Source organism: Neltuma alba, unplaced genomic scaffold (genome assembly GCF_004799145.2).
Source record: "Neltuma alba isolate B1F8T4 unplaced genomic scaffold, ASM479914v2 tig00012484_pilon, whole genome shotgun sequence".
NCBI lineage: Eukaryota > Viridiplantae > Streptophyta > Magnoliopsida > Fabales > Fabaceae > Neltuma > Neltuma alba.
In genome coordinates this window covers 100,505-172,593 of record NW_021636958.1, presented here as the reverse complement: position 1 = coordinate 172,593, position 72,089 = coordinate 100,505, and the positions used below count along the sequence as shown (strand labels likewise).

At 33.3% G+C, this 72,089-nt stretch overlaps 4 protein-coding genes across 4 annotated transcripts; all 4 read right to left on the bottom strand.

Moving 5' to 3' along the window:
- Positions 1-33,720: 33,720 nt before the first annotated feature.
- LOC114727543 (uncharacterized) lies at positions 33,721-37,036 on the bottom strand. The gene is made up of 7 exons (XM_028914245.1): positions 36,928-37,036; positions 35,554-35,703; positions 35,402-35,467; positions 35,042-35,125; positions 34,342-34,772; positions 34,033-34,253; positions 33,721-33,838 (listed from the first exon to the last, which is right to left on the bottom strand). The coding sequence occupies exons 1-7, from the start codon at positions 37,034-37,036 to the stop codon at positions 33,721-33,723; spliced, it is 1,179 nt and encodes a 392-aa protein (XP_028770078.1).
- Positions 37,037-37,064: 28 nt separating this feature from the next.
- On the bottom strand, positions 37,065-37,955 carry LOC114727542 (uncharacterized). Its single transcript, XM_028914244.1, has 2 exons — positions 37,625-37,955; positions 37,065-37,432 (listed from the first exon to the last, which is right to left on the bottom strand). The coding sequence occupies exons 1-2, from the start codon at positions 37,953-37,955 to the stop codon at positions 37,065-37,067; spliced, it is 699 nt and encodes a 232-aa protein (XP_028770077.1).
- An 11,581-nt stretch (positions 37,956-49,536) lies between these two features.
- Positions 49,537-50,403, bottom strand: LOC114727541 (uncharacterized). The gene is made up of 2 exons (XM_028914243.1): positions 50,070-50,403; positions 49,537-49,877 (listed from the first exon to the last, which is right to left on the bottom strand). The coding sequence occupies exons 1-2, from the start codon at positions 50,401-50,403 to the stop codon at positions 49,537-49,539; spliced, it is 675 nt and encodes a 224-aa protein (XP_028770076.1).
- Positions 50,404-60,773: 10,370 nt separating this feature from the next.
- On the bottom strand, positions 60,774-65,097 carry LOC114727540 (uncharacterized). The gene is made up of 6 exons (XM_028914242.1): positions 64,782-65,097; positions 64,082-64,579; positions 62,712-62,861; positions 62,182-62,265; positions 61,483-61,910; positions 60,774-61,391 (listed from the first exon to the last, which is right to left on the bottom strand). Exons 1-6 carry the CDS (start codon positions 65,095-65,097, stop codon positions 60,774-60,776), a joined length of 2,094 nt encoding a protein of 697 aa, XP_028770075.1.
- Between the last annotated feature and the right edge of the window lie 6,992 nt (positions 65,098-72,089).

The following is a 72,089-nucleotide window of genomic DNA, read 5'->3' as shown; positions in this document are numbered from 1 at the left end:
GCCGCAAACATAATGGTAACAATTAGAGCCCCAATAACTGAGCAAGAAGACGCTGTGTCCTTCATCCATTTTTCTCCATCTGCCTTCAGCTCTTTGTGGTTTCTTTTGAAATATTGTACAGGCGCCAACCCCTCCTTGTTGTCAAGTAGCCTATCTTGAGGATTCACCACACTCTCGACGACCTATTTTTACAGAAAATAAATACATAATAAGTAATCAAGAAAAGACACAATATCGAAGGAAAGCATTGAATTTCACTTCTAACTAACCTTGAACCATTGCATCTCTCTTTGCATCTGCAATGCAGCACCAGAGATGCGGTCAAGGTAGGAAGAAGGAGCCAATATGGCTGCCATATGCAGTAAGGTATTTGAGTTCTCGCCATAGACTAATGACGTCACCACATTCTTAAAGCGAAAACCACGGAGGAGGTTGAAAATCTCAGCTCTACGATGTTTAACAGCATCGAAGAAAAAGGGCAAGTCTATCTCACCATAAGTGACTAGCGCTATCAATTCTGTGTTTGCCTTCATTACTCGCGATAAAAACCCAACATTCTTCTCTTGAGATGCAGATATCAGTGCTTTTCCAACCATATGCTTCTTTTCTTTATTCAAATGTGTCAAATTCTCACAAACTAAGTTTAGAATTTCAGCTGCTTTTTCATGCTGCAGCTTCATCTTATGCATTTTCTTGATTCCTGCACCATTGGTAAATCAAATAGAATTAAAATATTAAAGGCATCCAATTTAAGTTTCGCGGAAACTTTTTGGAAATGCTTACATACGTACCTAACAATTTGTAGATGCTGGAGATGGGCCAATGGAATAGACCTAGGCTTGTTGACATGGATTTTGGCATGTATAATGAATAAATTGAAAAACGTAACTTTACATTGTATAATCTATTTTCTATAATAATAGTTATATAATATTAATTATTTCATCTTCTAAAGTGAGAGAGAATTTTGTACCTTGACCAGCTTGGTTGCTCTCGCCTTCTTGCTGAATATCTACGCAGAAATGCCCAGTGGTTGTGGTTGTGGTTGATGGTATTTTGATATCTTTCACCCAAATGTGATCAAAGAAATGGAACACATAAGCTTCTTCGAATAATATTGCAATAAACAACTAGAAAGTACAAGTAAATTACATAAATAGTATCAATTAATTGCCGCCGCCACCTAATAAATTGAGGGATTGTTTTGTAGGAAACATAAAGACAGAAATAATAGTTGCAAAAAAATAATAATAAAGTCAGAGATAATATTTTCCAATAAATTGAGGGTTAATTGCATAAATTGTATTTTTGGAATTTTGCCAACATTATTTTTGGAAACACTTCATAAACGTTTCACCAAATTTTCAAAGAGCCTTAGTAGATGAATACCAGTGGCAGTTAAAATAACTTCATCATCTTTATCCTCATCATCATAATTCGCCATTTTGGCTAGTGTATAATTAAAATGAGCAAACAACATGAAGAAAATTGTAGGGAAAAACAGAGAGTAGTAGAAAGTAATAATATGCACTGACAGTGATACGGCCATCGCTTCCAGAACGGAAGTTGACTTATGTCCAGATACTTGGGAAGATAGCGTGCAATATTCTGAATTGTTGGGACCTTGTTTATGTCAGTGGCAAAGAGCAGGTTCTTGCATTTTTGGAGCAAATCCAAGACAATATCTATTTATGCACCAACATCATATAGTATGAGAAATGGAAAAAGGCCACATGTATAAACTGACGGGGGAAAATGAAAAGGGTAAAATGACATTTTTGTATTGAAAGTTTTCGTTGACCAATTTGTACTGAGGTGGATCTGTCATATTAAATATTATGTCACATAACATGCCACATCATCACAATCCTTACTGAAAAAAAAAAAAGGAACCTTTCCCCTGCATCATTATCATCAGTTCCATAAAAAAAAAACTTCAAACCTAGATCAACAATTAACCAGTATGAGAAGAAAAACGAATCTAGAAAAATGCAAATCTCTACCCTTCATCATCATCATCCGCATCCATGGAGAATTTTAGTTTAGATCATTCCATGGCTTCTTCATCTTCTTTCTAGATATTCGCGCCCCTGCTCTTAGTTATTCTCACTATCCTCCTCGACAACCTACAGCAACCTTCGTATCTTTGCTCTTAATTGCTTCAGGAGACTCAAGTCTCAACTAATTGGAGTATCTCAAAATGCCATTCATACGGGAGACTCAAGCATGTCATAGACAAAATTTAAGATCATCAAAGAGACTCTGGCACAGCATCAGTGTCGGCCAAAATTTCACAAGCAATGGCAGTTTGGATTGATTATGATATTTATGGGTATCTTCAGCTCTTCACAGTAGCTCTCCAAATACACAAGCCTCACTATTACCAACTTCTTAATTAAAATCAACAAAAAAAATCACAATAGATTTTGAAATCCAAATTGAAAACCAAACAGCAAACATGATTATAAAGCCAGAAATATTAGAAAAAATAAAAACAGAACAAGAGGTGGAACAAGAGGTTGAACACAGCTCAAAAAAAAAAAAGAACAAGAGGTTGAACAGTGAGGGATGAAGGTAAGCCCAGAAGTATTCAGCTCTGCATTTGTTTTTGGTTTCTTCCCAAAGAACGTGTGGTGGAGGAGGAAGAAGAAAGGGACATATTTGGTATTTCACTTTTATTATGTGGCGTACCATCCTATATGGCAGATCCACCTCAACACAAATGGGTCAACTAACAATTGACCGTTTAGCTCCGTTGAAATATGGTGACATTGCTACGGATTTGCCACTTCCGGAGTCACATTGCTTCAAAAAGTATTTCTGGATACCCATAGTTTCTTTGCGAAACCTTTCGGGACTAAAATATACCTTAACCCAAATGAAAATGAAACGCATATATTATTATGCTGTGTATAAAATTATTTATCTAAAAGTAGTTATGCTACCTAATTCTCCAAGACTCAAACAGAGGTAGAGAAAAACAGGCCCCACAGTGCTTTCTTTTAGTGGTCTGAAGACTTCCCAAGGAGTGACAGAATAAAGATAACGTCCCATTTTCTTTTGGCCACAATAAAAAGCCGAGGTAACAGGAATCTCCCAAGCGGCTTTAGTTGGAATTTCAAGTGGCCTTTTATTTTTGTTGATCAAGCATTCTGCAACTAGGATGAGTTCACTAGATGAAGCAGCTATTGCAAGTGGAGTATTGTTATAGTAAGCATCGCATATCTCCAGATATTCTTCTGAAACTGATCTCACTAACTCCTGTACTATGCCCAGATGCCCGAACTTTGCAGCCACATGAAGAGGCGTTTCGCCCATTGACTTCGCAAAATCTACGTCCAATACCTTAGGATGGCGATCAATGAGTGCCTTCGCAGTCGACCAGTTGTTTTCAGCTATGGCCTTGTGCATATTACTCATCTCTAATGCTTCTACCTCCATTAACACTGTAATCACCACTCAATTATATTTTGAGTAGGAGGGCAATGAGAGAATTTTTAGTAGCCTTACAAACAAAGAAGGAACATATATTTTGAGGAAATTAATTTTGTGGAGATACTCTTGTGAGGGAGCTGGTGCCCTAATTACTAAAGGATTTTTCCACATATACCGCTAATGAAATATGTAAGGGACTGACCTGGAGGAGAGGCCGGTGCAAAGGCCAGTGAAGCTGCAGAGGCCAGTGAAGCTGCAGAGGCCGTTGCATAGTCCGATGCAGAGTCCGGCGCAGAGTCCGGTGCAGAGGCCGTTGCATAGTCCGATGCAGAGTCCGGCGCAGAGTCCGGTGCAGAGGCCGTTGCAGAGTCCGGTGTAGAGGCCGTTGAATAGTCCGATGCAGAGGCCATTGCATACTCCGATGGTGCAGATTCCGGCGCAGAGTCCGGCGCAGAGTCCGGCGCAGAGTCTGGTGCAGAGGCCGTTGCGGATGCCAGTGGAGAGGCCGGTTCATTATTATTGTGGGTATCATAGAGAATGTCCCATGCACGTTTGGCTTCAGAGACCCCTCTTATAAAAGAGTGATTGCGACGCCCACAAGAGATGCGAATGACATGTAATGCTGCAGCATTCTTTCTTCTCCATTTGGCAAAATCTTTGACACGATATCTCTCTAGTCTGGCCCTACTACTGCTTGTCACTTTCCAAAGATCTCGAGATATTAGATAGTTCTTAACCCCTTCGAACCAATCTTCACTGCTGTCTTCCGTGAGTGGGTCAGCAACTATGTTGTTAAAATTGCGCCTCCCTTCCATAACTCAACTCAATTAAAGCTGTTATGTTGCAGACGGCGAAAATTTGAGCCTCCTTTTTTTTTTGCAAAATAATACTAACAATAAATAAAAGGGATTGTTTTTTGGAATATTTTCACATGATATGATTATGCAGGTTGCAAAGTAAGCGCTAATTGTTGACCAACAAAAAAATGGAAGCATTAATCATGCCTCTAATTTCCAAACGGACTTTCAAAATTCAAATTTTCAGAAGTCCCCCCCCCCCCCGGTGCCACTTTTCGGAACACAACACGAGCCATCCAAACTATAAAATATCAATTTTCGAAGCCTTAGGTAGCAAAATTCAGGCCTCTTTTATCATGATGATAGATCTATAACCATTGATATTTATTTAAATTTTATACCAATGACTGGGTCTAGTGAATGAAATTAGTCCCTCACAACGTAACGAACCAAAGTTCGAATCCCTTTAGGAGACACGTCCACATTTAGTGCTCGACAATACCTCAAATAAGCTACCTCCAATAAGAGGATACTTAGGTTTTAGCAAGAATTTAAATTTTATAAAATAAGTCAAAAAACTATAAAATAATAAGTTTTATAAATATTAAACAAGCACAAATCATCAATCATCAATTATATTCTTGAAAACTTGTAATACCCTGTTCGTTTTAAAAACAAGTCGGGCATAATATTAAGACATTCTAATATATTTAATTGATGAGATTTGAATAATATTTTGATTGGGATTTATGTATATTGAATTAATGAGAAGTATCATTATTAAATGGGATTTCAATTTGAGAGTCAAATAAATGAATTAATAATTAATTTTGAGTTTGAATGATATCTTAATTGGGATTTGAATATATTGAATTAAATAGGAAACATCATAATTAAATAGTATGTTAATTGGGGGCTTAAATAAAGAAATAAATAAATAATTTTAAATTTTTATATGGTCTTCTTAATTTTCAAGTCTCTAATTCAAATCTCATTCGAATAAATAAAAAAATTAAACTTTTATAAAAAGTGAATATAATTTTGAGCTGCCTTAGATAATACAATTTGTTATCATTTAAAATTGAATTAAATATTTTAATCCGTGCATCGCACGGGAAAGAAATCTCTAGTTATGAACCTAAAACTTAAAAATTTATTAAACCACGATTATAGCTATGAACTTCCATTAATCATTATCCTTTTAATATTCTCCAAATTTAAATGTACTAATGCATGAAAGGTAAAAGAACAAAGAAAAAAGCACTAGCTAACAAGAAAGCATAATTTGAATTGATTGACGTGTTGCCAAAAGGGCAAGGAAAAGGAGAACATGCTTAACTTTTACTTAAAAGGCAAAATATAGCCAAAAAGGGCAAAAAAAAAAATATAGCGGAAAAACTTTTCAAAGTGGGTGACGTGGAAAGGAGCCGGTAATCCAACGTGCTCTCTTACGTTCTTTCTTACCACGACGCGAGCTTACATTTTCGTTTGGGTGTGTTTGGCTAATTTCATGATCACTTTTCAAAAACAATTTTTTATAAATTGAGATAAACTCTTTCACATATTTACTTCGTATATGGTAAAAATACTTCTAAAACTATAATTTTGTTCTTACCGAAACACTCCCTTAATATCTTTGGAGATGACAATGAGAATCTAATAATATAGGTTTATTGAGATGAGATAAAAAAATACTTTTTTAATTTAATTTTTTTTAAAATTATATAGGATAAAAATTAAATTATATGATATAAATTACGTATAGATAAGATTTTCTAAAATTTAATTTATAAAAATTAAATTGAGTAAAAAAATTGTTTAAATTATGATTAAATAAAAATAAGTTTAGTTTGCTCAATTATTTAGATATAAATTTATTAAACAATAAAAGATGATAAAAGAATAAAATTAAATAATACAATAAATTTGAATTATTTTAATATGAAAAAGTGAAATTTAAATACCGAAATATATTTTAAAATCTTATCCTTGATATAACATCTTGTTTGATTTTTATTTTGGTTCTAAATATAAGACTCTAATATGTTTTGTCTTTTATATTTATGTTTTTTTTTTTTAAAGATAGTCTTCCCAACAATAATAGTTCTAATCAATACACTTAACTAGTAAAAATATTTTAAGAAAGATAATACCTATTTATTACAAATAATTAATTTATTTTTTTAATTTTTTTCAAATTATTCAGTTAGCTTTTATAATCAGCATCCGAGGTAGTATTAAACAGGAAAGAAATGTTAAGAATCTCGGGATGGAATCAAGGAAGAACGAAACGCACAATCAATTTTGGCAATCGAATAAGAGAACCCCCAAACCTTACCGGTGAGGGTCGTGGAGGGGAATCGACCAATAATGCAAGATGCTTAGATATGCAGACGCAAAATCGAACACGCGACGATGCGACTGGTCAGAAGGCTTAGATTGATGGGTAAGTGGAGGACCGCGAACCAATGGGTTGGGAACAGCAAAAGGGAACTAACAAACCATCGGCTTCTCAGTAATTATGCGCATCACTGGACTGACTGCTGCTACATTACAAACGGTGCATTTAGGGTCCCAGCACTGGACGGCGCTCACGGTGAAGACGCGACGGATGTGATAGTGAAGATCCGACGGACGTCACAGTGGAGAGGCTGCAACGTTCTGCTTTCGTGCAGAGGAGAGGAGAATGAGCCTGAGAGACTTTCGAAACTGAGAGAACGAGAGCTAATGAGGGAAAGAGAGAGAAAAATTATTCATCTGACACAACCATGACCTCTTAAATCAGGATATCAAACTTATTAGGTTTGAATAGTTTATATTTAATTTAAACGGTTAGTATTTAAAATTTTTACTTAATTATTTCTAAATAAAAAATTATTTTTAAGAAATTATTTTTATTTTAAATTTTTATATATATTAAAATAATTATTTTAGTGTATTGAATTTATGTTCGTTCAATCATGCTTTTGATGTTTAAAATTAAATACTTATAATCGTTTCTATCCCCCATAAAAGAAATCTTTCAATGTTTTAAGAAGGTTCAAAATTTCCGCATTTTTTAAAGATGCTTGGATCATAAGTAGAAGACAAATTATAGATGCTGGCCGGAGATGAGCGGAGTAGACGTAGCCCTGTTGACATGGATATTTTATAAAATATTTACATACTTCTGTGAGTATATATACAATTTTAATTTATATTTTTTAATTTATGTTACAAACTAAATTTTATATTTAGAATTAGAAGTAACATGTATAAATATATATATGAAGCTGAGAAAGTGAGTGAGGAATTTTTTTAATCTGATCAATTTTACTTGTTAAGAAAGGACTTCGCGGGATATGATGGAATCTGGTTGTGTTCTGCCAGTGGATATACTCTGTTTAATTAGCAAGGCTCTGATGGATACACCCGTGCATGTTCTAAATATGGGCTAATAAACGCACATCAGACTTGGCTAAAAATAAAAGCAGTTGCTTTATTACACATTAAGATTAAGATCCATGAGTAGAAAGACATTTGAATTACACACACAGTTTATGGCCACTTCTCTACCTTCTTAAGGATGCCTTAACCATAAGTAGAAGAAAGTATTTCAACAATAAAAGAGAATTGTAATAATACTACCTCCGGTCCTTAATATAAGACCCCGTTTGACTTTTTATTTGGTCCTAATTATAAGACCCCAATCCATTTTGTCTCTCATATTTATGTTTTTTTTTTCCAAGATAGTCCTTCTAATAATGATAGTTCTAGCTAATACATTTAATTAACAAGGATATTTTAGAAATAACAACACTTGTTTATTACAAATAACTAACTTAACTTACTTCCTTAATCTCCTCAAATAAGTCAACTGGATCTTATAATTAGGACCGGAGGTAGTACAAAGAAGGTTACTGGAACACCAGCAAGCATAGCAACAGGAAGAAGAGCCCATAAGTGTGATGGTTTACTTTCCAACACGATCATTATGGTTGCGCAAAAGGTAATCATCACAGATGCAATAGACAGAAATAATGTAGAAAGACCTACCATGATTATTACATAATCATAAAGTACCCTACCATGATTTAAACTTAAACACAATACCCATGTCCAGGTCTGGTGCCTCTTTCTCCTCATCACTATAATCACCAATTCTTGCATATTGAGAAAGTAAAACACACAATTCATCCAGAAACAAAAGCAAACTAAAACAACAAAAAACCTAAACTGTATTATCTCATCCTTTAAAATATAACAAGTTTTTAATATTATGTCTATTTAACATAAATATTATATTTAAAAATAAACTATTTACATTATAATAAATACTGGACAAACTAGCATATTTATGCTAAAAATTTAATAAGGTTACTTATAAATAGAATTAAAAAAAACTTTTTCTTTTTATCTTATAAATAGATAAGTTGAGAGGAAAATGTGACAAAATTTTTTTGAAAAATCACAAAAAAAAGACAGTAAAATTGGGAAATTAAAATCAGATATTTTGTTAAAAATTTGTTGTTATTTATCATTTAATTGTTATCAAAATCTATGCAAATCTTATAACAAGTTCTGAATTTTTTTTTTTGGCCACAATAACAAGTTCTGATTTGTAATTTCACAGTCTTCATAGTTTTTGTTGCAACTTTTCCAAAACTTTTCTAATTATTCCTGAAATTTTTTTATAGTCACTTTACTTTTGGCCTTTTGAACGGTAGCCGGAAATGACGCTAGGTGACTGCAGATGCCATGACGCTAGGCGTATGTCATGTTGTCCTCTTAGTTTCCAAACCTTTTATATATACTTACTCAAGGCGCCGTTTTTCCAAGCCTTTTTATATCCTTATAGCTCTTGAATTAGATTTTTAACAACGGAAAAAATAAGATAGTATTTGAGTATAAATCAAACCATAATTTTTATACAAAATAGATATATAAAAAATTTTATTTTGACTTTATATAAAAATATTTTTTTAAAAACAGCTTCTCCGAAGAATCAAACGCCCTGAAGGTGAATGACAAATGCTCAATTGTTCTCTCTCTTACTTCCTCACTTTGCTAACGTTATTAAAATTTAGGGTATTGATTGACTCAAATCTAGTACTAACAAAACGGCCCGCTTCTGCTTATTTAAACCCGAGTTCTAAGAATTAGTAAAATTTTTAGGCCCAATTCTTGAGTTGCCAGGCTTAAAACCACAAGCTTTTGACTCGTTTAATAAAAAATATAATTTTTTAATGTTTTTTTGCATATTTTATCAAAATAATGAAAATAAAATAATAAAAATATTAGTAAAAGTATAAATATGAATAAAATTAAGTCACAGATATAAAAATCATCATATGTAAACATCCAAAACATTAATCATAGTGCAAGAGAGTTTACAGAATAGACAAACTAAATAGAAGATAGACATAAACAACTAAACAAGCACTAAATTGACACTAAACAACTAAACAAACTCTAAGTTCACATTAAGCAACATTATGTAGGTGGTAGTAGTATCATCATTTTTTTTTAAACTTCATCATCATTATTATCAATTACAAGGACATTTGATTGTATTTTACTAGTAACAGACTTTTATTGACTTCTAAAAATATCAATAATTCATTTTCCATCATTAATATCACATGCTTTTTCTGCAACAAATAATAAACCAACATTATAGAAAAGTTGAGCAATTCAAAGCACAAATAATTGTGATTCACTTATAAATTAGTGAATTACCTCCATATGCAAAACTATGCAATTAGTTGTGAGAACAAATGAGAGCTTGAAGATTAATTGAAAGAATAAAAAAAATATAGAAAAAAATGCAAATCCATGTAATCAGTTTTCTTTTTTAAAGTAAGAAAAAATATAGAAAAATTTAAAAAATTATTTGGTTGGTTTGAACAGGTCGGCCTATTTAATTTCAGACCCTACAGTTCAACTTGTTTTTGAAGGGTCTGAATCATAAGCTTAACTCTCAATTTAAATGAGTTTAAACCAACTCATCCAACAGGCTCAACCTGTTTTTGGGCCATACTTAAAATCACTACGCATAAAGCGTCAATTATCTTGAAATGAAGGGGACACGTTATATCTCGTGTGAAGGAGAGGATGAAAATATCAGAATACGTTGTTCGCCTTGGAATAATTTCATTACACTTGTACACCTACTCTCGCCCCTCATGGGTCACGGCCATAAAGGTCATCATTTTCAACTTGTTCCTTCTTCTCCTGAGTGATTTTCTCCCAATCCTTCACATAAATGGGAATAAGATCCACTGCTGACCAAAAAGGCACACGTACTTACTATACAGCCGGCCACCTTTTTTGGTCGGTTGGCCCAATTCATTCAGAGGCACAACTACTCGTCTGCTCGTCGTCATAGACAGCTCTCTGACTGTCAGCCTCCTATAGGACCTGTTCCCCTCAGACTCTGCAAAATTTAATTAAGAAATTAATTATATATTAATGAATTAAAATAATTTCTATATAAATTAAATAGTTGCCAAATATAAAAAATTTAAATAAATACTTACCCTCAAATTCTACTTCAAAACCGGTCTGGCGTATGGGAGCAGGACGCTGCTCAGTATGGGGATTCTCATTCCCCTGAACCTGCTCCTCCCCCTCCTCTTCCTCACCAGCATCACCATGGGGTTGTTCATCCCCCGAAAAATGAGCCTCTTCAGTCCGTATACAGCATCACGACCCCCACCACCACGATCCTCGCTGGGTCCTGCTCTCTCAGGATCAATCGGCTCTTTTCTTGGTCGACGACTCATCCTAATAATAGCAAATAGCAATTGTAATGAAAAATATATTTTACAAACGACTCATCCTAATAATAGCGAATAGCAATTGTAATAAAAAATATATTTTACAACTAACAATTATTCAAAATAAATAATTATATCAAATAATTATTATTTCTATTAATTCTAAATAATAATATCAAATAATATTAATTGAAAAACAGATATTCCTATATTTAAATTTACCGTTAACTCATCAAAAAAAAAACCTACTTCTATTAACTCTATAAAATCTAGCCTACTATAAAAAAAAATTCTATTAACTCTAACTAAATTAAGCTAGTCTATCAAACTTAATATAAAAAATATAAAAAATAAAAACAAAAATTATTTATAAATAAATTATTATTTTTACATGAAAATATGGACCTGCAGCTGAATTTGGATCTGGATATACTTCGTGGAGAGAATTCGACAAAGCTCCGCTTCAAAATTCGCCAAAATAGTGAAAATGACACGGTGGGGGTATATATAGGCCGCGATTAGTGGTTTGAGTAAAACCACTAGAAATTTCTAGTGGTTACACTGCGCAACCTCCTGTATTCAGTCACGTGTCACAACTTCTCAGGAAAAATAAAAGCATTCTAGAGGTTTCTATTAAAACTGCTAGAAAGTTGGTTGAATTACTAGCGGTTTAGTAACTGCTAGAAAATAGAATGACGATTTGCATTCTTTAGCAGTTCCATCATCTAAACCGCTAGAAAATAAACACTAGAAGTTTAGCGCCAACTTCGCGTCAAAACATACGAACAATTCTAGCAGTTTACTGATAACTGCTAGAAAATTGTGGGGCCCGCACAGTTTCTGGTCAAAGCATTACGAATTTCTTGCGGTTTGTCTGAGAATCGCTAGAAATGTATGAATTTGTAGCGGGTTTTTTTGACCGCTAGAAATCTTTCACAAGTAATTCTTTTTTTTTGGTAGTGGTTGAGTAATTAAAAGCATAAATAATTGTAATTCACTTATAAATTAGTGAATTACCTCGATATGCAAAACTATGCAATTAGTTGTGAGAAAGAATGAGAGCTTGAAGATTAATTGAAAGAGTAAAAAATATAGAATAAAATATGCAAGTCCATGTAACTAGTTTTCTTTTTTACAGTAAAAAAAATATAAAAAATTATAAAAAATTATGTGGTTGGTTTGAACAGGTCGGCCTATTTAATTTTGAACCCTACAGTTCAACTTGTTTTTGAAGGGTCTAAATCATAAGCCCAACTCCCAATTTAAAGGAGTTTAAATGAACTCACCCAACAGGCTCAACCTGTTTTTTCGGCCATACTTCAATCACGTCATGTATCTTGAAATGACGGAGACACGTTATATCTCGTGTGTGAAGGAGAGGATGAGAATATCAGAATACGTTGTTCGCCTTGGAATAATTTCATTACACTTGTACACCTACTCTCGCCCCTCATGGGTAAGGGCCATAAAGGTTGTCATTTTCAACTTGTTCCTTCTTCTCCTGAGTGATTTTCTCCCAATCCTTCATATAAATGGAAAATAGGATCCATTGCTGACCAAAAAGGCACACATACCTACTATACAGCCAGCCATCTTTATTGGTCGGTTGGCCCAATTCATTCAGAGGCACAACTACTCGTCTGCTCGTCGTCATAGACAGCTCTCTGGCTGTGAGCCTCCTATTAGACCTGTTCCCCTCAGACTCTGTAAAATTTAATTAAGAAATTAATTATATATTAATGAATTAGAACAATTTCTATATAAATTAAATGGTTGCCAAATTTAAAAAATTTAAATAAATACTTACCCTCAAATTCTACTTCAAAATCGGTCTGGCGTATGGGAGCAAGACGCTGCTCAGTATGGGGATTCTCATTCCCCTGAGCCTGCTCCTCTCCCTCCTCCTCCTCACCAGCATCACCATGGGGTTGTTCATCCCCTGAAAAATGAGCCTCTTCAGTCCGCTGGATATCATCATGCTCCATAAAGCTCAAGATATCATCCTCATTCAAATCGTAGTCAGGAATGCTCAGGAATGGCTCACCAGCATCATGACCCCCACCACCACGATCCTCGCTGGGTCCTGCTCTCTCAGGATCAATCGGCTCTTTTCTTGATTGACGACTCATCCTAATAATAGCAAATAGCAATTGTAATGAAAAATATATTTTACAAACGACTCATCCTAATAATAGCAAATAGCAATTGTAATGAAAAATATATTTTACAACTAACAATTATTCAAAATAAATAATTATATCAAATAATAATTATTTCTATTAGTTCTAAATAATAATATCAAATAATATTAATTGAAAAACAGATATTCCTATATTTAAATTTACCGTTAACTCATCAAAAAAAATATAACTACTTCTATTAACTCTATAAAAACTAGCCTACTATAAAAAAAATTTCTATTAACTCTGACTAAATTAAGCTAGTCTATCAAACTTAATATAAAAAATATAATAAAATAAATAAAATAAAAAATAAAAACAAAAATTATTTATAAATAAATTACTATTTTTACTTGAAAATATGGATCTGCAGCTGGATCTGAATCTTGATCTGGATATACTTCGAGGAGAGAATTTAGCAGAGCTCCGCTTCAAAATTCGCCAAAACAATGAAAATGAGGCGGTGAGGGTATATATAGGCTGCGATTAGTGGTTTAAGTAAAACCACTAGAAATTTCTAGTGGTTACACTGCACCACCTCCTATATTCAGCCACGTGTCACAACTTCTGGGGAAAAATAAAAGCATTCTAGCGGTTTCTCTTAAAACCGCTAGAAAGTTGGTTGAATTACTAGCAGTTTAGTAACCGCTAGAAAGTTGGTTGAATTACTAGCGGTTTAGTAACCGCTAGAAAATAGAATGACGATTTGCATTCTCTAGCAGTTCCATCATCTAAACCGCTAGAAAATAAACACTAGAAGTTTGGTGCCAACTTCGCGCCAAAACACGCGAACAATTCTAGCAGTTTACTGATAACGGCTAAAAAATTGTGGGGTTCGCATTGTTTCTGGTCAAAGCGTTACGAATTTCTTGCGGTTTGTTCGAGAACCGCTAGAAATATATGAATTTGTAGCGGTTTTTTTTTAACTACTAGAAATCTTTCACAAGTAATTCTATTTTTTTTGGTAGTGGTTGAGTAATTAAAAGCATAAATAATTGTAATTCACTTATAAATTAGTGAATTACCTCGATATGCAAAACTATGCAATTAGTTGTGAGAACGAATGAGAGCTTGAAGATTAATTGAAAGAATAAAAAAATATAGAATAAAATATGCAAGTTCATGTAACCAGTTTTCTTTTTTACAGTAAAAAAAATATAAAAAAGTATAAAAAATTATTTGGTTGGTTTGAACAGGTCGGCCTATTTAATTTTGAACCCTACAGTTCAACTTGTTTTTGAAGGGTCTAAATCATAAGCTCAACTCCCAATTTAAACGAGTTTAAATGAACTCACCCAACAGGCTCAACCTGTTTTTTCGGCTATACTTAAATTACGTCATTTATCTTGAAATGAAGGAGACACGTTATATCTCGTGTGTGGAGGAGAGGATGAGAATATCAGAATACGTTGTTCACCCTGGAATAATTTCACTACACTTGTACACCTACTCTCGCCCCTTATGGGTCACAGCCATAAAGGTCCTCATTATGTCGGGTGACAGTGATCACACAATAGTGAGTACACGGCCATGTGACTATCACTCTACATCATGATGACTAATGACTAAGAGCGAGATAAGGCTTAGGCCCCGGGATGCGGATTTTCACACACGCACAGAGTGTTACTTTTCGTTTTATTTAATTGAAGATTTTAATAAACATTTATTAATATTTTTATCTCTCAAATTTGAATTAAAAAAAGACCGCAAAAAATTTGAATTTTTTCAAAAAAGAAATCTGAACAGCAACTCTTCACACAATTGAAATTTCTTCCTATCATTGATGAAAAAATACTCGTGAATAAAACTGGACCATTTAGCGGATTTAAATTTAAATGGATCCCTTTTGCTCGGCTGGCCCATCTTATGTCTGTCTTTGACTTTCCGTGAGGACAACTAACTAAATGACGTTATTTTCTTAACCAGAATTAGTCTAGTTAATAAGAAATTAGCCCATAACTTATAAGATTAGGAGTTTAAATCCTACTGCTACTGTTGATGTGAGGATATTGTTAGTAAGAGATCTGTAAATACTTCTATAAGCACTCTATGAGCTTAAAAATATAAAATATATCCTGATCCTGATAAGCCTTTAAGATCAAGCTCACTTAAACTTCTCACTATCAAAAGACAATTATGTTATTTTAGTTAAAATTATTCGTCTGGTATTGCACTGTTTCTTAACCAAAATCAACTTTAGCTTTTCGCAAGCTTTTAGCCATAATAGTTACCCTTCAGAATTCCACTTTGGTCTTTCCTTTAATTACCTTCTCTTGTAACTCATGGATATGTTGGGTTTGAAATTCCGATGATTCAAGCTGCTGAGTTCCAATTATATATCTCACCTCTTCGAATCTATTGGTTTTTCCAATGTCGTTGCGCCAAAAGTTTGAATTGTGCGGACGAAGTCTGGGTATTAAACAATTTAAATTGTTTCCTATGGTTCCAACAAGGCAACTCCAATCTTACAAACATATGCTGAGGAATGATGTACGCCTTCACTCATAAACTAAACTAGACCAATTATAAGGGTTAACCACAACAACCCCCCTTAAAAAAAAAAAAAACCAACATCTTCAAGTATAATAAATAAAAAATATTATTGACCTGCATGCTAAAAAAATATCATTGCATTGTAAAAGAGCAGTTGAAAAATTTATTTTGACTTTAAAAATAAGAATCCAATTACTACATTAAGTATCGGAGGTAGTAACAATTACCACAATGATATGTTACAAAATATTTCTAATATAGCTTATAAAATTAATTTCTTTATTCATTTGGTTTGACCTATATTTAATTGTTGGAGACATTGGAATAAGAAGAATAAACTAAAAAAGGCCGTTTCGAACTGACCCGCCCGCAATTCTTTTTTTTTTTTTTAATAAAAAGACAATATATATAAATAATAAAAATTAAAGTTCACAGCACTACATCAGAATAAGTGGAAATGAAAAATAGAAAAAAGTTCCTAATTAAATCAATATTAGAAGAACAAATATCATAATTTGAAAAGGAGTTGAGCATCATCAAAATTTCTTGTGCAGTAGTTGAGGAAAATCCTTCATAGAAAGCGTGCAAATTGATGAACTTTGTCTTTGTGCAAAACAAGTAGAAGTTCCTGTGACTTAAAATTAGCATGTGACAGAATCCAATAAATCATCGTACGAAAACAGAGAGCATAAAAGCCCGTCGGCAATTCTAATTATTTATATGTTATGAAAAGATGAATAGAAGTGAGGCATTGTGTTTTTTTTTTCCCCAAAAAGCAAATCAATATATCACCGCGAACCATGGTTATTATTTATTTATTTTTCCTTTGACCGGAGGGGAGAACTTTATTATATGAAAATCAAAATACAGACACAAACAAAAATTGAACAAAAGCCAACAGACGCCACAAAACTAAGAAGAGACAAGAGCTCCAAGGCCCAAACGTTGTGCCGGTAAACCACGGTGGATTTAACTACTGTTACACTTAATATCATGACTTAACTATATTTTTTATAACTGTTTACTTTCTCATATATTAATAAATTATCTATGTTATTTAATTTTTAAAGTATGGATATTTGTTAAGATATATAGTAGTATTTTAGATTTCAAGAATCAAGTTGTAGATTTATTTTAAAATATGTCAGGGTATGAAATTATGATATGTATTTATAGATATAACTGGAGATTTTTTTCCCCCACATATAGTATGGGTATGGTGTTACCACCAGAAAACTTACCTTTACTCAGCTTAAAATGGTTAAGACTTTTACAACCCCGGCTGTAACCGAGTCAACCTTCGGGCTGAGTACCAAACAGGGGCCCACCTTACCTAGGCTTACCAATGAACACCCCTACGCATGACACCAAATTAAAGTGACAATTGTTTTGAAATTAAATTGACACGTTATATCTCGTTTGAATGTGAGGATGAAAATACGTTCTCATAGAAAAGGTCCCGGCTCCTCGTGGAATAATTTCACTACACTTGTATTTTACTACTTCCGATCTTTAATATAAGAACTCGTTTGACTGTTATTTTAGTTCTAATTATAAGACTCCAACCCATTTTGTCTTTCATACTTATCTTTTTTTTTTTTTAAGATAGTTCTTGCAATAATAGTAGTTATAGCCAATACACTTGATTAGCAAGGATATTTTAGAAAAGATATTACCTATTTATTACAAAGAGATAATTAATATGCAAGTCCTTATAGTTTCAATCGATTTTTAATCAGGTCTCTATAATTTTTTTCTTTTTATCAAGTTCTTATAATTTCACATATTTTTAATCAGATCCTTATAATTTTTTTATTTTTATTAGGTCCTTACAGTTTTACCTTGTTTTTAATTATGTGTCCTTATAGTTTTTATTCTTTATTCTACAAATAATAATATTAATAATAATATTCTATAAATAATAAATTATTATAATAATCTTATGTTAATATTCTTTTAAATTTTTAGTTAAACATATATATTATTTATTTTTTAATTTTAATTTTTATAATTATAAAATTTTGTAAAATTAGAATATGATTATAAATAATTTATAGTTGAGTATAATTGATTATTCTGATTAATTATTAATTACTAAAGTATTATATTAATTATTTTGTCCAATTATATAATTATTAATTTAAAAATAAAATTAATTTCAGAGAATAAAATTAATAAATAATTTTTTTAAACTATGAAGAATCTAATTAAAAAACAAGTGAAATTATAAGGATCTGATAAAAAAAAAAAAAAAGAGAGGGACTTAATTAAAAATACATGAAAATAAAAGGATCTGATAAAAAGAAAAAATTTTATAGGGACCTAATTAAAAATAAGATGAAACTATAAGGACCCAGAGATTAATTATCCCTATTACAAATAACTAACTTAACTAGTTTTTTTTTTAATATACTCAGATTAGTCAACTAACTCTTACATTAAGGATCAAAGTTAGTAATTAAAAATAACAAAAATTTATTGTTGATCTTTGATTTAAATCCCTCAACCATGATACCCAAAAGTGACTCTTTAAAAAGAATAATATGATCCTTATTATAAGTTATTAAATGCGATAGCAATTTTGGCAACCAAAAAAAAAACGCGATGGTAATCCCTCAACCGAAGAAAAATAGCTCGGGAATAAAGCTGGACTGTTCATCTAATTTAAATTTATAGTTAATATAATTGTTGGTCATTTTAGTTTTGGTTCTTCCAATTTTAAACACACGGTTTTAGTCCGTGAAATTTAATTAGTCCATCTTAAAATGTTTATTCCTAAAAATGTAACGGTGTTAAAATTAGTTGAAGTGCTGTAAATGTTGTTAAAGTGATGTACACATCTCAGCATAGGCTAAAAATATAAGCAATTGGCTTATTACATGATTCAGATTCAAGAGGAGGAAAATTTTTATTCAATAAGAAATCATACATAGATGGTAAGATGTGAATTAATTGCCTGCACAGTTCATGGCCACTCTTTCACCTTCTTCTTGAAAATGCCTGGACTATATGTAGAAGAAAACACTTCAACAAGAAGACGGAACTGTAATGATATAAAGAGGGTTAGTAGAACGCCAACGAGGACAATAACAAGAAGAATAACCCATAAACATGATGAGTTATATTGCAACATGATCATATGGTTGCTAAAAAGGCAATCATCATAGTTGTAACAGACAGAAACAATGTAGAAAGACCTATTATCAATTTTGTAAGTAAGGAGTAAAAGAAGTTTTCTTCCGCATAGCGTGATGTGAGGCTTCTTAAAAATCCTGTGAGCACAGAAGTAGTAGAAGAAAACAAGGAAAGTGCTTATGAGATCAAGAAAACTTTAAAATAACTTTTTCTCCATAAACATTAGGTACCCTGAAGTTTGATTGTTTCCTCTTGGAACCACAATTGCTATGGCAAACATGATGGTAACAATTAGAGCCCCAAAAACTGAGCAAGAAGACACTGTTTTCTTCATCCATTTCTCTCCTTCAACTCTCAGCTCTATCTCTTTGTGGTTTTCTTTGAAAAAAAATCTAGAGGCTTCAGCCCTTTCTTGTTTGCAACTAGACTATCTCCAGGATCCACCACACTCTCTACAGCCTATGTTTACAGAAAAAATAAGTTTATATATTTAGGATTCATTTACATGTTTACAGAACATGTGTGTGTTAATATGATTAATTTTTGTTTATTAATCTCTCCAAGATGCTCAGAAAATCATTAAACTTGAGTTCAAACCTTGAACCATTGCCATTTTATTTGCATCTGCAGTGAGGTACCGAAGATGCGGTTGAGGTAGGAAGCAGGAGCCAATAAGGCTGCCACATGCAGCAAGGTATTTTCTTCCTCATCAACTAGTGTTGATACCACATTCTTAAAGTGATAACCATGGAGGAGGTTGAAAATCTCAGCTTTATGATATTCAACAGTCTCGAAGAAAATGGGCAAGCCTGGGTGACCAAAAGTGACTATAGTGATTAATTCCGGGTTTGTCTTCGTTGCTCGCAATCAGTGCTTTAGCAATCACACCCTTCTTTAATCTACTTGATTCAAAAATATCAGTCTGACAAACTAGGTTTAGAATTTCAGCTGACTTTGCATGCTGCAGTTTCATCTTATATATTTCCTTCGTTCCTGGACCATTAGGACTAAATTATTAAAGGCATCCAATTGAAGTTCTGGGGATTTATTTGGCACACATACGTACATATACCTGACAAATTATAGATGAGGGAGATGAGCCAATGGAGCAAACTTGTCCCTGTTGACATGGATATTTTTTTCCTTTTAGCCTAATGATTCAAAAGGGCTACTCTACACGGGATATGCGTGCATCTCTATATATAAATAGGCTTATCTTTTTTTTTGGGAGGCTCACAAGCACACAGATATGGTTTGTTTGTGTGGATATACAAGTCTATCTTTTCGTCCTACTTTGGCAAAGGGATACACGATAACCACGAGGAACCGTTTCCATTGTGAAATGCGATAATTAAAAAGTAGTTAACAATGCCTAAGCTAATGACTTATGTTTCTGATGACTTAAATTGACTTAAATTATTTCCTTGTCTTTTAAAAGGCATCTGACACGAAATTAGGACAGTAAGGAGTAAGAGAAAGAAAGGGTGAGATGGATTTGGAATGAGTATATTCACGTAACCAAATATTGATGAACGAAACACGGGGAAAAAACACAAAGTTATACCAGTGGTAGTTAAAATAACTTCATCTTCATCATTTATCCTCGTCACCGTAATTCACCATTTTGGCTGGTGTATAATTAACATGAGCAAACAACATATAGAAAATTGTAGGGAAAAAGAAAGAGTGGTAAGTAATAAAATGCACTAACAGGGATAGGCCATCACTTCCAAAACGAAAGTTGACTCCTGTTAAGAGAATTAGAAAGATACAGTGCATAATATTCTGAACTGCCGAGTTTCCATCTGTGTCAGCAGCAAAAAGCAGCTCCGTACATTTTGGAGCAAATTCAGCGCAATACCTATTTATGTATCAAAATCATGTAGTATGAGATGGAATGGCAAAATGACAAACATGTATGATCAGACAAGGGAAAAATTGAAAATGAAACTATATTATGCTTTATGTATAAAATCATATATCTAAAAGTTATGTTACCAAATTCTCCAAATTCTCAAACAGGTTCGGATTAACTGAGGACCCACAGGACCGTCTTCTGGTTTGAAGACTTGCAAAGGTGTGACAGAATAGAGACAGTGTCCCATGCTCTTGAGATGGAATTGCAAGTGCATCTTCATTTTTGTTGCTCATGCATGCTGCAGTTGGGATGAGTGCACCATGTGTTGCAGCTGGTATAAGTGGAGGATGGGCATTATAAGCTTCGTTTATTTCAACATATTGTTCTGGAACTAATCTCACCAACTCTTCTGCTTTGGCCAGATGCCCAAACTTTGCGGCCACTTGAAGAGGTGTTTCACCTATTGAAGCAGCAAAATCTACGTTCAATACCCTAGGATGGCAATCAGTGTATGCTTTTGCAGCTGACCAATTATTCTGAGCTATGGCCTTGTGCAGAATGCCCATATCTAATTCTTTTGCTGCCTCCGCTAGCACTGTAATTACCAATTAATTAAATGCTAGGGAATCATAAATATGAGTTGTCCGGCCCCCTTACAAGCAAAGAAAACCATTTTTGTGTAGATAACGCTCTTGTTAATTAGTCTCCTTTTCCAATAACAAAGTATGAGACACTAACTATAACACTCTCTATCTCATAACACTCTCTCCGTCTCTGAGTCATTATATGAGAGTGACTGCTCGACCCACAAGAAATGCGAATGATATGCAATGCCGCAGCATTGTTTCTTCTCCATCTGGCAAAATCTTTCACACGATATCTCTCTGGTCTGGCGCTACTGCGTGTCACTTTCCAAAGATGTCGAGATATTAGATAGTTCTTAACCCATCCAAACCAGTCTTTTTTGCTGCGCTCAGTAAGTGGCTTTGCAACTGTGTTGCTCAGATTGCGTCTCCCTTGCTAACTCAATTAAAGCTGTTGCTGCAGATCGATAGTGATGATGCTCTAGTAGTAAATTTGAAATTGCAGATTCTCCTCTAGTCCTATTTGTGAGAAATTGTTTTGTATGGATGTATAATTTTATCCTTCATTTATTATTGTGTTGACTTTGTTTACATGAGATATAATGTATATTAAATAAGGATAAAGTTGTAAAAATATTAAATTTTAAATGAAAGTTAACAAAGTTTAAAGGATTTTTTAGTATGTGTGAAATATGTTAGAAATGACTTATAGATAGGATTTGAGAAACCAATTGATGGCCAATATTTCTTGATAACTACAAATATTTGCCGTTGAAAAGAACAGAGATCAATCATATGCACAACTTCCCAGTTTAACTTGGCTATGTATATAGGCACCTTCCCTTCCTCTGACGGAAACTCTAATATGTCAGTGGGTCAGCTTTCTTTTGCACCTCAGCATCTTTTTCCTTTGGGTCTCCTGGGTTTTTGCAAACTAAGCGCTAATCTTTGACTAAAATAAGAAAAAGTAAGCATTAATCGTGTATCTATTTCGAATCGGATATAGTACTCGGGAATACAATCCTTCTATTTGGGATAATCCAGGATGTGAAGTAACGTAAGCACTTATCACGGTGGAATTATTTTGATAAATTATTTTTAATTAAAAAGTTTTAGACGCAAATAGTTTCTCTATATCTTTTAGGCCACCATTTTATATCTGAACATGGAGAATTAAATAATCCCAGAGTGTTCCACATCTAAACAAATAATTCATACATCATTCTACCATTAAAAAATCTGGAAGCTTGGAGATCGATGAGGGTTTGTCGTCTCGTCTTGCTCCAGCTTCTCCTGTATCTGCTTGTCCGTCTTGTGTGTTTCTTTGTTGGAAAATCTAAGTTGAATCAAATACAAAGAAGATGAAGTTGACGAGGCCGAAGGGAAAGATACTTACAGTGAGAAACCAAAAAGTTGAGTGAGGCTGAGAGCATGTGAAATTGTGAATTGAAGTAGTGTGAGAGGAATTTAATGCTGGTCAGATTATTTGTCAAACAACACGTGATTGGGGCAGGGCCAGGGGTAGGCTGGAGGCGGACTAACATTTTCATTTAAAGATTCAAATTTTAAATAAGTATTATATGAAGTTAATGATAAATATTGGGTGGTGACCGGGAGGTGGGAGAGTTTTTTTTTTTTTAGTTGAATAGAAAATTGAATACAAACAAGATAAAGCATCTAACAAAGAAAGCTAAGGCACCTATCCCTCATTACCCTCCTCTTCTTGGCTAGTAGTTGAAGGTTGATCAAAGATCTAAAAATTGGTTTGCATCCTATGAGAGAATTTAGCTAAATGGTCGGAACAAAACAAATGTTCCCTAAAGAGCGCTTAATCAGGACCTGCCGATCCCGGTTTAAAAGATTTTGTTACTGTGATGTAATTTGAAGATGTAATTATATTACATTTTTTGGTGTTTTATTCTTATTGTTCCTCATATATTTGTGATATTCATATGATTATATAAGTATATAGTATTATTGTTACTACCTCTGGTCCTAATTATAAGAGCTAGTTGACTAATTTGAGGAGATTAACAAAATAAGTTAAGTTAGTTATTTGTAATAAATCGGTATTGTCTTTCCTAAAATATTCTTGCTAATTAAGTGTGTTGACTAGAACTACCTTAGAAAAAAATACATAAATGTTAGAGACAAGGTGGATTGGGATCTTATATTTAGGATCAAAATAAAAGTCAAATGAGATCTTATATTAAGGACCGGAGGTAGTATTTTATTATTCTGTCATGTGACTCGCTGATTTTTTTGGTCACGCTTTTAGCACATTGATATCATAATTTAACACAATAACCGTATCTAAATCTTCTACGCCTCTCCTCTTCACTGTAATCACTAATTCTTGTAGTTTGAGAAATTAAATTACACATTTCATCCAAAGAAACAAAACAATAATTACGCTTACTAGGGGTGGCAAAGGCTTTTTTACATCTTTTGCAGCTAGCTCTCACATTTCACAAACCCTTCGCACATTGCATATCCATGGCCGTTTTCCCTACATGTTTGTATGGTTTAAGAGTTTTCTTTTTTTGTTTTTTTGCCAGCGGTATGGTTTACGGCATTTAATACTCTGTTCCATTGCAAATATAAAAGTTAGCGAGGGATTGAATTTGATTCTAAAGATATTATTACAATCTATTTATCTCTCATTTTTATTTATTTTTTCCAAACTAATTTTCACAACATGTATAAATCAATAAATAATCTAATTTTATATGTGAGTATGTTAGGGATATCAAATTCATCTATTATAGTTAACTAATTTATTTTATTTTTTAATTTATTAAAATTAATTAAATAGCTCTCATATTAAAAAAAGAAAGAAGGATATCATTGGGAAAGAAGAAACGGATAGTGATTCTATTCTTCTTCTTGGACTTGAGCAAACTCAACATATTGATCCTCATGTCACCTAAGGAGTGAAATTAAATATAATTTAGAATGCAATATAGTGATGCAAATCAAAATCATTCTCTTATTGAAACAAAAAAAAAAAACTAGGTTCTAAATTAATTAAAAATCAAAATTGCTATTAAAAAAAGGTTTTCTTAAAAGAAAGTCCATTACTTAATTAAATTAAAGGAATTGAAACAGAAAAACTCCCACCTTAACTCTGAAGCTCCAACCCAATCCTCCGTGTCTCCAAGAAGTTCGATAAAGTTAGCTACACATGGTTTCAAATTTTGCTAACACAGATTTGAATTGCACGGTAGCCATGGGAAGGAATCAGAAACACGATGTTGTCAGGCCGAAGGCAATAACGGAAGTAGAGAAAAAGCTCGCAGGCGTTGATAGTTGAAGGTCGCTGCTCACCGTCCTCCCCGCGTCTCTCTCTCTCTCCCCACGCTGCGTCGTTGACAATGAAGGCCGGAGATGATGATGCTGCGCCGACGATGGGTGGTGATAAATGGTGGTGACGGGGGCTCGCGTGTGGGTGCGTCTATGGTCCTCCTTTGGTGTCTGCGTGTGGTCATATATATAAGGGATGCTGATGAAGAAAATCAATCATTGCCGCAGGTCTCCCTCCTGTTCCCCTGTTCCCCTGTTCCCTTGCGTGAGAAGATGAGGATGATGGCACTCCCAGGCCCTAAATTAAAACGCGTAGTTTTAACTTTTTCCAATCTCTCCAAATTGATCAAAATATCCTGCAATACCGTATAAACATACTGTAATAACGTATATCTAAATAATAATCAAAATAGTGACATTTTTACCCATTTTCTTATTAATTCATGCATTAATTCTTAATAAATATCTATTCATCAATAATGTAATTTATAACCATTATGCACATTAAAAGAGCTCAAAGATGCATGAATTAATATATAATTATTTGTACACCTCACATATATGTAATTATTCTAATCACCCACAACTTAGCATAATAATATGAACTTTTTATTATTGTCAAAATTACCAATAGGGTATTAACGTAATTAACTGTCTGGCAAAAAATTAACGTAATTAGCTGCATGTAATTAATTATGTCGTAAAAAATTGCTTATTATTTTCCAAACTATATCAAACATTCTTTATAATCACTTTAATTTTTGCCTTTTGAATTGTAGAAAGTGTTGGCAGCATAAATACACGGGTCGTGATAAGTAACATAATGATAAGAAAAAAATCATTCTCACAGAAATTTATGTAAAAATGAAGACCAAACAACAGATTAAATGACTTCAATCAAGAAAATTTTTTTATCAGTTGTAGGAATTTTGAAAACTATTTTTAAAACTAGAAATTGATAAAAAACAATTTATTCCTTGACTTCAAGGATTAAAAGCAGCCTAGAATTGTTTATCCGTTTTGTATATCATAACCTTCAATTTATTTTCTCTCATGGATGTTTTGATTTTAATGAAAATAAGTGTTACTCTAACGTTTAAAAAGTACTTGTAAATGCTCTATCAAGTCAAGAACAAGTGTTTAATTCTATTAATTGCTCAATTTCATGTTACAATTAATAAAATCCAATTTTAAGCTCCAACCCTAATGTGACCATGCAAAGCTAGCAAATATATCCCTGTACCAACAAAACCATTATTCAAAATGCAAATTTTAAGTTATTACGTACACAATTTGATCCGAGTTGTACACTCAATCTAACTCTCTTAAGTATCAATCAAATGAACAAAATATCTAAATAGTGATCAAACATTTAGAAACATTAAGCAAAGAGTAAAATCTATATCATTAATTACAAAAAGAGTGGAGTAATCAAGGGTTAATCCATACAAAGGTTCAAAATAAATCTAGAGCGAAGTATATAGCTACTCATAATCAGCCACAAGCCATAACTACAAGGGGAAATTATAGCCATAGCAAATTAGAAGAGAGGAAAGGGAGGAGAAGTAGAAAAACCAAGAAGATGAAGTTTCAAATCTCCTCCAAATCTTAATCCCTTGCTCCAAACTTTTCAAGCACCCAAACCTTAGCATACAAAGCTCCCAAGAATGCCTAGTAAGTGCAAAATGATGTCCAAGGTCAAAATGTGGCCTTAAAATCTAAAAGTTTCATCAATGTTAGTTGAGCCGTGCATTTCACTATCAGTGAATGCACCACAACAAGTTTTGCATCGTAGACGAATTTACCTCTGCTTGAGTTGGGTTATAGGTAGGTCAAAGTGTGCTGCAGCACATTTTGCTTCTAGGAAATTAAGTTCTTCTAACTCAAATTAAATAAGGATTTCGATCCATGTTTTGGTCTCTAATGATTCTTCTTTGATCTCCATAATGTATTCATGAAGCAACCTTGATCCTCAAATGCTTTGAAAGGCTTTTGAAGTGGCTTAACATTTAATCCTTATATAAAAATATACTTTGCAATGGAGGAACTCCATAAGCTCATAAATAACAATGATTAAATTTCTCCAAGAGTAAGTTGAGATATCTCTTTGGAGTGAAACTATCATACGATGAAGTTTTGGTTGGAGTTCTTCAGGTAAGGGGGCAATGATGTGCAACCCAGAAAACATCATGCACATTTTCCTATCTTTGAGTATTCAATATATGCACAAATGCATACAAAAAATCAAAAGCTAAAGAAAAATGTATTGAAAAATTTAGAGATTAACAAAAGGAAATGATGCTTCTTTCTTTATAATCACTTCATTTTTTACTATTAAAAGCACATGAATAGATTTCACCCTAGTTGTATTCTTTAATTGTTTACCCTAGTCATTTAGGTTGTGTTTATCTTCAACGTGAATAATATTAGTACCACCTCAGTCCTAAATATAAATTACTAGTAAGAAGAAGTTGTTCTCAATATAAGTCGCTTATAGTATATTTAGTGCTTGTTCTAAGTTTATCCTTGTTTAATTCTCATTATAAAGAGAGAAAGAATAGAGAAATATGAAAATGATTTGTAAATATAGAGACTGAAAAAAGACTTTAATTAATAAGGGGGAAATTGAAAAACATGTCAATTTAATATATTGTCATGAGAAAATGTGTTAAAAGTGACTTATATTAAGGTTTGATGTACTATAATGTTCTATTTGCTTGCCAATTAGCAAACAAAAAGGAGAGAATTACAATAAGGTCTGAAAGAAGAAACGTATTCACAAAAAATCTCATAACAACTGAGTACTTGTAATGACAAGTTTTAGAGTAGAAAATGACAACAAATTTCAACTACTCACTTGTTATTGGGATCTTTTAATAATTATTTTTTTGGAAACTTCACTGAAATTTCGTCAACAACAAAATTCTGAAGTAGATGGTTTGCAGTAAGTATTGTCTTTGCAATGCCAGAAGTTAGCTGCTGATCCAGCTTCTCTCCTTTACCCCTTCCCATCCACTACCATCTTTTACTTGAAACTACATCATTTTGGCGGAGTTTAGGTGAGGTGACACTTTTTTTTTTGTGTGGGTCAAATAAGCACATAATATCCTGAAGTATCTTTTTAGTATCACTTAGTATATATCTTGAAATATTTTTTTAATATCACCCATTATTTTAAAATAATTTTTGGCTCAGTCAGAGCCCTAAAATATTTTTTCTATGAAATCTAGTATCTGGCTTCTAACATACTGAACTATTTTGTTTAGCACCACATACCCAATGTTCTAAAATAACTTTTGGTCCAATCAAAGTCCTAAAATATTTTTTCTATAACACCTAGTATCTGGCTTCTAGCACATTAAAGTATTTTTTTTAGTACCATGTATTATTTTGATTTTTTTTTTCAATACCACCCAATATTCTAAAATAATGTTTGATCCAGTCAAAGCCCTAAAATATTTTTTTCCGTAACACCCAATATCTAGCTTCTAGCATGTTAAAGTATTTTCAGTAACACCCAATATTCCAAACTAATTTTTAGTACATTCAATACCCTCAAATATTGCATCAAAAAATATTTCAAGAAACCAAGCACCAATTAAAAAATGTCTCCGAATACTACATGGTACTAAAAAAATACTTTCGTATGTTGAAAGCCATATACTAGGTGTCATACAGAAAATATTTCAAGGCTCTAACTGGACCACAAATTATTTTAGAATACTAGGTGACACTAAAAAAAAATATTTCAAGACACTAAGTGATACCAAAAAAATATTTTAGAATGTTAGATATTTATTTACAAAAAGACAAAAAGTACCACCTCAGCTAAACTACACCAAAACGTTGTAGTTTTAGGCTGAGGAGGGTGTCTTCGTTCTCCTAGCCTCCTGTGCTAGGGTTTCTTCCGGAGCTTGTCTTCGCCTTTCCCCTAGGATTAGCCTAGGTTTTTTCCCCCTTCTCTTGGGTGTCTTCTTTGCTGCATCCATTGGAGAAGAGCAAAATGGCGCTTAGGATGTCGCTCGGCCCGAGTGATTGGTGGTTTGGTGATCGGGAACAGGTGAAGGTAAGGAGAATGGCAGCGATGGGAATCGAGAATGCCAATGAGATCAGCGTGCTCCTTATGCATCTGAAGGAACCAAAGATTTAGGGCTTTCTTTTAAAGATTTCGCTGGCTGGAAAGGGAGCTACTGTGGAAATGATGCTAGGCCCCTCACTGCAAGTCATAGCTTAGGAGGTCCTCTGGAAGCTGCTGGAAAAAATGGTGGCGGCTAGTTTGCAGCCACCGACGAAACATGGATCTGTTGACTTGGAGGTGTCGAAGTTTGGGGTCTCTCCTGCTGCGTTTTCTAGTGTTTTGTTCGCCCCTACTTTGTTTTAGGCTTTGTCTTTGTAGGCTGTTATGTTTCGGCAATAACCTTATCCCTTGGATTCATTTTGTTGCTAGTGATGACTGGTTTACGTCTGTGATGATTTGCTTTTCATCGGAAGTTATTATTAGCTTTCCTTTGTTTTCTTCTCCCCTGTGACTGTAGGGGCGTTTGGAGCTACCTGTGTTGCAGTTTTGGCACCAAAGATTGTGGGCTTCTTTGAAGCTAGTCCTTGGACTACCACTCTCTATCGCCACTTCTCCAATCAAAGCATACAGAAATTGGTCATTGCTCTTTTCAATCCTTGGATCTTAGGATCTGTTCTTGCATCCCTCGTCTCTGGTTTATGTGTTTGTGTGTCCTAACATAACTGTTGTTGTTTAGGCTTTCTATTGTTTCCTGTTGCTTCTTTGGTGTTTGTAGCTTCTTTCCCTATAATGAAAACTCTTTTTCAGGTAAAAAAAAAAAAAGGCAGAGGAGGGCAACGGATGGGAAGGGATAAAGGAGAGAAGCCGCATCCCTCTCTAACTCCCCAGCCGCGGGTAATAAAGCAATTCAACCACTTGATGTACTATAATTCACAATGACCATACCGTACCAGCCTCAGTGCGGAACCTCTCCATTGCATATCATCTCCATTGCACCTCCATTTAATTGAAACGGCATCGTTTGCTTCTTTTTTTTTTTTGGGAGAAATGGCAGCTTTCTTTTCCAATCCTGTTCGGCATCCATCCCAAATTTGTTTCGGCCTCTCTTGTTTTGCAGCTAAGCAAGAAATTCTGGGTTTTGTCTCCAAAAAATTTTGCAAGTCATATGTGAAAAGAAATCACCAAAGAAGTTGCTCACTCGTTCACCACTTGTGTTTGTTAGTTGCATCTTTGTTCGCTATATACCTCTGTTTTATAGTTTGTATGCAATCCTTTGAGTTTTTTTGCAAGTTGTTTCTTATGATTGTTTAACCAGGAAAAAGAAAGAATCATTTCATTTTATATTTATACTTTTGCTGGCCTCTTACATGTTTCATCACCTTTGTCCTGGGTGATTTTTGGATGATCACCTGATATCAGTTTGCTAAAGCTGGGATGCACACAAAGCGGGACTGGGAAAGAAAGCTGTCAATTCTTCTTTTAAAATAAACAAATGATACCGTTTCAATTAAATGGAGGCGTGATAGAGAGGGTATGCGATGGAGAGGTTCCTCGCCGTACTAGCCTACTGTTCCAGAATGATTAGCGTCATTTTGGGGGAGCTGGTTGATTTTTTTTTCCTTTTTATGAATAATAAAACAGAAACTTCGTCACGATTGAAGGTAAACAATATAGAGATCATAGGGAAAAAATCAGTAATTTCATGACTCTATTTAATTAGTTAGATTTTACATTCTCTATATGCAAAATCTATGAAAAAAATCTAAAATTATTGGCTTGATTCTAGTGAAAAAGCTTGATGGCTCCTGCCCAATCGCAATATGCTTCCACTTTCCTAATTCCCATATTCCAACAGAGTTCTAGACCATTTGCAGCTCGTAGTATGTCAGCTGGTAGGAGGATATACCATTCTGTTTCTTATTATAAGTAACTTGCATCCCAAATCCGCAAACCAAGAAATATATTAAATTAACCAGTTTTTTTCATATTTACCCTTATTAAAAGTTGTGAGAGAGAGAGAGAGAGAGAGAGAGAAGGAGGGGATGGTTGCATAGGAAATGAAAAGTTGAGAGATTAATTGATTTTTTATTAAATTAATAGGGGTAAAATTGAAAAAAGGTCATTAATTATACTACAAATAACTTATATTTTGAAACAAACTTTTGAGGTACAAGTAACCTATAATAAAGAACAGAGTGATATATTCACTCGGGTTGAGTTCTGTTTCAAGATGATTGTTGCTTTAGGCTTTCAAGAAAATATATAGTTTTTTGTTCTTTTCAAATTATGATAAGTCTTTTTAGAAATATTTTCGTTCCATTTTATATGTCTTTCTAGAAGTTTAAAGAAGCATTTACTCGGTGGCCAAAAAAAGAAGAAGTATTTACTAATACTATTTTGATGTGTCCTTGTTTGCTTCAATGACTTTAATTTATTCATCACGTTAACTAAGGATAAATTTCGTAATGTAGTCAATAGTTTCTATAGTTTTTGTCAATTTTTTTCTGATAAGCTGTGCTGTGAGTTTTCTTTGGGTCTTCTTTACGTTTCTTGGCTTTGGCTATTTGCGCGCGTACTATGGTTTTGTTTTTGTGTGATTAATAATATACACTCCTGTTTTTGGTAAAATATTTGTAAGCATAACATCAACTTTGAAAGATTTATATTTTAAAATGGAGGAAGTATAAGGGTTTTAATAAAATATTATCAAGTCTATTTCATACTCCTTCTTCTCCATATTATAAGAAGTGTTTTAGGAGAAAATTTTGGTTCAAAATATAAGATATTGATAGAGTAATTAATAACAGTTTTTCACTTTTAGCTTTTTTCGCAGAAAGAAAGACAGTTTTAAATGAAGAAGAGAGGTTAAAGAGTTTCCCAACCTCATTCTTTAATAAGAATAAAATAGGTAACCTTTATTAATTTAAAACATATTTAATGACTTGATCAACATTACTTCGTTTGCCAGAAAGCTTAACTAATGTGTTGCATTATGAACCGGAAGGAGTATAAACATTGCATGTGTAAATGTCCATCACTCTTAACTCTTAGGATTATTTATCTTAAATGTTCTAAACATGTAACCTTTGCAATAAATGATTTGAGAAAGTTTTTTATGGTTAATGTCGTTATATTCTTCTTTATTTCTTTGTGATCATAGGACTAGACTTCAATAGTTAAAGGCACATGCTGGCAAAAACAAAAAGTTGAAGTCATGTGCATCGGCAAAAGGAGGGGGGAAAAAACGAGAAAACTCAATTGTTTTCTCCCCCAATTTCGTCTTACTATTCCTTCTACTCTCTTGCTCTCTCATTTTGGGAACATTAGGGTATTTACGCATAACTCCAAATTAAAGTGACAATTACCTTAAAATGAAGGGAAGATCGTGTGAATGAGAGGACGAGAATATGTTGCTTTCATAAAAAAGGTGCTGCTCCCAGAAGAAATAATTTCGGGATAATTACAATGAGATTCTAAAAAAAAATTACAAAACAAGTCTAAAAAATATTTGTACTCTGAAATTTGTCATTATAAGTTTTTTATGTTATCACTGAATTTTTTTTTTTTTGAGACTTGATCCGTAATTCTCTCAATAATTTCACTACTCTTGTGCGTACACCTGCGCTCGGCCCTCATGCATGTGTAGTGGTCATAAAGAGCTTGAACCAATTGATGTACGGTGATAGTCACCACACAATAGTAATTGTGGGGCCCTTCTGATCTGCCATGCATATGATGAGACGAGGCTTCGGCCGCGAGATAGGAATCTTCTCTCTCTCTCTCTGTCACGCACCCAGGTTGTGATTTTGCCATATTAATAATTAATTGAAGATTTTAATAAATCTTATATATTAATGATTTTAATATCATAAATTTGAATTTAAAAAAGTTGGCAAAAAATTCGAATTTTAAAAAAAATTAAAATCTAGCTTTTTGCACTATTGAAATTTGAGAAAATGATAGAAAAATGATAGTTAAATTTAAAAATCTCTAAATAGTTATCTGAATAATAAAACTTCCTTTTTAATCACATAGGCATAAATAGGAATTTCAAAGTTTATTAAAATGATCATATTGTCTTTTTTAATTTTTTAAAAAACCTGTTATTAACAACTGTATAATTTCAAGACCCTATCTAGTTGGATAATTAGCAGTACTTTTTACGTTCTCCATATATGCGAAACTTATGAAAACAGTCATCAATGATACCTTGAAAGGAATGACCATTGGCAGCTTGATTTTTTAGGCTTTAATTTGACGGGGTACTCTCTCTCACACACACACACAGAGCCAAGGAATGACTGTAATTTTTTGTGATATTAATACACTGAATATTTTAAAAAAGAATATAAAGTTTTCTGTTTTATTGCATTGATGATTTTGATCTCTTAAGTTTGAATTTAAAAAATCTCAACCATAACTTTATTTCTTATTACTGATGAAAAAATGCTCATGAATACAATTAAACTTTTTATTAATTTAAATTTAAATTGTTCAACCTTATTTGGATTCAAACTATAACAGGCCCATATGTATTCCTGCTATAGTGACAACATTATCAATCTTCATGCATGGTGCTTTACATGATAAGATTCAAAGGGATCAGAAATTTCTTATTCAACAGAAAATACATGAAGTAATAAGATGCGAAGCACGTACTTACATAGATCTTAGTAAAACAGAACCTAATATTGGAAAGAAGTTAAGCCCTAGATTCGTCAGCAACTTTTGGAAGGACTTCCATCATTCTTTAAATTTTTTCTTAACCGTAACTATAAAGTACCGTGGGCCCATCAGTGTATTAGGCCTGTGTGAAGCCGTTGATTTGGTTTGGGCTGGACCCATTTCATCGTCTGATTTGTTACCGTTAAAAATAAATAATTCATCCGCACATATATAGCCAAGTCTTGTCAGTTAATTAGTCTAACTAATTTGGGATAACTACATCAATATATATTTACGTTCTGAATATAAGTAATTGCATTGTTACCCGATTAAGCTTCAAAAGGAAAATTTTTATTCAACAAAAAATGATACATATATAGTAAAATGCGAATAAATTTCATGCACAATTCATGGCCACGACACCACCTTCTTCTTGAAAAGGCCTGGACCATAAGTAGACCGAAATACTTCAACAAGAAGAGGGAATTGTAATACTACAAAAGAGGGTTACTGGAACAGCAGCAAGTATGGGAACAGGAAGAATAACCCATAAACGTGATGAGTGATATTGCAACATGATCATTATGGTTGCTGAAAAAGCAATCATCATAGCTGCAATAGATAGAAACAGTGTAGAAAGACCCATTATCAATTTTGTGGGTAGTGAGTAAAGGAAGTCTTCATCTGCATAGCGCGACGTGAGGATCCCTAAAAATGTGAGCACGGAAGTTGTGGAAGAAAACAATGAAAGTGCATCTGAAATTAAAAAGACTTTAAATAACTTCTCCTTCATAAACATTGGGTACCCTGAATTCTGATTGTTCCCTCCAGGAACTGTTATAGCTGCCGCAAACATGATGGTAACAATTAGAGCCCCAACAACTGAACAAGAAGACGCTGTTTCTTTCATCCATTTTTCTCCATCAGCCCTCAGCTCTTTGTGGTTTCTTTTGAAATACTCTAGAGGCGTCAACTTGTCCTTGTTTATAGCTAGCTTATATCCAGGATCCACCACACTCTCGACGGCCTATTTTTATAGGAAAAAATACATAATAAGTAATTAATAAAAGACACAATATCGAAGGAAAGATCATTAAATTTCACTTCTAACTAACCTCGAACCATTGCATCTCTCTTTGCATCTGCAATGCAGCACCAGAGATGCTGTCAAGGTAGGAAGAAGGAGCCAACAGGGCTGCCACATGCAGCAAGGTATTTGAGGTCGCGCTCTCACGCATTGACACCACCAAATTCTTAAATCGAAAACCACGGAGGAGGTTGAAAATCTCAGCTCTACGATACTTAACAGCATGGAAGAAAATGGGCAAGCGGGACCCACCATAAATGACTAGCATTATTAATTCTGTGTTTGCCTTCGTTACTCGCAACAAAAACTCAACACCCTCTTCTTCAGATACAGATATCAGTGCTTTTTCAAACATTTTCTTCTTTACTTCATTCAAATGTCTCAGATTCTCACAAACTAAGTTTAGAATTTCATGTGCTTTTGCATGCTGCACCTTCATCTCATATATTTTGTTGATTCCTGCACCAGTCGTAAATCAAATAGAATTAAAATATTAAAGGCATCCAATTTAAGTTCTGGGGAAACTTTTTGGTACATTTACGTACCTAACAAATTGTAGGTGCTGGAGATGGGCCAATGGAATAGACCTAGGCCTGTTGACATGGACTTTGGTATGTATAATGAATAAATTGAAAAACGTAACTTTACATTGTATAATCTATTTTATATAATAATAGTAATATAATATTAATTAATTTCATCCTCTGAAGTGAGAGAGAATTTTGTACCTTGACCAGCTTGGTTGCTCTCGCCTTCTTGCTGAATATCTACGCAGAAATGCCCAGTGGTTGTGGTTGATGGTATTTTGATGTCTTCCACCCAAATGTGATCAAAGAAATGGAACACATAAGCTTCTTCGAATAATATTGCAAGAAATAACTAGAGATAAATCGAGGGATTGTTTTGTATGAAACATGAAGTCAGAAATAATAGTTGCAAAAAAATAATAATGAAGTCAGAGATAATATTTTCCAATAAATTGAGGGTTAATTGTATAAATTGTATTTTTGGAATTTTGCCAACATTATTTTTGGAAAAGCTTCATAAACGTTTCACCAAATTTTCAAAGAGCCTTGGTGGATGAATACCAGTGGCAGTTAAAATAACTTCATCTTCACCATCTTTATCCTCATCATCATAATTCACCATTTTGGCTAGTGTATAATTAAAATGAGCAAACAACATAAAGAAAATTGTAGGGAAAAACAGAGAGTAGTAGAAAGTAATAATATGCACTAACAGTGATACAGCCATCGCTTCCAGAACGGAAGTTGACATATGTTCAGAGACAAAGGAAGATAGCGTGCAATATTCTGAATTATTGGGTCCTCGTTTATGTCAGTAGCAAAAAGCAGCTCCTTGCATCGTCGGAGCAAATCCAAGGCAATATCTATTTATGCACCAACATCATATAGTATGAGAAATGGAAAAAAGCCTAACATGCCACATCATAAACTGACGGGGGAAAATGAAAAGGGTAAAATGACATTTTTGTCCTGAAAGTTTTCGTTGACCAATTTGTACTGAGGTGGATCTGTCATATTAAATATTATGTCACATAACATGCCACATCATCACAACCCTTACTGAAAAAAAATAAAGTAAAAGAAACCTTTCCCCTGCATCATCATCATCAGTCCCATAAAAAAATTTTAAACCCAGATCAACAGTTAACCAATATGAGAAGAAAAACGAATCTAGAAAAACGCAAATCTCTACCCTTCATCATTATCATCCGCATCCATGGAGAATTTTAGTTTAGATCATTCCATGGCTTCTTCATCTTCTTTCTAGATATTCGCGCCCCTACTCTTAGTTATTCTCACTATCCTCCTCGACAACCTACAGCAACCTTCGTATCTTTGCTCTGAATTGATTCAGGAGACTCAAATCTCAACTAATTGGAGTATTTCAAAATGCCATTCATACGGGAGACTCAGGCATGTCATAGAGAATATTTAAGATCATAAAGAGACTCTGGCATAGCATCAGTGTCGGTCAAAATTTCACACGGCAATGGCAGTTTGGATTGATTATGATATTTGTGGGTATCTTCAGCTCTTCACAGTAGCTCTCCAAATACACAAGCCTCACTATGACCAACTTCATTAATTAAAATCAACCAAAAAAAATCACAATAGATTTTGAAATCCAAATTCAAAACCAAACAACAAACATGATTATAAAGCGAGAAATATTAGAAAAATAAAAACAGAGCAAGAGGTTGAACAGTGAGGGATGAAGGTAAGCCCAGAAATATTCAGCTCTGCATTTGTTTTTGGTTTGTTCCCAAAGAACGTGTGGTGGAGGAGGAAGAAGAAAGGGACATGTTTGGTATTTCATTTTTATTATGTGGCGTGCTATCCTATATGGTAGAACCACCCCAACACAAATTGGTCAACTAACATTGACCGTTTAACTCCGTTGAAATACGACGACATTGCTACGATTTTGTCACTTCCGGAACCACTTTACCTCAAAAAATATTTTTGGATACCCACAGTTCCTTCGTGAAAACTTTCGGGACTAAAATATACCTTAACCCAAACGAAAATGAAACACATATATTATTATGCTGTGTATAAAATTATTTATCTAAAAGTAGTTATGCTACCTAATTCTCCAAGTTTCAAACAGCTTTGGAGAAAAAGGGGCCCCACAGTACTGCCGTTGTCTGGTCTGAAGACTTCCCAAGGAGTGACAGAATAAAGATAACGTCCCATTTTCTTTCGGCCAGAATAAAAAGCCGAGTTAGCCGGAATCTCCCCAAGCGTTATTATCAGTTGGAATTTCAAGTGGCTTTTTATTTTTGCTGATCAAGCATGCTGCAACTGGGATAAGTTCACTGTGTGAAGCAGCCATTGCAAGCGGAGTATTGCCCCAGTAAGCATCGCGTATCTCCAGATATTCTTCTGGAACTAATCTCACCAGCTCCTCTACTATGCCCAGATGCCCAAATTTTGCAGCCACGTGAAGAGGTGTTTCGCCCATTGACTTCGCAAAATCTACGTCCAATACCTGAGGATAGCGATCAATGAATGCTTTCGCAGCCAACCAGTTGTTTTCAGCTATGGCCTTGAGCATATTACTCATCTCTAATTCTTCTACCTCCGTTAACTCTGTAATCACCACTCAATTATATTTTGAGTAGGAGGGCAATGAGAGAATTGTTAGTAGCCTTACAAATAAAGAAGGACCGTATATTTTGAGTAAATTAATTTTGTGGAGATGACTCTTGTGAGAGAGCTGGTGCCCTAATTACTAAAGGATTTTTCCACATATACCACTAATGAAATATATAAGGCACTGACCTGGGGGAGAAGCCGGTGCAGAGGCCGGCGCATTATTATTGTAGGTCTCATAGAGAATGTCCCATGCATCTTTGGCTTTAGAGACCCCTTTTATATGGGAGTGATTGGGACATCCACAAGAGATACGGATGACGTGCAATGCTGCAGCATTGTTTCTTCTCCATTTAGGAAACCCTTCCAAATCATCTTCGTCTGGTCTTGCGCTATTATTCGTCACTTCCCAAAGATCTCGAGATATCAGATAGTTCTTAACCCATTCGAACCAATCAGCACTGCTGTTTCTTGTGAGTGGCTCTGCAACTATGTCGTTAAAATTGCGCCTTCCTTCCATAGCTCAATTAACTAAAGCTGTTATGTTGCAGACGGTGAAAATTTGAGCCTCCTAATCAACACAAAATAATACTAATAATAAATAAAATGGATATTTTTTGGAATATTTTCACATGATATGATTATGGTGGAATGATGCTGGTCGTAAAGTAAGCGCTAATTATTGACCAACAAAGAAAATGTAAGGATTAATCATACCTCTAATTTCCAAACGGACTTTCAAAATTCAAATTTTCAAAAGTGTTAACCAGGTGCCACTTTTCGGAACAGAACACACGAGTCATCCAAACTATAAAATATTAATTTTCGAAGCCCTAGGTAGCAAAATTCAGGCCGCTTATATCATGATGACAGATCTATAACCATTGAAATATTAATTTAAGTTTTATAAAATAACTTAAAAAACTAAAATAATACTCCTCTGGTCCTATTTATAAGGCACTTCCAACATGTTTACACAGACCAAGAAAAAACTTAAACTTCATTAACTCTTATTTAAAATTTAATGACTTTCCAACTTTATCTCTATTAATATATATTATACCTCATATAAACAAAGTCAACATAACAATAAATGAAGGGTAAAATTGTACATCCATGCAAAAAATGCCTTATATAAATAGATGATAAGTTTTATAAATATTAAATAAGCACAAATTATGAACTTAAAACTTTAAAATTTATTAAACCACGATTATAGCTATGAACTTCAATTAATCACTATCCTTTTAATATTCTGCAAATTGAAATGTACTAATGCATGAAAGGTAAAAGAAAAAAGAAAAGAGCACTAAATAAGAAGAAAGCATATGAATTGATGTGTTGCCAAAAGGAAAAGAAAAGGAGTGCTCAACTTTTTCTAAAGGCAAAAAATAAGTATAGCGGAAAACCTTTTCAAAGTGGGTGAAGTGGAAAGGAGCCGGTAATCCAACGTGCTATCTTATCTTCTCTCTTGCCACGACGCGAGCTTACATCTTTATTTGATATCTGTGCCATGACAATCAGAATCCAATAATTTGGGTTTGTTGGGATTAGGATGAAAAAAATAACTTATTTTTAATTTATTTTTTTTGGAAAAAATTAGATTGGGTAAAAATTAAATTAAGTGATATAAATTATGTTTGGATTAGATTCTATAAAAGTTAATTTATAAAAATTAAATGGAGTAGAAGATTGTTTGGATTATGATTAAAAAATAAGTTTAATTTATAAAATTATCAAAATAGATAAAAATTTTTTTAAACAATAAAAAATGATAAAAATAAATTTAAACAATACAATTAATTTGAATTATTTTAATATGAAAAAACGGAATTTAAATACTGAAATATATTTTAAAACCTTAATTCATACTCCTCCAATTTAATTGTTAAGTTGATTTTGGTCCTAAATATAAAATATATTTTTCATATTTATTAATTTTTTAAATTATTCTTATGAATTTCACAGAACCATAATCAAGCAAAAAAAAAAAAAGAGGATATTAAAAAAATAATTATGATATTTTAAAAAAAATATGTTATATTTTTTATAATCAACTATCTTATCTAACTTTTTAAATTTAATCAAATTAATTAAATAGTTAAATAGGTCTTGAGTATCATACAGAAAAGAAATATTAAGAATCTCAGCAGTAAATAATCAAGATGGGATCAAGGGAGAATAAAACGCACGATCAATTTTGGCAATCGAATAAGAGAACCCCGAAACGTTACTGGTGAGGGTCGTGGAGGGGAATCAACCAATAATACAAGATGCTTAGATATGCAGACGCAATATCGAACACGCGACGATGCGACTGGTGAGAAGCCTTAGACTGATGGGTAAGTGGAGGAGCCCAAACCAGTAGGTTGGGAACAGCAAAAGGGAACTAACAAACCATCGGCTTCTCCTTCATTGTGCGCATCACTGGACTGACTGCTACTGCATTACAAATGGCATATTTAGGGTCCCAGCACTGGACGGCGTTCACGGTGGAGATGCGACGGATGTGATAGTGAAGATCTGACGGGTGTCAAAGTGAAGAGGCTGCAACGCTCTGCTTTCGACCGGCGGAGAGGAGAATGAGTGTGAGAGGCTTTCGAAACTGAGGACGAGAGATAATGAGGGAAAGGGAGAGAAAAGTTATTTATCTATACAACCATGAGCACGATAAACCTTAAGGGCCTGTTTGGGGGTTTAAAAAATTTCTTATACGTACGTTTCAAGGTAAAACTCCTCTCAAATACTTGTCTTGTATTCTTTAAATCATTATTAAAAAACTATTTGTAAGCTGTTCTAAATGAGTCCAATCAGGAAACATAACTTCTTAAACTTATCCGATTTCTGCAGTTTATATCTAATTTAAACAATAAATATTTAAAATAAATAATTAATTATTTTTAAATAAAAATTATTTTTTAAAAAAATATAATTAGGAGGTTATCTCTATTTTATTTTATATATATATTAAAATAAGTATTTTGAATAAATAAAAAATTAAACGTAGACCATCAAAATAAGATGTGATTATCCAAATTGATAAGTTTATAATGCTGATCAAAGGGATGAGCACACTATTAACGTGGAAAACGTTTTCACAGTGGATGACGTGGCATGCTTTGGAGCGTTGGCGGGGGGAAAGGATAACGGCTCAGATTTGAACATATGCACTTATTGGCTGTAAGTCTGTAATTATTTTAATTACTCACAAGTTAAACTATTAAACATTATTTATAAATGATACTGTAAATAATTAAACGTTGAGAGTATTGTTAATTTCAATATTTTAAAAAATTTGTTATGCATTTTTTTAATAATCAATGTTGGTCATTTCATTTTATTTGAAGTTTTTATTCAATAAGTAATTAATGTATCCAATATTCATATTCTAGCAATATTATATTCAGTATAAATGAATTTCTTATTTTAGTGCATTGAATTTATGTTCGTTCGGTCACGCTTTTGATGTTTAAAATTAAATACTTATGACCGTTTTTATCCCCCATAAAAGAAATCTTTCAATGTCTTAAGAACACAAATTATAGATGCTGGCTGGAGATGAGCGGAGTAGACCTGGCCCTGTTGACATGGATATTTTATAAAATATTTACATACTTCTTTAAATATATATACACGGACACAACTTCTGATTTTAAATAAAAATTAGTTTATTCTATAATTTTAATTTGTATTTTTTAATTTACGTTATAAACTAGATCTTATAGATTTAATGTGTGTGTATATATATGAAGCTGATAAAGCGAGTGAAGAATTTTTTAATCTGATCAATTTTACTCCTGTTAAGAAAGAACTTCGTGGGATATGATGGAATCTCGTTGTGTTCTGTCAGCGGGTATACTCTGTTTAATTAGAAAGGCTCTGATGGCAAATCAGACTTTGGCAAAATAAAAGCGGTTGGTTTATACGCATTAAGATTCGAGGAGAATTTTTATTCAATAGAAAATACATATAGCTATTAGAAGTAAGACATTGGATTACACAAAGTTCAGATTAATTCATACAGAGAAAATTTTTATTCAATAGATGGTTGTAATGGACGGAAATAATGTAGGAAGACCGACCATGATTGTTATATAATCATATAGTGCCCCACCATGATTTAAACTTAAACACAAAATACCCATATCTAAGTCTTGTACCTCTTTCAACTCATCACTATAATCACCAATTCTTGCGTACTGAGAAGTTAAAATACACAATTCATCCAACAACAAAAACAAACTGAAAAAAATTAAATTGTATTAACTCATCCTTTGAAATATAGTAATTTTTCAATATTATCCCTATTTAGTAGAAATACTATATCTAAAAATAAACTATCTACACTATAATAAATACTGGACAAACTATTATATTTATGTTAAAAATTTAATAAGGTTATTTATAAATAGAATTAAGAAAAACTAGAAGCACAGGTAAATTATATAAATAGTATTAATTAATTACCGCCACCTCCTAATGGATTGCGGGATTGTTTTCTATGCAAAAGTCAAAGATAATATCTTCCAATTGATTGAGGGTTAATTACATAAATAATATATTTAGAATTTTTTTGCCGACATTATTTTTGGAAATATACGTCATAAACGTTTCACCAAATTTTCAAAGAGCCTAATAATGGACCATGAAAAATTTTAGAAGATATCTTATGTTATTGTTGGATGGAGGGTAGTTATAATAAGTAATACTCCCTTCGTCCCATATTATTTATAAGCAACAATTACCATCTTCATCTTTTCCTAGAATATAAGTAATTTTTAATAGTTGTCTTAAATTTTTATAACAAATTTTTTATTTTATCCTTAATAAATAATCCTCCCATTCTCTCTCTTTCATAATATAAGCAACAACTACCATTCTTTCTCTTTCATTATTCTCCAATCATAAATGAGGGTATTTTGGAGAGAAAATTTTTAATTTTTACATATTTATTATTTTTAACTAATTTTAATTACTACTTTGATTTACGTAATCTAGTACAAAGTTGCTTATAATATGGGATGGAGGGAGTATTGTTATTATGCTCACAATGACTATAACAATGAACTATCGATCAGAAGACGACACTACTTGTAAATATATGTAGGCTAGAGTTATTGTCCGCTGCAAGTGATTAAGAAGATAGATTTTGGAAAATCTTGAAGCAATCATCTTGCAAAATGACAAATTAACTAAATTAAAGGATAAGCTTGGAAGAGAGAAGCAAAGGAGGAGTCTTTTAATTTTTAGTCAAAGAACTTACACATTCCTAAATGCATATAATTATGGATTTAGAGTTCCCGCAAAACTATACCTAAAACTCTTGGCAAACTTGTTGTTTACACTTTCCAACGTGTTCTATACATAGTGGATTTTCCTTTACTCTATTGGATCTTTCCTAACTCCCTTTGGTTTTTAGTACAGGGCATTTTCTAGAGGCAATTTTTGATTCTCAATATAAGTCTTCAACCATATAACTCATTAATGGCTACTTTCCAATTTCACCCATGTTATTGTTTAAGGTATAGTACTAATAAGCTCTTGAACCTTGTGTTTCTCTGTCTATATTATTTAATCTAAATTGGAGGGACACTCGAAAAAAAAAAAACAAAGAATAAAGCACACGTATCTGCTGGATACGGTGTTGTTAAGTTATACAGACATCCCTATTTTCAGGATGAATAGAAACACGGTATTCCTCTGGTTCTAAATAAAAATGAGTCTTGTATTTAGGATAGGAGAATATAAAAATAAAAGGAAAGCCCATATAGTTGAAGGAAAATCCAAGGGTTATTGTGTGCAATTTTTCCCCAAAACATATATTGTGCTTTGCGAATGAAATTATATATCTAAAAATTATGTTACGAAATTCTCAAACAGGTTCGGAGAAACTCAGGACCCACAGCAGAGCCGTCTTCTGCTTTGAGGACTTGCAAAGGGGTGACAGAATAGAGATGACGTCCCAATTTGTTGCGGCCACAGAAAAAAGCCAAGGTAACAGGGATCAGCCAAGGCCGCTGAGCTTCAACTATAAGTGCATTGCTATTTTTGTTTATCATGCATTTTGCAATTGGAATGGATCCCGTGTATTTGGCAGTTGTTGCAAGTGGAGTATAGCCATGATAATCCCATATTTCAAGATATTCTGGTTCTACTAGTTGCATCAATTCTTCTACTATGCCCACATGCCCGAACTTTGCAGCTACATGAAGAGGTGTTTCGCCTCTTGAAACTCCAAACTCTACGTCCAATACCTTAGGATGGCGATCAATGACTACTTTTGTTTCGAACCAGTTGTTCTCAAATATGGCCTTGTTCAAATTAGCCATCTCTAATTCGTCTGCCTGCATCACTGGAATCAACAACCAGCACATATGCATTAAAAATTTAAAATATATATTCATATGCATAATTAAGAGGAAGGATATAGATAAATCAAATGAGAATGAGTGAATCCAATGAGTTGGCACCCAGTACTGGTATCGAGGTTCAGCTAGGAATTGGCTCAGGTGTTGCCTAATAATAATACTGAAACATGCTTTAATTTTGTTCTATACATAAAGAAGATACGCTGGAAGCTTTTAATAATATGGCCCTAACACAATACTCATATCTAAATCTTGTACTTCTCTCCCCTCATCACTGTATTTAATCATCAATTCTTTCAGTTTGTGAAAATAAAATACACATTTCAGCAAAATAAACAAAGATTAATTGCGCTTATTCTTTCTTCCTCCACGTGAATTTGTGATGGCAGTGGCTTGTTACTTCTTTTTCAGCTTGCCCTCGCACTTCCCTGACTCTTCACTGACTTTTCGTTTATCTATTCCTTACGTGTTCGTATGGTTTAAGATATTCAATAGATGATAGAGGATCAAGAAAAAGATCGTGATATGTTACCAACAAGAAAAAGAAAAAGAAAACAAACTTGACTTTTCCTTTGAAAAAGCATGTACGCATTAAAAAAGATAGTGATGTTGGGGAACAACTCAACTTTCTTAACTACCATATTGTATCTTCTTTTGCAGTTGCCTTATAGTTCACTTACTCCAGACGCATTGTAAATTTATAGTCATTGTCGTATTATTTCTTATGGTTCAAAATATTTAATACTCTTCATTGAGTTTTTAATGCAAAAGCTACTTAACTACTAATTTGAATATATTAAGAAAATTGAATAAATTAATTAATGATTACAAATTATTGACATGATTTTTTCTAAAATACACATGTATAGAAAATGTCTTGTATCTATTTGAATTTGATTGGTAATACTGCTAATCGAGTGAGTATCAATCAATTCAGGTAGTTTAAAAAGAAATAATAAATATGAGAGATAAAGTGTATTAAAATTCTATATTTAGAATTAAAATCAATCTTTAATTAGCTTCTACACCTTAGATGAGAGCATTTAAAACTAAAACCGGCCGGTCTAACCAACGTTTGCACAAGAAAGTATTATATAACTGTGGACTTGAGTCTATTCTTTCCCTGGAGGAATGAAAGCACCATATGCTTTTTAATTTCCTTTAAATTGAATCCAGTAGATCTCAAGCAGGCAAGAAGCAAGGAAAATGGTTTTCCCGGGGGGGGGGGAGGAAAAAAAGAAAGATAAGGGAATGGAAACAAAAGGCAAACGTGTCTAGGAGACCGGGGAACGCTGACGTGGCATAATCTGAAGCATTGGTGAAGCAACCGACTTGGACTTGAATTGAAGATTATCAATTCACTAAAATGCGGCATATCTTCTAGAGAAAATCTTACACAAGGAACATAAACATTACTAATCTCAAATCAGAATTGTTTCCTATACTTTAATAGTTTTTGGGTTAAAGTGCATTTAGTATCCTGGAATATTTTCTTATATGCATCTAGCACCTTAAAGTATTTTTTAGGTGCATCCAATATTCTGAAATTTTTTTTTTTGCTTTAATGCTGGATGCACCAAAAAACATTTTTGGACGTTGGATGCATCTAAAAAAAATATTTTGAGATGTTAGATGCAGAAAAAAATTCACGGTGCTGGATATATCCGAGAAAACACTTCAAAGTGCTGAATGTACTACAAAATATTTTAGAGAGCTAGATACATTCGAGAAAATATTTCGGAGTGTTGAATACATCTTAACTCATTTTTTTTACTACTAAATAATAACACATTTTTGTAGGAATTTTTTATTTGAGATTTAGTAATTTGGAAGTTCCTTTTATAGAAATTTCCCCATCTTGTTATGCAAATCTTGTTTTTAGTAATTTTTGCACCAAAGTTCTAAAATTATGCATCACATTTGACTGTTTGTGCCTGTTTGAATTTGTGCAAATTAAACAGAATATGTGCCCTTGTTCAATACAATTATTTTTAATTAGGCATAACTTAAAATAACAAAACTTTTTATTATTTCAACCATTAATTAATAGGTTTTAATGTAATTTTTTTAGCTGAAAGGTATCGATGTGCTTAATTACGTTAAAAAAATCTTGTTATTCCTCGAATTATATTAAACATTCTTCATAATCACTTTTATTTTTGAATAATACTATAAATAACTAAAAATTGAGGATAGTAATAATCTCCATATCTTAAGAAATTGTTGTTATGTGTTTTCCATAATAATCAGAAATATTATTGGTAATTTCGTTTTATTTTCAGTTTACGTTCAATAAAAAGTTAATGTATCAGATATTCATATTATACTAATATTATATTTCATACGAATTAATTTTTTTAATTTTATCTGTGTTGATTCAATCATGCTTCTGATATTTAAAAACAACTACATATAACTGTTGTTTTACTTCATATATAAAACAAATCTTTCAGTGTTTTAAGAGAGTTCAAAATTTATTTTTCTCCTCCAACAACCTGAAACAGTTGGGTAAAATTAAAACAAAACAGTTTTTGCCGGTTTTAATTTGTCATTGCTACAAAGTTTTTTCATAAATAATGCTCCTCTTTTTTGGGTGAACATAAATAATGCTTCTTTATTAACACAAGTACGTGAATGAAAGATTGTGCTGCGTTTTCATATTATTTGAATTTTTATCTAATTTTTTATTTTTTTCTAAATGGTGGTAGAAAATCGTGTAAAATGAAATAGGAAACAATTATGATCAGAGACGGTGGATCTTTTTCAAATTATTTTAATTTCTTTTTTATTTTATATAATTAAAATATATGGGCGTAAATATGTTAAGGCTAGACTCAAGCCTTATACTTTTGGGGTAGTGGCTGGTGGTCCCACCGGATCAATTTGTTGACAAGTTACAGCGGTTTACGGGTGGGAATCAAATTGAAGTATAACTGTTGAGCAGTCACCACATGCACCTCATCACTTTTGTTGGAATTTGCTGGAATAATTCATTATTAAATAATTAAGAAATGTCCGACATTCCGAAAATAATAGGAGAAAAATAGTCAAAGGACAATAAGATCTTCTATCAAATATATTCACGTGACAGTATTTTAACAACAAAATCGGACCCTACGGTGACAACCTACTGTGCGTACAAACACATGAAGCTTGTAGAGGGCCATGAAAATGGACCCTACTGCAGATTCAATTATGAGCTCCTAACGGTGTTCACTTCATCTAGATGTGCAAAGCATGATGATACGATTAGGCTAAAAATAAAACCAGATGCTTTATTTACATGATAAGATTCAAGGGGATCAGAAATTTCTTATTCAACAGAAAATACATAAAGTACATATTTCATCCTCTAGGATAATACATATTATGCTAAGATGTGAAATAATTACATGCACAGTTCATGGCCATTTCACTACCTTCTTGAAGAGGCTTGGACCATAAGTAGACAAGAATACTCCAACAAGAAGAGGGAATTGTAATAATACAAAGAGGATTATTGGAACACCAGCAAGCATAATAAAAAGAACAGTAACCCATAAATGTGAAAAATTATATTGCACCATGATAATTATGGTCCCATAAACGTGAAAAATTATATTGCACCATGATCATTATGGTTGCTAAAAAGGAAATCATCATGGTTGCAATAGAAAGAAACAGCATAGAAAGACAGCTAGCCTTCTTCTGCATAGCGTGATGTGACTATTCCTAAACATGTGGTTTTCTCTGAAAAATTCTATGGGGTTCAGCCCCATCTTGTTTACAGCTAGCCTATCTGCAGGATTCACCATACTCTCAACAGCCTATGCTTACAGAAAATAAATACATAATAAGCAATTAATGAAAGACACAAAGTATCGAAGGAAAAAGCATTAAATTTCACTTCTTAATAACCTTGAACCATTGCAGTTCTCTCTGCATCTGTAATGCGGCACCAGGGATGCCATTAAGGTAGGAAGAAGGAGCCGACAGGGCTGCCACATGCAGCAAGGTATTTGAGATCTCGCCATCAGCTATTGAGGCCACCACATTCTTAAATTTTCAAAGAGCCTTAGTAGATGAATACCAGTGGCAGTTAAAATAACTTCATCTTCACCATCTTTATCCTCATCATCATAATTCACCGTTTTGGCTAGTATATAATTAAAATGAGCAAACAACATAAAGAAATTGTGGGGAAAAACAGAGAGTAGTAGAAAGTAATAATGTGCACTAACAGTGATACGGTTATCGATTCCAGAACGGAAGTTGACTTATGTCCAAAGAATTAGAAAGATAGCGTGCAATATTCTGAATTGTTGGTTCCTTGTCTGCATCAGTAGCAAAAAGCAGCTCCTTGCATCGTTGGAGCAAATCCAAGGCAATATCTATTTATGCACCAACGTCATATAGTATGGGAAATGGAAAACGGCCACATGTATAAACTGACGGGGGAAAATGAAAAGGGTAAAATGACATTTTTGTACTGAAAGTTTTCGTTGACCAATGTGTACTGAGGTGGATCTGTCATATTAAATATTATGTCACATAACATGCCACATCATCATAATCCTTACTGTTAAAATAAATAAATAAAAGAAATCTTTCCCCTGCATCATTATCATCAGTCCCATAAAAGAAGTTTGGATCAACAATTAAGCAATATGAGAAGAAAAACGAATCTAGAAAAACGCAAATCTCTACCCTTCATCATTATCATCCGCATCCATGGAGAATTTTAGTTTAGATCATTCCATGGCTTCTTCATCTTCTTTCTAGATATTCGCGCCCCTGCCCTTTGTTATTCTCACTGTCTTCCTCGACAACCTACGGCAACCTTCATGTTTTTGCTCTTAATTTCTTCAGGAGACTCAAGTCTCAACTAATTGGAGTATTTCAAAATGCCATTCATACGGGAGACTCAAGCATGTCATAGAGAAATTTTAAGAGCATCAAAGAGACTCTGGCATAGCATCAGTGTCGACCAAAATTTCACACAGCAATGGCAGTTTGGATTGATTATGATATTTGTGGGTATCTTCAGCTCTTCACAGTAGCTCTCCAAATACACAAGCCTCACTATGACCAACTTCATTAATTAAAATCAACAAAAAAAAATCACAATAGATTTTGAAATCCAAATTCAAAACCAAACAACAAACATGATTATAAAGCCAGAAATATTAGAAAAATAAAAACAGAACAAGAGGTTGAACAGTGAGGGATGAAGGTAAGCCCATAAATATTCAGGTCTACATTTGTTTTTGGTTTCTTCCGAAAGAACGTGTGGTGGAGGAGGAAGAAGAAAGGGACATGTTTGGTATTTCATTTTTATTATGTGGCGGACTACCCTATATGATAGAACCACCCCAACACAAATTGTTCAACTAACAGTTAACCGTTCAACTCCGTTGAAATATGACGACATTGCAACGAGTTTGCCACTTCTGAGGCCACATTGCTTCAAAAAATATTTCTGGATACCTGCAATTCCTTCCTGAAAACTTTCAGGACTAAAATATACCTTAACCCAAATGAAAATGAAACGCATATATTATTACGCTGTGCATAAAATTATTTATCTAAAAGTAGTTATGCTACCTAATTCTCCACTTCTCAAAAAGAGGCGTGGAGGAACTCAGGCCCCACAGTGCCGTTTCCTAGTTTGAAGACTTCCAAAGGAGTGACAGAATAAAGATAACGTCCCATTTCTTTGTGGCTAGAATAAAAAGCCAAGGTAGCAGGAATGTCCTAGTCGTTTCCAGTTGGAATTGCAAATGCCTTTCTATTTTTGTTGATCAAGCATGTTGCAACCGGGATGAGTTCACCATGTGAAGCAGCTATTGCAAGTGGAGTGTTGTTATAATAAGCATCGCATATCTCCAGATATTTTAATCTCACTAACTCCTCTACTACGACCAGATGCCCAAACTTCGCAGCCACATGAAGAGGTGTTTCGCCCATTGAAGTTGCAAAATCTACGATCAACACCTGAGGATGGCGATCAATGAATGCTTTCGCAGCCGACCAGTTGTTTTCAGCTATGGCCTTGCGCATATTACTCATCTCTAATTCTTCTGCCTCCGTTAACTCTGTAATCACCACTCAACTATATTTTGAGTAGGAGGGCAATGAGAGAATTGTTAGTAGCCTTACAAACAAAGAAGGACCATATATTTTGAGTAAATTAATTTTGTGGAGATGACTCTTGTGAGAGAGCTGCTGCCCTAATTACTAAAGGATTTTTCCACATACACCGCTAATGAAATATATAAGGGACTGACCTGGAGGAGAGGCCGGTGCAGGGGCCGGTTCATTATTATTGTAGGTATCATAGAGAATGTCCCATGCACGTTTGGCTTCAGAGAGCCCTCTTATAAGAAAGTGATTGTGAGGCCCACAAGAGATACGAATGACATGTAATGCTGCGGCATTGTTTCTTCTCCATTTGGCAAAATCTTTGACACGATATCTCTCTGGTCTGGCCCTACTACTGCTTGTCACTTTCCAAAGATCTCGAGATATCAAATAGTTCTTAACCCATTCGAACCAATCACCACTGCTGTTTCTCGTGAGTGGCTCTGCAACTATGCCGTTAAAATTACGCCTCCCTTCCATAGCTCAATTAACTAAAGCTGTTATGTTGCAGACGGTGAAAATTTGAGCCTCCTAATCAACACAAAATAATACTAATAATAGATAAAATGGATAGTTTTTTGGAATATTTTCACATGATATGATTATGGTGGAATAATGGAGGTCGTAAAGTAAGCGCTAATTATTGACCAACAAAGAAAATGTAAGGATTAATCATACCTCTAATTTCCAAATGGACTTTCAAAATTCAAATTTTCAACAGTGTTGCCCCCACCACTACCAGGTGCCACTTTTCGAAACACAACACACGAGTCATCCAAACTATAAAATATTAATTTTCGAAGCCCTAGGTAGCAAAATTCAGGCCCCTTATATCATGATGACAGACCTATAACCATTGAAATATTAATTTAAGTTTTATAAAATAAGTTTAAAAACTATAAAATAATAAGTTTTATAAATATTAAACAAGCACAAATTATGAACTTAAAACCTTAAAATTTATTAAACCACGATTATAGCTATGAACTTCCATTAATCACTATCCTTTTAATATTCTGCAAATTGAGATGTACTAATGCATGAAAGGTAAAAGAAAAAAGAAAAGAGCACTAAGTAAGAAGAAAGCATAATTGAATTGATGTGTTGCCAAAAGGAAAAGAAAAGGAGAGCATGCTTAACTTTTTCTAAAGGCCAAAAATAAGCATAGCGGAAAACCTTTTCAAAGTGGGTGAAGTGGAAAGGAGCCAGCAATCCAACGTGCTATCTTATCTTATCTTCTCTCTTACCACGACGCCAGCTTGCATCTTTATCTGATAATTGATATCTGTGGCCATGACAATCAGAATCCAATAATTTGGGTTTGTTGGGATTAGGATGAAAAAAAATAACTTATTTTCAATTTAATTTTTTTAAAAAAATTAGATTAGGTAAAAATTAAATTAAGTGATATAAATTTTGTTTTGGATTAGATTCTATAAAAGTTAGTTTATAAAAATTAAATGAAGTAGAAGATTGTTTGGATTATGATTAAAAAATAAGTTTAATTTATAAAATTATCAAAAATAGATATAAATTTTATTAAACAATAAAAAATGATAAAAAATAAATTTAAACAATACAATTAATTTGAATTATTTTAATATGAAAAAACGGAATTTAAATACTGAAATATATTTTAAAACCTTAATTCATATATACTCCTCTGATTTAATTGTTAAGCTAATTTTGATTCTAAATATAAAACATATTTTTCATATTTATCAATTTTTTTAAATTATCCTTATAAATTTTACAAAACCATAATCAAGAAAAAGAAAGAAAGAGAATATTAAAAAATGATTATGATATTTAAAAAACATGTTATATTTTTTATAATTAATTATCTTACCTAATTTTTTAATTTAATTAAATTAATTAAATAGTTAAATAGGTCTTGAATATCATACAGAGAAGAAATATTAAGAATCTCGGCAGTAAATAATCAAAATGGGATCAAGGGAGAACAAAACGTACGATCAATTTTGGCAATCGAATAAGAGAACCCCGAAACCTTGGATATGCAGACGCGAAATCGAACACGCGACGATGCGACTGGTGAGAAGCCTTAGACTGATGGGTAAGTGGAGGACCCCAAACCAGTGGGTTGGGAACAGCGAAAGGGAACTAACAAACCATCGGCTTCTCCTTCATTGTGCGCATCACGGGACTGACTGCTACTACATTACAAACGGCATATTTAGGGTCCCAGCACTGGACGGCGCTCACGGTGGAGATGCGACGGATGTGATAGTGAAGATCCGACGGACGTCACAGTGGAGAAGCTGCAACGCTCTGCTTTCGACCGGCGGAGAGGAGAATGAGTGTGAAAGGCTTTCGAAACTGAGAATGAGAGATAATGAGGGAAAGGGAGAGAAAAGTTATTTATCTGATACAACCATGAGCACGGTAAAGCTTAAGCGCCTGTTTGGGAGGTTTTAAAAAATTTTCTATAAGTACGTTTTAAAATAAAACTCTTTTCACATATTTGTTTTGTATCCTTTAAATCATTATTAAAAATATTAAAAACTTATTTATCAGTTGTTCTAAATGCGTCTAATCAGGGAATATAACTTCTTAGACTTATCAGATTTCTGCCGTTTATATCTAATTTAAACAATAAATATTTAAAATATTTAATTATTATTAGGAGGTTATTTCTATTTTAGATTTTATATATATTAAAATAAGTATTTTAAATAAATAAAAAGTTAAATTTAGACCATCAAAATAAGATGTGATGATCCAAACTGATGAGTTTATAATGCTGCACATTATTAACGTCGAAAACGTTTTCAAAATGGATGACGTGGCATACTTTGGAGCGTTTTTGGGGGGGGGGAAGGATAACGGCTCAGATTTGAACATATGCACTTATTGGCTGTAAGTCTGTAATTATTTTAATTACTCACAAGTTAAACTATTAAAAATTATTTATAAATGATACTACCGCCGGTCCTTAATATAAGACTCTGTTTGACTTTTTGTTTGGTTCTAATTATAAGACCCCAATCTATTTTATCTCTCATATTTATGTATTTTTTTTTAAGATAATCCTTTTAATAATGATAGTTCTAACCAATACATTTAATTAGCAAGGATATTTTAGGAATAAGAATACTTATTTATTACAAATAACTATCTTAACTTACTTCCTTAATCTCTTCAAATAAGTCAACTGGGTCTTATAATTAGGACCGGAGGTAGTACTGTAAATAGTTAAAAGTTGAGAGTATTGTTAATTTCAATATTTTCAAAAATTTATTATGCATTTTTTTATAATCAATGTTGGTCATTTCATTTTATTTGAAGTTTTCATTCAATAAGTAATTAATGCATCCAATATTCATATTCTAGCAATATTATATTCAGTATAAATGAATTTCTTATTTTAGTGTATTGAATTTATGTTCGTTCGGTCACGCTTTTGATGTTTAAAATTAAATACTTATGACCGTTTTTATCCCCCATAAAAGAAATCTTTCAATGTCTTAAGAACACAAATTATAGATGCTGGCCGGAGATGAGCGGAGTAGACCTAGCCCTGTTGACATGGATATTTTATAAAATATTGATATACTTCTTTAAATATATGTACACATGCACAACTTCTGATTTTAAATATAAAAATTAGTTTATACTATAATTTTAATTTGTATTTTTTAATTTATGTCACAAACTAGATCTTATATTTAGGATTAGAAGTAATGTGTGTGTGTATATATGAAGCTGATAAAGTGAGTGAAGGATTTTTTTAATCTGATCAATTTTACTCCTGTTAAGAAAGAACTTCGTGGGATATGATGGAATCTGGTTGTGTTCTGCCAGTGGATATACTCTGTTTAATTAGAAAGGGTCTGATGGATACAGCCGTGCATGTTCTAAATACATATTGCTATTAGTAGTAAGAGACATTTGAATTACACACACAGTTCATGGCCACTTCTCTGCCTTCTTAAAGGTGCCTTAACCATAAGCAGAAAAAAGTACTTCAACAAGAAGAGGGTTTAACTCAAACACATGGTTGTAATGAACAGAAATAATGTAGGAAGGCCTACCATGATTATTATATGATCATAAAGTGCCGACCATGATTTAAACTTAAACACACAATACCCATATCTAAGTCTTGCACCTCTTTCAACTCATCACTATAATCACCAATTCTTGCATACTGAGAAGTTAAAATACACAATTCATCCAACAACAAAAACAAACTGAAAAAAAAAACTTAAATTGTATTAAATCATCCTTTAAAATATAGCAATTTCTCAATATTATTCCTATTTAGTATAGCTACTATCTTTAAAAATAAACTATCTACAATATAATAAATGCTGGACAAATTATTATATTTATATTAAAAATTTAATAAGGTTATTTATAAATAGCATTAAGAAAAACTAGAAGCACAGGTAAATTACATAAATTGTATTAATTAATTACCGCCAACTCCTAATGGATTGCGGGATTGTTTTCTGTGAAAAAGTCAAAGATAATATATTCCAATTAATTGAGGGTTAATTACATAAATAGTATTTTTAGAACTTTTTTCCCGACATTATTTTTGGAAATATACGTCATAAACGTTTCACCAGATTTTCAAAGAGCCTAATAATGGACCATGAAAAATTTTAGAAGATATCTTATGTTATTGTTGGATGGAGGGTAGTTATAATAATTAATACTCCCTCCGTCCCATATTATAAGTAATAACTACCATCTTCCCCTTGTCCTAGAATAGAAGCAACTTTTAATGGTTGTCTTAAATTTTTATGAGAAATTTTCTATTTTATCCCTAATAAATAATTCTCTCATTCTCTTTCTTTCATAATGTAAGCAACAATTACCATTCTCTGTCTTTCATAATTTTCCCAGCATAAATGAGGATATTTTGAAGAGAAAATTTTCAATTTTTATATATTTATTGTTTTTAACCAATTTTAACTGCTACTTTAATCTAAGTAATTTAGTACAAGATTGCTTATAATATGGGACGGAGGGAGTACTGTTATTATGCTCACAATGACTATAACAATGAACTATTAGAAGACAACACTACTTGTAAATATATGTAGGCTAGAGTTATTGTCCGCTGCAAGTGATTAAGCAGATAGATTTTGGGAAATTTTGAAGCAATCATCTTGCAAAATGACAAAATTAACTAAATTAAAGAATAGGCTTGGAAGAGAGAAGCAAAGGAGGAGTCTTTTAATTTTTAGTCAAAGAACTTACACATTCCTAAATGCATATAATTATACCTAAAACTCTTGGCAAATTTGTTGTTTACACTTTCCAACGTGTTCTATACATAGTGGATTTTCGTTTTACTCTAGTCGATCTGTGGTTTAAGCCACCTAACTCCTTTTAGTTTTTAGTACAGGCAATTTTCTAGAAGCAATTTTTGATTCTCAATATAAGTCTTCAACCATATAACTCATTAATGACTACTTTCCAATTTCACACTTGTTATTGGTTTAGTACTCATAAGCTCATTGAACCTTTTGTTTCTCTGTCTATATTATTCAATTTAAATTGGAGGGAAACTTGAAAAAATTATTAATTTAAGAAAAATTTAATACTTTAACTGTTGAGAAAAGTGGTTGACGAGTCAAATTTAAAAATAAAATATTTTTTTGCAACTCTGCACATATCTAAGAACAAAGAGAAACACTATTTGATACTCCAACTCCTCTTCTAATAAATTGCAATAGGGAGGGTTAATACCTATTTGGACAAAAATTCATCAATAATCCATCAAGTGGCTTATATTGCGGATTGAGAATTTCTTTCAAAAGGCTTTCTTTATTCAATTAGGAAGGCAGGAGTAAGAGAGGAAGGGTGAGAGGGATTTGGAATCAGTGTGTGTGTAAACTAAATTATACCGGAGATTTTTTCATCTTCACCACCTTTACTGTCATCATCATAATTTGCCATTATGGCTAGTAAGTACTCCCTCCGTCTTATTTTATAAGCAATAACTTTCCTCTCCTTTTTGTCCCTAAATATAAGCAACAGTTGTAAGTTGTCTTAAATTTTTTACAGCAAATTTCCTACTTTACCCCATCAATTATTTATTTTAATACTCAATATATTTATTATTTTATTTCCTAGACCATCATCTCTCCATCACACATTCTCTCTCTTCCATAATTCTCTTTATTATAATAATTTTCTTATTCTCTCTTTTATACTCTTCTTCCTCATAAATAAGGGCATTTTAGTAAAAGAATTTCTAATTTTTACATACTTATTGTCTTTAACTAATTTTAACTAATATTTTGAGCTCCAACGTTACTTATAATATAGGACAGATGGAATACTTTAAAAGAGCAAACCACATATATAGAAAATTGTAGGGAGAATAGAGAGTGGGGAGTAATAATATGCACTAACAGTGATAGACCCATCGCTTCAAGAACGGAAGTTGATTTTTGTGAAGAGAATGAGGAAGAGTGTGCAATGTTCGCAATTGTTGAGTTCCCATATTCGTCAACAGCAAAAAGCAGCTCCGTGCATTGTTGGAGCAAATGCAAGGCAATATCTATTCATGTATCAAAATCCTATTTATAGTACTACCTCCGGTCCTTAATATAAAACCTCGTTTGACTTTTTGTTTGGTCCTAATTATAAGACCCCAATCCATTTTGTCTCTCATATTTATGCATTTTTTCCAAGATAGTCCTTCTAATAATGATAGTTCTAATCAATACATTTAATTAACAAGGATATTTTAGGAATGAGAACACTTATTTATTACAAATAACTAACTTAACTTACTTCCTTAATCTCCTCAAATAAGTCAACTGGGTCTTATAATTAGGACTGGAGGTAGTATAATGAGAAGAGAGAAGAAACGAAAATGAAACATATATTGTGCTTTGCGAATGAAATTATATATCTAAAAATTATGTTACGAAATTCTCCAATTCTCAAACAGGTTCGGAGAAACTCAGGACCCACAGCAGGGCCGTCTTCCACTTTGAGGACTTGCAAAGGAGTGACAGAATAGAGATAACGTCCCAATTTGTTGCGGCCACAGAAAAAAAGCCAAGGTAACAGGGATCAGCCAAGGCCGCTGAGCTTCAACTGTAAGTGCATTGCTATTTTTGCTTATCATGCATTTTGCAATTGGAATGGATCCCGTGTATTTGGCAGTTTTTGCAAGTGGAGTATAGCCATGATAATCCCATATTTCAAGATATTCTGGTTCTACTAGTTGCATCAACTCTTCTACTATGCCCACTTGCCCGAACTTTGCAGCTACATGAAGAGGTGTTTCGCCTCTTGAAACTCCAAACTCTACGTCCAGTACCTTAGGATGGCGATCAATGACTACTTTTGCTTCGAACCGGTTGTTCTCAAATATGGCCTTGTTCAAATTAGCCATTTTTAATTCGTCTGCCTGCATCACTGGAATCAACAAGCAGCACATATGCATTAAAAATTTAAAATATATATTCATATGCATAATTAAGAGGAAGGATATAGATAAATCAAATGAGAATGAGTGAATCCAATGAGTTGGTACCTAGTACTGGTATCGAGGTTCAGCTAGGAATTGACTCAGGTGTTGCCTAAGAATAATACTAAAACATGCTTTCATTTGTTCTATACATAAAGAAGATACGCCGGAAGTTTTTAATAATATAGTCTTAACACAATACTCATATCTAAATCTTGTACTTCTCTCCCCTCGTCACTGTATTTAATCATCAATTTTTTCAGTTTGTGAAATTAAAATACACATTTCAGCAAAATAAACAAAGATTGATTGCGCTTACTTCTTCCTTCCTTCACGTGAATTTGTGATGGCAGTGGCTTGTTACTTCTTTTTCAGCTTGCCCTCGCACTTCACTACTCTTCACACATTCTATATATTTATAGCCTTTTCGTTTATATATTCCTTACGTGTTCGTATGGTTTAAGATATTCAATATATGATAGAGGATCAAGAAAAAGATCGTGATATGTTACCAACAAGAAAAAGAAAAAGAATAAAAACTTGACTTTTACTTTAAAAAGCATGTACACATTAAAAAAGATAGTGATGTTGGGGAACAACTCAACTATCTTAAGTACCATATTGTATCTTCTTTTGCAGACGCATTGTAAATTTATAGTCATTGTCGTATTATTTCTTATGGTTTAAAATATTTAATACTCTTCATTGAGTTTTTAACGCAAAAGCTACTCAACTACTAATTTGAATATATTAAGAAAATTGGATAAATTAATCAATGATTACAAAAGTACACATGTATAGCAAATGTCTTGTATCTATTTGAATTTGATTGGTAATACTGCTAATCGAGTGAGTATCAATCAATTCAGGCAGTTTAAAAAGAAATAATAAATATGAGAGATAAAGTGTATTAAAATTCTATATTTAGAATTAAAATCAATCTTTAATTAGCTTCTAAACCTTAGATGAGAGCATTTAAAACTAAAACCAGCCGCTCTAACCAACGTTTGCACAAGAAAGTATTATGTAACTGTGGACTTGAGTCTATTCTTTCCCTGGAGGAATGAAAGCACCATATGCTTTTTAATTTCCTTTAAATTGAATCCAGTAGATCTCAAGCAGACAAGGAGCAAGGAAAATGGTTGTAAGGGTGGGGGGGAAAAAAACAGAGAGAGAAGGGAATGGAAACAAAAGGCAAACGTGTCTAGGAGACGGGGGAACGCTGACGTGGCATAATCTGAAGCATTGGTGAAGCAACCGACTTGGACTTGAATTGAAGATTATCAATCCACTAAAATGCGGCATATCTCCTAGAGAAAATCTTACACAAGGAACATAAACATTACTAATCTCAAATCAGAATTGTTTCCTATACTTTAATAGTTTTTGGGTTAAGGTGCATTTAATATCTTGGAGTATTTTCTTATATGCATCCAGCATTTCGAAATATTTTGTGATGCATCCAGCATCTTGAAGTATTTTTTAGGTGTATCCAATATTCTGAAATAATTTTTTTTTTGCTTTGACGCTGGATGCATCAAAAAATATTTTTAGATGTTGAATGCATCTAAAAAAATACTTTGAGATACTAGATGCAGAAAAAAATTCACGGTGCTGGACATATCTGAGAAAGCACTTCAAGGTGTTGAATGTACTACAAAATATTTTAGAGAGCTAGATACATTTGAGAAAACACTTCAAGGTGTTGAATGTAATACAAAATATTTTTACTACTAAATAATAACACATTTTTGTAGGAATTTTTTATTTGAGATTTAGTAATTTGGAAGTTCCTTTTATAGAAATTTCCCCATCTTGTTATGCAAATCTTGTTTTTAGTAATTTGTGCACCAAAGTTCTAAAGTTATGCATCACATTTGACTGTCTGTGCCTGTTTGAATTTGTGCAAATTAAACAGAATATATGCCCTTGTTCAATACAATTATTTTTAATTAGGCATAACTTAAAATAACAAAACTTTTTATTATGTCAACCATTAATTTATAGGTTTTAACGAAATTTTTTCAGCCGAAAGGTATCGATGTACTTAATTACGTTAAAAAAATCTTGTTATTCCTCAAATTATATTAAACATTCTTCATAATCACTTTTATTTTTGAATAATACTATAAATAACTAGAAATTGAGGATAGTAATAATCTCCATATTTTAAGAAATGTTTGTTATGCGTTTTCCATAATAATCAAAAAAATTATTGGTAATTTCATTTTATTTTCAGTTTTTGTTCAATAAAAAGTTAATGTATCAGATATTCATATTATACTAATATTATATTTGATACAAATTAATTTTTTTAATTTTATCTGTGTTGATTCAATCATGCTTCTGATATTTAGAAACAACTACATATAACTGTTGTTCTACTTTATATATATATATATATATATATATATATAAAACAAATCTTTCAGTGTTTTGAGAAAGTTCAAAATTTATTTTCCCCCTCCAACAACCTGAAACAGTTGGGTAAAATGAAAGCGAAACAGTTTTTGCCGGTTTTAATTTGTCATTGCTACAAAGTTTTTTCAGAAATAATGCTCCTTTTCTTTTTGGGTGAACATAAATAATGCTTCTTTATTAACACAAGTACGTGAATGAAAGATTGTGCTGCATTTTCATATTATTTGAATTTTTATTTAATTATTTATTTTTTTTCTAAATGGTGGTAGAAAATTGTGTAAAAGGAAATAGGAAACAATTATGATCAGAGACGGTGGATCTTTTTCAAATTATTTTAATTTCTTATTTTTATTTTATATAATTAAAATATATGGGCATAAATATGTTAAGGCTAGGCTCCAGCCTTAATACTTTTGGGGTGGTGGCTGGCGGCCCCACCAGATCAATTTGTTGACAAGTTACAGCGGTTTACGGGTGGGAATCAAATTGAAGTCTAACGGTTAAGCAGTCAGCACATGCACCTCATTACTTTTGTTGGGATTTGCTGGAATAATTCATTATTAAATAATTAAGAAAAGCCAGACATTCCGAAAATAATAGGAAAAAAATAGTCAAAGGACAATAAGATCTTCTATAAAATATATTCATGTGACATTATTTTAACAACAAATTCGGACCCTACGGTGAAAACCTACTGTGCGTACAAACACATGAAGCTTGTAGAGGGCCATGAAAACGGACCCTACTGCAGATTCAATAATGAGCTGCCAACGTTGTTCACCTCATCTAGATGTGCAAAGCATGATGATACGATTAGGCTAAAAATAAAACCAGATGCTTTATTTACATGATAAGATTCAAGGGGATCAGAAATTTCTTATTCAACAGAAAATACATAAAGTACATATTTCATCCTCTAGGAAATAATACATATCATGCTAAGATGTGAAATAACTACATGCACAGTTCATGGCCACCTCACCACCTTCTTCGTGAAGAGGCCTGGACCATAAGTAGCCCACAATACTTCAACAAGAAGAGGGAGTTGTAGTAATACAAAGAGGGTTACTGGAATACCAGCAAAGACAATAACAGGAAGAGTAACCCATAAATGTGAAGCATTATATTGCACCATGATCATTATGGTTGCTAAAAAGGAAATCATCATGGTTGCAATAGAAAGAAACAGCATAGAAAGACCTATTATCAATTTTGTAGGAAGTAAGAAAAGGAAGTCTTCTTCTGCATAGCGTGATGTGACGATTGCTAAACATGTGAGAAGAGAAATAGTGGACGAACACAAGGAAAGTGCATCTGAAATTATGAAAACTTTAAATAACTTCTCCTTCATAAATATTGGGTACCCTGAATCCTGATTGTTTCCTCCAGGAACCGTTAAAGCTGCAGCAAACATGATGCCAACAATTAAAACCCCAACAACTGAGCAAGAAGACGCTGTTTCCTTCATCCATTTTTCTCCTTCAGTCCTCAGCTCTTTGTGGTTTTCTTTGAAAATTTGCATGGGTGTCAGCCCCTTCTTGTTTACAAGTAGCCTATCTCCAGGATCCATCACACTGCGAACGGCCTATGCTTGCAGAAAATAAGTACATAATAAGCAATTAATGAAAGACACAAACTATCGAAGGAAAAAGCATTAAATTTCACTTCTAACTAACCATGAACCATTGCATTTCCCTTTGCATCTGTAATGCTGCGCCGGGGATGCCATGAAGGTAGGTAGAAGGAGCCAACATGGCTGCCACGTGCAGCAAGGTATTTCTCTCAGAGTCAATAGATGACGCCGCCACATTCTTAAAGCGAAAACCACGGAGGAGGTTGAAAATCCCAGCTCTACGATATTTAATAGCATCAAAGAAAATGGACAAGTCTGGCTCACCATAACTGACTAGCGTTATTAATTCTGTGTTTGCATTCATTACTCGCAACAAAAACTCAACATTCTCTTCTTCAGATACAGATATCAGTGCTTTTTTAACCATATCCTTCTTTACGTCATTCAAATATATCAGATTGTCACAAACGAAGTTTAGAATTTCAGCTGCTTTTGCATGCTGCACCTTCATCTCGTATATTTTCTTGATTCCTGCACCATTGGTAAATCAAATAGAATTAAAATATTAAGGGCATCATTTAAGTTCTGTGGAAACTTTTTGGTATACTTGCATACATACCTAAAAAATTATAGATGCTGGAGATGGGCCAATGGAATAGACCTAGGCCTGTTGACATGGATTTTGGTATGTATAATGAATAAATTGAAAAACGTAACTTTACATTGTATAATCGATGTTCTATAATAATAGTTATATAATATTACTTGATTTCATCTTTTAAAGTGAGAGAGAATTTTGTACCTTGACCAGCTTGGTTGCTCTCGCCTTCTTGCTGAATATCTACGCAGAAATGCCCGGTGGTTGTGGTTGATGGTATTTTGGTATCTTCCACCCAAATGTGATCAAAGAAATGGAACACATAAGCTTCTTCTTCAATAATATTGCAACAAAAAACTAGGAACTACAAGTAAGTTACAAAAATAGTGTCAATTAATTGCCGCCACCTCCTATAAATTGAGGGATTGTTTTGTATGAAACATAAAGACAGAAATAATAGTTGCAAAAAAAATAATAATAAAGTCAGAGATAATATTTTCCATTAAATTGAGAGTTAATTGCATAAATTGTATTTTTGGAATTTTGCCAACATTATTTTTGGAAATACTTCATAAACGTTTCACCAAATTTTCAAAGAGCCTTAGTAGATGAATACCACTGGCAGTTAAAATAACTTCGTCTTCGCCATCTTTATCCTCATCGTCATAATTAAAATGAGCAAACAACATAAAGAAAATTGTAGGGAAAAACAGAAATTAATAATATGCACTAACAGTGATACAGCCATCGCTCCCAGAACGGAAGTCGACTTATGTGCAGAGTAGTATGAATATAGCGTGCAATATTCTGAATTGTTGGGTCCTCATTTATGTCAGTAGCAAAAAGCAGCTCCTTGCATCGTCGGAGCAAATCCAAGGCAATATCTATTTATGCACCAACATCATAGTATGAGAAATGGAAAAAGGCCACATGTATAAACTGACGGGGGAAAATGAAAAGGGTAAACTGACATTTTTGTACTGAAAGTTTTCGTTGACCAATTTGTACTGAGGTGGATCTGTCATATTAAATATTATGTCACATAACATGCCACATCATCACAATCCTTACTGAAAAAAAATAAATAAATAAAAGAAACCTTTCCCCTGCACCATTATCATCAGTCCCATAAAAAAACTTTAAACCCAGATCAACAATTAACCAATATGAGAAGAAAAACGAATCTAGAAAAATGCAAATCTCTACCCTTCATCATCATCATCTGCATCCATGGAGAATTTTAGTTTAGATCATTCCATGGCTTCTTCATCTTCTTTCTAGATATTCGCGCCCCTGCTCTTAGTTATTCTCACTATCCTCCTCGACAACCTACGGCAACCTTCATGTTTTTGCTCTTAATTTCTTCAGGAGACTCAAGTCTCAACTAATTGGAGTATTTCAAAATGCCATTCATACGGGAGACTCAAGCATGTCATAGAGAAAATTTAAGATCATCAAAGAGACTCTGGCATAGCATCAGTGTCGGCCAAAATTTCACACAGCAATGGCAGTTTGGATTGATTATGATATTTATGGGTATCTTCAGCTCTTCACAGTAGCTCTCCAAATATACAAGCCTCACTATTACCAACTTCATTAATTAAAATCAACAAAAAAAATCACCATAGATTTTGAAATCCAAATTCAAAAACTAACAGCAAACATGATTATAAAGCCAGAAATATTAAAAAAAAATAAAAACAGAACAAGAGCTTGAACAGTGAGGGCTGAAGGTAAGCCCAGAAATATTCAGCTCTGCATTTGCTTTTGGTTTCTTCCCAAAGAACGTATGGTGGAGCAGAAAGAAGAAAGGGACATGTTTGGTATTTCATTTTTATTATGTGGCGTACTGTCCTATATGGCAGATCCACCTCAACACAAATTGGTCAACTAACGGTTGACCGTTCAACTCCGTTGAAATATGACGACATTGCCACGAGTTTGCCACTTCTGGAGCCACATCGCTTCCAAAAATATTTCTGGATACCTACAATTCCTTCGTGAAAACTTTCAGGACTAAAATATACCTTAACCCAAATGAAAATGAAACGCATATATTAGTACGCTGTGTATAAAATTATTTATCTAAAAGTAGTTATGCTACCTAGTTCTCCACTTCTCAAACAGGCGTGGAGGAACTCAGGCCCCACAGTGCCCTTTTCTGGTTTGAAGGCTTCCCAAGGAGTGACAGAATAAAGATAACGTCCCATTTCCTTGTGGCCAGAATAAAAAGCCGAGGTAACAGGAATCTCGGAGTCGTCTTCAGCTGGAATTTCAAGTGCCTTTTTGTTTTTGCCGATCAAGCATGCTGCAACCGGGATGAGTTCACTATGTGAAACAGCTATTGCAAGCGGAGTATTGTTATAATAAGCATCGCGTATCTCCAGATATTCTTCTGGAACTAATCTCACCAACTCCTCTACTATGCCCAGATGCCCAAACTTTGCAGCCACATGAAGAGGTGTTTCGCCCATTGACGTCGCAAAATCAACGTTCAATACCTTGGGATGGCGATCAATGATTGCTTTCACAGTCGACCAGTTGTTTTTAGCTATGGCCTTGTGCAGAATACTCATCTCTAATTCTTCTGCCTCCGTTAACTCTGTAATCACCACTCAATTAAATTTTGGGTAGGAGGGCAATGAGAGAATTATTAATAGCCTTGCAAACAAAGAAGGACCATATATTTTGAGTAAATTAATTTTGTGGAGTTGACTGTCTTGTGACAGAGCTGTTGTCCCCAATTAGTAATTACTAAAGAATTTTTCCACATATACCACTAACGAAATATATAGGGCACTGACCCGGGGAAGGGCGTGGCGCAGTATAGTAGGTATCATAGAGAGTGTCCCATGCAAGTTTGGCTTCAGAGACCCCCCTTATACGAGAATGATTCTCAGGCCCACAAGAGATACGGATGATGTGCAATGCTGCAGCATTGTTTCTTCTCCATTTCGCAAAATCTTCCAAATGATTTTCGTCTGGTCTTGCGCTATTATTCGTCACTTCCCAAAGATCTTGAGATATCAGATAGTTCCGAACCCATTCGAACCAATCACCAGGGCTTTTTCTCGTGAGTGGCTCTGCAACTATGTCGTTAAAATTGCGCCTCCCTTCCATAGCTCAATTAACCAAAGCTGTTACGTTGCAGACGGCGAAAATTTGAGCCTCCTAATCAACACAAAATAATACTAATAATAAATAAAAGGGATTGTTTTTTGGAATATCTTCACATGATATGATTATGGCGGAATAATGCAGGTTGCAAAGTAAGCGCTAATTGTTGACCAACAAAGAAAATGGAAGCATTAATCATGCCTCTAATTTCCAAACGGACTTTCAAAATTCAAATTTGATATCTTTCGACATGACAATCAGAATCTAATAATATGGGTTTACTGGGATTAGATGAAAAAAAATAACTTATTTTTAATTTAATTTTTTTAAAAAAATTATATTGCGTAAAAATTAAATTAAGTTATATAAATTATATATAGATAAGATTTTATAAAAGTTGGTTTGTAAAAATTAGATTAAGTAAAAAAAATTATTGAAATTATGATTAAATAAAAATGAGTTTAGTTTGTTCAATTATCAAAATAGATATAAATTTTATTAAAAAATAAAAAATGATAAAAGAATAAGTAAATAGTACAATAAATTTGAATTATTTTAATATGAAAAAGAGAAATTTAAATACCGAAATATATTTTAAAATCTTAATTTATATTGCCTCCTTTCTAGTACAAGATCTTATTTAATTTTTATTTTATTCCTAAATATAAAATATCAATCTGCTTTATCTTTTATGTTTATGCATTTTTTTCTGAGATAGACTTTCTAAGTTCTAATAATAGTAATTCTAGTCTTTCTAAAAGTAAAAATATTTTAAAAAAGATACACCTGTTTATTACAAATAACTAACTTAATTTTTTTTCAATTTCCTTATGCTAGTTAATTATCTTTTATAATTAGGATCCGAGCTAGTGTTAAACAGGAAAGAAATGTTAAGAATCTCAGGATGGAATCAAGGAAGAACAAAACGCACAATCAATTTTGGCAATCGAATAAGAGAACCCTGAAATCTTACCGCTGAGGATCGTGGAGGGGAATCGACCAATAATGGAAGATGCTTAGATATGCAGACGCGAAATCGAACACGCGACGATGCGACTGGTCAGAAGGCTTAGATTGATGGGTAAGTGGAGGACCCCAAACCAGTGGATTGGGAAAAGCAAAAGGGAACTAAGAAACCATCGGCTTCTCCATCATTGTGCGCATCACTGGACTGACTGCTACAACATTACAAACGATGCATTTAGGGTCCCAGCACTGGACGGCGCTCACGGGAAGACGCGACGGATGTGATAGTGAAGATCCGACGGACGTCACAGTGGAGAGGCTGCAACGTTCTGCTTTCGGGCGGAGGAGACGAGAATGAGCGTGAGAGACATTCGAAACCGAGAGAACGAGAGCTAATGAGGGAAAGAGAGAGAAAAATTATTCATCTGACATAATCATGAAGTGCCCTACCATTATTTAAACTTAAATACAATGCCCTTGTCTAAATCTTGCACCTCTTTCTCCTCAGCACTATAATCACCAATTCTTGCATATTGAGAAAGTAAAATACACAATTCATCCGGAAACAAAAGCAAACTTTAAAAAAAAAACGTCAGACTATATTATCTCATCCTTTAAAATAGAACAGTTTTTAATATTATCTCTATTTAACATAAATATTATATTTAAAAATAAACTATTTACATTATAATAAATGCTGAAAAAATAGTATATTTATGCTAAAAATTTAATAAGATTATTTATAAATAGAATTAAAAAAAAATTTCTTTCTATCCTATAAACAGATAAGTTGAGAGGAAAATGTGACAATTTTTTTTGAAAAATCACAAAAAAAAGACAGTAAAAATTGGGAAATTACAAATCAGATATTTTGTTAAAATTTGTTGTTATTTTTTATTTAATTATTATCAAAATCTATACAAATCTTATAACAAGTTCTGATTTGTATTTGCACAGTCTTCACAGTTTTTGTTGCAACTTTTCCAAAACTTTTCTAATTATTTCTGAAATATTTTTTATAGTCACTTTACCTTTGGCCTTTTGAACGATAGCCGGAAATGACGCTAGGTGACTTCAGATGTCGTGACCGTTGGGTTGGAGATTTAAGAGCACGTGAGTAGATTTCACCCTGGCTTGCCGACTAGCCCCTTCAAAGAATGGAAACAAAAAAGTCAGAGGTACGTGGCTTCCAAGGAATATTGTCTCCGTAATGTCAGAAATCAGCGGCTCTCTTTCTTCCACGAGTAATCTTCCGGCACTAGAGCAGTTCAACTCCGTAATGTGTGTGTATATATTTAATGACTATACCCCACTAGCCTACTGTTCCAAAATTGACGTCGTTTTCGAGTTGTTCAATTTTTTTGCCCTTTTCACGAATAGTAAAACGGAAACTTGGTTCGCAAACGAAGGCCAAGAATATTGATTCTATTTATGGGCTTTGTATTCCAAAAAAGTGTAATATTTTATAAGTTTTAATTTAAATTTATCTTAATAATTAATGAGTTTTTTTTAATTTTACGGTGAGATAAGATGTAATTTTAACAACTAAATTTATTTTAAGAGGCACTGAACACAATGAAATTTGTTTGGATATAAAAATGAATATAAAGTTGTCAAAAAGAAATATCTGACATCACACCGTTAATGTCTTTTAGTTTACTTTTAGTGGAACTCAAGAAGTTAGTTTTAAAGTGTATTTTTAATAACAAAATTTATATTAAAGAGTATTGGGTATCATAAAATTTATTTGGATACAAAAATATTTATAAATTTTCTAAATGAGAGGAAAAGACAGAATTTATCAACTCCCATGACCGTAAATTAACTTTATTCATCTTTATCTCGTTATAATTAACATGCATATGTCGTGTTGTTCTCTCAGCTTCCAAACTTTTTATATATATTTGCTCAAGGCGCTGTTTTTCCAAGCCTTTTTATATCCTTATAGCTCTTGAATAGATTTTTAACAACAGAAAAATAAGATAGTATTTGAGTGTAAACCAAACCATAATTTTTATACAAAATAGATATATAAGAAATTTTTTTATTTTATATAAAAATACTTTTTTAAAAACAACTTCTCCGAAGAATTAAACGCCCCGAAGGTGAATGACAAATGCTCAATTGTTCTCTCTCTTACCTCCCCACGCTGCTAACGTTATTAAAATTTAGGGTATTGATTGACTCAAATCTAGTACTAGGAAAGCGGCCCGCTTCTGCCTGTTTAAGCTCGAATCCTAAGAATTAGTAAAATTTTTAGGCCTGATTCTCAAGTTTCTGGGCTCAAGACCACAAGCTTTTGACCAGTTTAATGAAAAATGTAGTTTTTTAATTTTTTTAAATATATTTTATCAAAATAATGAAAATAAAACAATAAAATTATTAGTAAAAGTATAAATATAAATAAAATTAAGTCATAGATATAAAAATCATCATATGTAAACATCCAAAACATTAATCATAGTGCAAGAGAGTTTATGGAATACACAAACTAAATAGAAGACAGACATAAATAACTAAACAAGCACTAAATTCATACTAAACAACTAAACAAACACTAAGTTCACATTAAGAAACATTATGTAGGTGGTAGTAGCATCATCATTTTTTTGAAACTTCATCATCATTATCATCAATTACAAGGACATTTGATTGTATTTAACTAGTAACAAACTCTTCTTGACTTCTAAAAATATCAATAATTTATTTTCCATCATTAATATTACATGCATTTTTCGCAACAAATAATAAACCAACATTATAGACAAGTTGAGCAATTAAAAGCATAAATAATTGTGATTCATTTATAAATTAGTGAATTATCTCGATATGCAAAACTATGCAATTAGTTGTGAGAACGAATGAGAGCTTGAAGATTAATTGAAAGAATAAAAAAATATAGAAAAAAAATGCAAATCCATGCAACCAGTTTTCTTTTTTAAAGTAAGAAAAAATAAAAAAATTTAAAAATTTATTTGGTTAGTTTGAACAGGTCAGCCTATTTAATTTTAGACCCTACAGTTCAACTTGTTTCTGAAGGGTCTAAATCATAAGCCTAACTCTCAATTTAAATGAGTTTAAATGAACTCATCCAACAGGCTCAACCTAGTTTTTCGGCCATACTTAAATCACTATGCATAAAGTGTCAATTATCTTGAAATGAAGGGGACGCGTTATATCTCGTGTGAAGGAGAGGATGAGAATATCATAACATGTTGTTCGCCCTGGAATAATTTCACTACACTTGTACACCTACTCTCGCCCCTTATGGGTCACAGCCATAAAGGTCCTCATTATGTCCGGTGACAGTGACCACACAATAGTGAGTACACGGCTACGTGGCTGACTAATGATTGTGAGCGAGATAAGGCTTACTTTATAGAACCAACCTTTTTACTTACTTTTAAATGGTCCAAATCATGATCCCAACCCTCGGTTTGAATGAGTTTAAATGGAATGACCAGACAGGCTCAAATGTTTTTCCCGCTATGCTTAAATCAGTACGCATAGAGTGGCAGTTATCTTGAAACTTAGGGGACACATTATATCTCGTGTGAACAAGAAGATGAGAATATCAGAATATGTTGTTCCCCCTTGGAATAATTTCACTACACTTGAACACCTACTCTCAGCCCTCATGGGTCACGAGGCCATAAATTGCCTCATAATGTTCGGTGACAGTGACCACACAATGGTGAGTACACTGCCATGTGGCTGACTAATGACTGTGAGCGAGATAAGGCTTACTTTATAGAACCAACCTTTTTACTTACTTTTAAAAGGTCCAAATCATGATCCCAACCCTCGACTTGAATGAGTTTAAATGGACTGACCAGACATGCTCAAATATTTTTTTTTCAGCTAAACTTAAATCAGTACACATAGAGTGACAATTATCTTGAAATGTGGGGGGCACGTTATATCTCGTGTGAACTAGAGGATGAGAATATCAGAATATGTTGTCCCCCCTTGAAATAATTTCACTACACTTGAACACCTACTCTCGGCCCTCATGGGTCATGTGGCCATAAATTGCCTCATAATGTTCGGTGACAATGACCACACAATAGTGAGTACACTACCCTGTGGCTGACTAATAATTGTGAGCGAGATAAGGCTTACTTTATAGAACCAACCTTTTTACTTACTTTTAAATGGTCCAAATCATGATCCCAACCCTCGGTTTGAATGAGTGTAAATGGAATGACCGGACAGGCTCAAATGTTTTTCCCGCTATGCTTAAATCAATACGCATAGAGTGGCAGTTATCTTGAAACTTAGGGGACACATTATATCTCGTGTGAACAAGAAGATGAGAATATCAGAATATGTTGTTCCCCCTTAGAATAATTTCACTACACTTGAACACCTACTCTCAGCCCTCATGGGTCACGAGGCCATAAATTGCCTCATAATGTTCGGTGATAGTGACCACACAATGGTGAGTACACTGCCATGTGGCTGACTAATGACTGTGAGCGAGATAAGGCTTACTTTATAGAACCAACCTTTTTACTTACTTTTAAAAGGTCCAAATCATGATCCCAACCCTCGACTTGAATGAGTTTAAATGGACTGACCAGACATGCTCAAATATTTTTTTTCAGCTAAACTTAAATCAGTACACATAGAGTGACAATTATCTTGAAATGTGGGGGGCACGTTATATCTCGTGTGAACTAGAGGATGAGAATATCAGAATATGCTGTCCCCCCTTGAAATAATTTCACTACACTTGAACACCTACTCTCGGCCCTCATGGGTCATGTGGCCATAAATTGCCTCATAATGTTCGGTGATAGTGACCACACAATGGTGAGTACACTACCCTGTGGCTGACTAATGACTGGGAGCGAGATAAGGCTTACTTTATAAAACCAACCTTTTTACTTACTTTTAAATGGTCCAAATCATGATCCCAACCCTCGGTTTGAATGAGTTTAAATGGAATGACCGGACAGGCTCAAATGTTTTTCCCGCTATGCTTAAATCAGTACGCATAGAGTGGCAGTTATCTTGAAACTTAGGGGACACATTATATCTCGTGTGAACTAGAGGATGAGAATATCAGAATATGCTGTCCCCCCTTGAAATAATTTCACTACACTTGAACACCTACTCTCGGCCCTCATGGGTCATGTGGCCATAAATTGCCTCATAATGTTCGGTGACAGTGACCACACAATGGTGAGTACACTACCCTGTGGCTGACTAATGACTGGGAGCGAGATAAGGCTTACTTTATAAAACCAACCTTTTTACTTACTTTTAAAAGGTCCAAATCATGATCCCGACCCTCGGTTTGAATGAGTTTAAATGGACAGACCAAACAGGCTCAAATATTTTTTCAGCTATACTTAACTCAGTACACATAGAGTGACAACTATCTTGAAACGTGGAGGGCACGTTATATCTCATGTGAATGAGAGGATGAGAATATCAGAATATATTGTTCCCCTTGGAATAATTTCACTACACTTATACACCTACTCTCAGCCCCCATGGGTCATGTGGCCATAAAGTGCCTCATAATGTCCGAAGATAGTGACTACACAATAGTGAGTACGCAACCATGTGGCTAACTAATGACTGTGAGCGATATAAGGCTTACTTTATAGAACCAAACTTTTTACTTACTTTTAAAAGGTCCAAATCATGATCCCGATCCTCGGTTTGAATGAGTTTAAATGGACTGACTAGATAGGCTCAACCGTTTTATCAACTATACTTATATCAGTACGCATAGAGTGACAATTATCTTGAAACGTGGGGGACACGTTATATCTCATGTGAACGAGAGGATGAAAATATCAGAATATGCTGTTCCCCCTTGGAATAATTTCACTACACTTGAACACCTACTCTCGACCCTCTGACCACACAATAGTGAGTACACTGCCCTGTGGCTGACTAATGACTGTGATCGAGATAAGGCTTACTGTGTAGAACCAACCTTTTTACTTATTTTTAAAAGGTCCAAATGATGATCCCGATCCTCGGCTTGAATGAGTTTAAATGGACTGACTGGA

Excerpts from the sequence above, each read along its gene's own strand:
- LOC114727542 (XM_028914244.1), bottom strand. The coding sequence starts at position 37,955 with ATGGAAGGAAGGCGCAATTTTAACGACATAGTTGCAGAGCCACTCACA. Across the intron at positions 37,433-37,624 it reads TGCACCGGCTTCTCCCCCAG|AGTTAACGGAGGTAGAAGAA; the intron begins GTCAGTGCCTTA and ends TGGTGATTACAG.
- LOC114727541 (XM_028914243.1), bottom strand. The coding sequence starts at position 50,403 with ATGGAAGGGAGGCGTAATTTTAACGGCATAGTTGCAGAGCCACTCACG. Across the intron at positions 49,878-50,069 it reads TGCACCGGCCTCTCCTCCAG|AGTTAACGGAGGCAGAAGAA; the intron begins GTCAGTCCCTTA and ends TGGTGATTACAG.
- LOC114727540 (XM_028914242.1), bottom strand. The coding sequence starts at position 65,097 with ATGGAAGGGAGGCGCAATTTTAACGACATAGTTGCAGAGCCACTCACG. Across the intron at positions 64,580-64,781 it reads TGCGCCACGCCCTTCCCCGG|AGTTAACGGAGGCAGAAGAA; the intron begins GTCAGTGCCCTA and ends TGGTGATTACAG. Across the intron at positions 61,911-62,181 it reads GAGCAACCAAGCTGGTCAAG|GAATCAAGAAAATATACGAG; the intron begins GTACAAAATTCT and ends CCAATGGTGCAG.
- LOC114727543 (XM_028914245.1), bottom strand. The coding sequence starts at position 37,036 with ATGGGACGTTATCTTTATTCTGTCACTCCTTGGGAAGTCTTCAGACCA. Across the intron at positions 34,254-34,341 it reads GAGAGATGCAATGGTTCGAG|GCCGTCGAGAGTGTGGTGGA; the intron begins GTTAGTTAGAAG and ends CTATAAAAATAG. Across the intron at positions 33,839-34,032 it reads GGGAACAATCAGAATTCAGG|CTATGATGATTGCTTTTTCA; the intron begins GTACCCAATGTT and ends TATCTATTGCAG.